The 68,619-nt window shown below is 54.4% G+C and overlaps 6 protein-coding genes across 7 annotated transcripts in view; 4 read left to right on the top strand and 2 right to left on the bottom strand.

The window, feature by feature from the left end:
• The window catches only part of RhoGAP54D (Rho GTPase activating protein at 54D), a gene marked incomplete at its 3' end in the record, with an annotated part of 2,137 nt that extends 62 nt beyond the window's left edge, over positions 1-2,075 (top strand). The window contains exons 1-3 of the mRNA XM_037228863.1: positions 1-1,407; positions 1,459-1,506; positions 1,932-2,075. The exon at positions 1-1,407 is cut by the window's left edge and continues 62 nt beyond it. Of these exons, the coding sequence (XP_037084758.1) occupies positions 1-1,407; positions 1,459-1,506; positions 1,932-2,075 (1,599 nt within the window). The remainder of the gene's footprint in view (positions 1,408-1,458; positions 1,507-1,931) is intronic.
• Positions 2,076-4,585: 2,510 nt separating this feature from the next.
• Positions 4,586-5,942, top strand: LOC119105395 (uncharacterized). The gene is made up of 3 exons (XM_037228862.1): positions 4,586-4,610; positions 5,173-5,346; positions 5,758-5,942. Exons 1-3 carry the CDS (start codon positions 4,586-4,588, stop codon positions 5,940-5,942), a joined length of 384 nt encoding a protein of 127 aa, XP_037084757.1.
• A 2,511-nt stretch (positions 5,943-8,453) lies between these two features.
• On the top strand, positions 8,454-25,606 carry LOC119106418 (serine/threonine-protein kinase mrck-1). Of its 2 annotated transcripts, XM_037230062.1 has the most exons (9): positions 8,454-8,660; positions 13,681-13,768; positions 15,120-15,217; positions 16,428-16,558; positions 17,223-17,295; positions 19,552-19,655; positions 20,142-20,247; positions 20,761-20,902; positions 21,374-21,507. In XM_037230062.1, the coding sequence occupies exons 1-8, from the start codon at positions 8,508-8,510 to the stop codon at positions 20,893-20,895; spliced, it is 888 nt and encodes a 295-aa protein (XP_037085957.1). In that variant the 5' UTR covers positions 8,454-8,507; the 3' UTR covers positions 20,896-20,902; positions 21,374-21,507. The 2 variants fall into 2 exon arrangements, with proteins under 2 accessions (XP_037085957.1, XP_037085958.1); XM_037230063.1 differs by lacking the exons at positions 8,454-8,660; positions 13,681-13,768; positions 15,120-15,217; positions 16,428-16,558; positions 17,223-17,295 and adding exons at positions 18,809-19,284; positions 21,852-22,061; positions 22,791-22,958; positions 24,657-25,606 and having other exon boundaries at positions 21,374-21,547.
• Positions 25,607-27,114: 1,508 nt separating this feature from the next.
• Positions 27,115-33,601, top strand: LOC119105394 (cytospin-A). The gene is made up of 11 exons (XM_037228861.1): positions 27,115-27,201; positions 27,595-27,715; positions 28,202-28,378; positions 28,898-28,990; positions 29,921-30,091; positions 30,496-30,639; positions 31,059-31,205; positions 31,741-31,797; positions 31,849-31,988; positions 32,478-32,805; positions 33,473-33,601. Exons 2-11 carry the CDS (start codon positions 27,698-27,700, stop codon positions 33,599-33,601), a joined length of 1,404 nt encoding a protein of 467 aa, XP_037084756.1. The 5' UTR covers positions 27,115-27,201; positions 27,595-27,697.
• A 2,045-nt stretch (positions 33,602-35,646) lies between these two features.
• On the bottom strand, positions 35,647-41,160 carry TH1 (negative elongation factor complex member TH1). The gene is made up of 6 exons (XM_037230060.1): positions 41,083-41,160; positions 39,033-39,228; positions 37,899-38,726; positions 37,187-37,398; positions 36,537-36,684; positions 35,647-36,042 (listed from the first exon to the last, which is right to left on the bottom strand). The coding sequence occupies exons 2-6, from the start codon at positions 39,213-39,215 to the stop codon at positions 35,680-35,682; spliced, it is 1,734 nt and encodes a 577-aa protein (XP_037085955.1). The 5' UTR covers positions 39,216-39,228; positions 41,083-41,160; the 3' UTR covers positions 35,647-35,679.
• A 533-nt stretch (positions 41,161-41,693) lies between these two features.
• mRpL20 (mitochondrial ribosomal protein L20) lies at positions 41,694-45,490 on the bottom strand. Its single transcript, XM_037230059.1, has 5 exons — positions 45,345-45,490; positions 43,344-43,460; positions 42,978-43,088; positions 42,427-42,570; positions 41,694-42,060 (listed from the first exon to the last, which is right to left on the bottom strand). The coding sequence occupies exons 2-5, from the start codon at positions 43,428-43,430 to the stop codon at positions 41,956-41,958; spliced, it is 447 nt and encodes a 148-aa protein (XP_037085954.1). The 5' UTR covers positions 43,431-43,460; positions 45,345-45,490; the 3' UTR covers positions 41,694-41,955.
• Between the last annotated feature and the right edge of the window lie 23,129 nt (positions 45,491-68,619).

Raw genomic sequence — 68,619 nt, 5'->3', positions numbered from 1 at the left:
AATATGCGGCATCAGGATGAATCTCAGTTCTATACCTTGGTGAAAATGCATCTTTCATTCTTGTTGAATTTCTCCATTGATGAGGTAGATGCTCCAGCATTAGCTGATGATAAAAACAACGAAAGTGCTAGAAAGCTGCTGCCATTCAGCACCAAGAGCAAAGGCAAGTCAACAAAAGGCACCAGCTCAGAAAGTGTGGTGCTTTCTCATGAAGGTGTTTGTCAGGCATACCAGTTGATTGAATTTCTCAGTAGAGAAGAGAACTTGGTACATGAAGGCCTGTTCCGAAAAACTGGAAACCTTGTGCGACAGCAAGAGTTGAAGCAATATCTTTTGTCTGGATCATCAGTAGACTTTGAGTCTGGTCTTTACTCAGCTCATGATTGTGCCAGTGTTTTGAAGGGGTTTGTGGCAAGTCTCTCAGAACCCCTTCTAACCAAGGCCCTGTACCCAGCTCATTGTCAGGTGGCAGACATATGTCCCATGGACACACCTCCTGAACAGTTGTGTGCAGCTCACAACAAGCAGATCAAAGCACTGCAGTTGCTGTTCTTGCTGGTGCCAGCTGAAAACTACCAGCTCCTCAAGGATTTATTGCACCTGCTGTTCAAGGTTTCCAGACGTCACAAGGAAAACAAAATGACTGCCCTGAACCTGGGTACCATGTTTGCCCCCCACATCCTCTGCCCGAGGAAGATGCCCGCCACCGAGCTTCAAACTGCTTCAGGCTCAATGGCTCAGGCCGTTGCACTGATGATCGAGAATACTCCACTACTCTTCAAGATTCCCCAGGAGCTGGAAATTGACATGCGTGCCTATCTGGAGCAGCAGGGAGGCACGCCAGGTCTGCAGCGGCGCCGCCGCCACAGCTGCTCCGACGCCGACTCGCCGCAGGCTACCACCGTCTTCAGCTTCGTGGACCGGGAACAGTCGGCGGCAGCGGGCGAGCACGACAACACGGACACGGCGCTGGCCGGCCTATACGCGCACATCAGCAGCATGCCGGACTCGACGCGCCGCCGCAAGCTCATCAAGCAGTTCAACCGCGAGAGCGGCCCCGGCACGCCGACAGTCGTGCAGCGCACGCGCACGCGCAGCTTCGGCGAGTCCCTGCGCAAGCACCTCTTCTTCGCGGCCGGCCGGCAGCGCAAGCCGCCGACGAAGGGCGCGGCGCTGGGCCCGCGCCGCAGCAGCTCGGAGGAGGCGCTCGCCAGCCCGCCGTCGCCGGAGCGCGCGCGCTTCAAGCAGAGCACCGAGGAGGTGTCCATGTGGCCAACGCCGTCGCTGGCGGGGCCGTCGCTGAAGCGCTCGCTGCTGACGCCGACGGCGGCGGCGCGCTTCACGCCGCGGCTAGCGCGCAGCCTGCGGCAAGTGCAGCGCGAGGGGGTGGCGCGCGGCGCCGAGGGCGTGCCGCCGCCGCTGCCCGGCTCGGCGCGCCGCTCCTCCCGCACCGCCGAGATGTCCACCTTCCGCGCCGGCAGGAACAACTCGATGCGGCGTGGACAGGTGAGCGACGAGTCGGTGATGTGGCGCGGAGTTGGCAGGGAACGTATAGACAGTTTGAGAGGGTTGAGAGGGAGGTGGAGTGTGCTTGGTCGGAGCAGTCCGATGAGACGGATTATGTATTGCCACTGAAAATGGTTCTAACCGAGTTTGCACGATTTGTGTGTATCTTACTTTGCATCATCATATCTTTATTCAAAAATAGTATTTTGTGTGGTAACTTATCTGGTTGGCTGAGCCCCTCATTATGCACGTTACAACTGATGAGGGGTATATGACAGGCTTCTTAAAAAGGCCTTGTTTCATCATGTGGATGCATTTTATATTCTTACGCACCTTACCCTGTACTCACTAGTAATGCTTCGCTTGAGTGGCGTGTATCTCCCATTGTCGCCTCTCCTCGATGAGCAGACGCTGTCGTGCCGCAGGTACCGCTGCGTCCAGTGCGCGGGGACGGGCCGGCCGCGCCCACCTCGCCCATCAGCCAGAAGATGGGCACCATGTGCTCCAGCACGCGCGTGCAGATGCTGACGCCGCGCAACCGGCGCGCCGTCTGTCTGCTGTCGCAGACGTCTCTGTCGGCGGCGGCCGACACCAGCGCCGGCCCAGCGGCGGCGGCGGCGGCGGCGGCGGCGGCGGCGGCGACAGGGGCGCCGCTGACGCCGGCCGCCGTGACGCCGCTCTCGCCGATGGAGCTGCAGCCGCTGGAGGACAGCCCGAGCGGCCCGAAGCGGCCGCGCCGCCAGCCGGCCGCGCTCAGCTCGCCCTTCTGCCGCTACCTGCTGCAGAGGGATATGCTCACCGCCGAGCCGGTGGACCTCTCGCTGGTGGACGTCACACCGCCGTCGCCATCAGGTGAGGGGTGGCAGGCTGCTGCGCCGGTGTGGCTCGGCGTGCTGGCCATGTTTGTGGCTGTGTGAATGCTGGGTGGGAGCTAGTTGGTGGGTGGACTTGTTCTCTTGTGGGTTGACTGTCACTGCTGGAAATGGTCTTGTTCTGGTGGACGTCGACCAGCAGATGGCTTTAATTCTGGGCATGCCTCTCCTGCCTAACACACCACGTCTGTGGAACGCCGGCACTATGTTTGGCTACCACAGCCGGTTTTGTTGCCTCCTTACATGCGGCACGTGCCATCCGTACATCATCTCCCATTCGGTATCTATCTGTTGGCGCCGCCTGGACCGTTATTCTTCTCGACTCCTTGAATTTAGCCGCATCGTATGCCCTCCATGCAATTCTCATCCCCAAAGGTGGGATCCGTGGCCAGAAAGGAACATCTAACCTTAATTGACAGCTTATGGATATGTAATCTTTCTGAGCGAGTGGTTCCAATGGGCCAGATTCGCACACCTTATGGAGGGTTGAAACATATGGATCTAACTTTATTTTTGGCTGGACTTTTGTGCGCAGTTGAGCTTATAAGTTCCGCATTCTGACAGTTGCCTAATGGAAGCGTGCTCTCCGTGTTTGCAGCTGGCGCAGTCAGCGCCACGGCCGCCCGCTTGCTGTCTGGGGACTCCCCGCTCAGCGACTCCCTGAGAGAGTGTCTGGACGGCACCGACCCGTCCCAGGTCGAGCTGACCCCGGCCGACCTCGCCGACCCGGCCGCCTCCGGTGAGTGCTGGGAGGCTGGAGACATGTGGTGGGTGCGTGACGGCAGCCGATTCTTTATGTGCATGGTGGGGCTGTGATTCCACTCAGAAATCTGGAAGTGAGAAACCTATAGAACTTTGCTTCAAATTGCTTTGAGACGTGCCTTTTGAATCATAACTGTTAGCAGAAAGGAATTATAACGTTTTGTGTTCAATGACACGGGCTTCTGCTGTCTTAAGCGTACGAATGTGCAAGCTGTTTAGATCCTGCTGCAAATAGCTTTACATGAGCCATCACATAATCTGCCCATGTTTTACCCCTGCGACAGACGCAGCCGAGCCGGCCACCATGGTGACTGTCCGAGCGGCAGACGTGGCGGCGGTGGCACCAGCTCCAGGGGGCCTCGGTGCGGGCCCTGCAACGGCCGACCCACCGCCTACCGCCAGATCCCCTGGCCAGGGAGACCCTACGGCCGACGACTCGGGCCCCGTCGCCAGGGAGCACACAGGTGAGCCGCGGCCCGGCGCCTGCCGCCTGATCCCCGGGCCAGGGAGACCCTGCGGCCGACGACTCGGGCCCCGTCGCCGGGGAGCACACAGGTGAGCCGCGGCCCGGCGCCTGCCGCCCGATCCCCGGGCCTGTGAGCCCCTGCGGCCGACGACTCGGGGCCCCGTTGCCGGGGAGCACACAGGTGAGCCGCGGCCCGGCGCCTACCGTGGACGCTCGGACGTCTGTGGTAGCAGCAGCGGACCTTCTGAGGCTGTTCGTGAGACGGTTTTCTGCGCGCGTTGCGGCTTTGTGATTGATACCACCTATGTAGTGTGTTTGTCTCGTCTCAGTAAATTCGTGACGAGGGCTGTGGTATTTTGTGATTGCTTTCTGAATGGCATTGTCTGAAATTCGCCAGTTACGCGGATGCTGCCCCGTTTTAGCAAAGTGCATGTATGGTGCTATTTTTGCCTTCCTTGTATCTCTTTTAGGACTGAAAAACAATATATTATTTCGTATTACCTAGGGTGCAACACAATGTTCCTAAGCTAACCCTTGGTGCAACCTCCACAGACAACATCACTACCACATCACCACTCCCCTGACAACACCCTGCCACCGACAGCACCCCTCCACTGACGGCACCCCTCCACTGACGGCACCCCTCTACTGACAGCGTCCCTCTCCCGACGCTTCCCTCCACTGACAGCATCCCTTTCCTGGGAGCACCCCTCCCAGGACAGCACCCCACCCTGGACAGCACCCCACCCTGGACAGCACCCATCTGAGGACAGCACCCATCTCAGGACAGCACCCATCCCAGGACAGCACCATCTCCTGGCAGCACCCCTGCCCCCTGAAAACACCTGTCTCAGGACAACACCCCTCCCAACAACAATCCTTTTGACAGCACCCCTCTTCTGAAACGCCTGACCGCTGAAAACACTTTTCCGAACAGTACTGTTCTAGTAGCACCACTTTCCTGGTAGCCCTCCCCCTAATGGTGCTCACTCCTGGAAGCACCCGTCCCTTGACAGTGTGCCTTCCCCTGAAAACACTTTTTACCGACAAAACTGCTCTCGACAGCACCCCTCCCCGACGGCACCTTTCTACTAACACCCCTCTCCTGATAGCACCCTCTCTCCTGACAGCACCCCTCCTGACAGCACACCTCCTGACAGCGTCCCCTCCTGACAGCACCATCTCCTGACAGGACCCCTCTCCTCTCCTGATCGAACCCCTCTCCTCTCCTGACGGAACCTCCTCTCCTGGTATCATCCCATCTCCTGACAGCATCCCTCTCCTGACAGCGCTCCTCTATTGACAGAATCCCTCTTCTGACAGAACCCCCTCTCCTGACAGCACCCCTGTCCTGACAGCACCCTGTCTCCTGACAGGACCCCTTCTACTGACAGCCCCCCCCCCCTCCCCTTACAGCGCCCGCTCTCCTTACAGCATCCCTCTCCTCACAGCATCCCTCGTGACAGCATCCCTTTCCTGACAGCACCCCTCTCCCGATAGCACCCCTCTCCTGGCAGTACCCCTTTCCTGACAGCACCCCTCTCCTGACAATTCCCTTGTCGGCAGACGGCCCGACGGTGGATATCACGGCCCCAGAGACAAATGACGAGGGCTACCGGTCGCTGACGTCGACCAGCAGCGGCGCCTCGCTGCCGGCGGCCGCCAGCCCCCCGCGGTCGGCGCTGGCCGACGTCAGCAACCAGTCAGCCGGCGGCGACACGTCCCAGCTCAGCCGCATCGGTCAGTACGGCCGCCGGTGGGCGTGCGCGTGTCTCCACTGCGATACCGAACGGACGCTGTCTCACGCTCGAGTCCGGACCATCACTCTCCCGCTCGCTCTTTCAGCTTCAGTCTGGATGTCTCAGCTTCGATATTGCTATTGCAGGTTCGATGAGGAGATCACAACCTGTATATCTCCTTTATGTATAGTTGATGCCTCAATCTTGATCCATCAGTTTCGGACCACTTCTTCAGTCGTGCTCACGCTTTCTCAATGCTACCGTCGCTGTCGTGGTTTCGTATGTATGTTTGGGTGCACCCGCTCAGTTGTGGTCCTGATGTTTGTGTGCTCAGGTCGTTTGCTAACCTACTGAAGCCCTCTTTTCTTTCACGTTCATGACACGTGACGCCGACCTCTGCTGTGCCATGCAGGACTACACGCCCTGTCCGAGGAGTGGACGGACGCCAGCGGCGCGCTGCCGACAGAGCCACCTGTCGACGGCGAGGAGAACCAGCGCCGCAAGACGCTGACCGACAGGGATACCAACCCGATGGCGCACCGCAAGATCGGCGCCTCGCGCAAGCGACGCAGCGTGCTGTTCGAGACCGCCCTGTGAATGGTGGGGCCGTCTGCTATCCGCAGAGACGCCCCGAGGGGGGGGGACTCTGGAGCGCCGACCCAGGCCGACCTGTGGACGGTGGCGGACGGTGGACGGTGGACGCCTGTGACTCGCAGGGACGCCCGGGGGGGGGGGGGGGGGGGTATGGAGCACAGACACGCGCCGGGAGTGTGGCCTGTAGACACAGCCGCGAAGGTCATCCGAGGAAGAGCCGGCCGGATCTGAAGGCTGACGGGCACCGGGAGGTGGACTGGGCCGCTGGCGGCGGTGCTGTGAGACGCGAGGAGGGTGATCTCGGAAACTAGTGTTGCGTAGTCTGTTCGGAGGATGAGATCTCCCACCGACCGCGTAGATGGGGTGAACACGCGGTGCGCGTGTGCTTGACACTCTGTTTTCCAGTGAGGCAGTCTATGCGTGGGGGTGTTGAATGTACATACGCTTACAGTGAGCACCTGGGATCAGAAGGGCTAGGGCGTTATGCTGGCGCTGGGGGCCAGGCTGTGCCCTGGCAGTCAGGCGTTGGCGGGGAAACGTTGGGTGGTTGTCATGGTCCAGTTGGCGAATGTTTAGATGGTTAAGGAGGGATGCTTCGAGGAGACTGAGCTGGGGACGAACAATACGTATGGCCGGCGCGAAGCGACGAGTCCGTAATACGCATCGGCCGTGATGTACGCGTTGATAATCAGGTAGGATAGATGCCAAGAGGCAGTTGTCTTCTAGGCCCTGTCGTCTCAGCGATTTTCAAAGCCTCTCGTGTGTAAGAACGCCCCGCTCTGTTGACTCCGTTGCTGTAGGTTTTGTGTTATCACTTGGGATTTCAGCGTAATAATCTGTGGGAATTCGTAGCCGGCGCGTCGCCTGGGTGGATATTAGCGTGTGAAGACAGCCTTCCGAGATTTGCCGCTGAGGCTTGTGTGCATTTTATGGCGGGACTCAATAAATATAGCCGGGGGAATTCGATCACTGGACGTGATTCGTAACGGCGGCAATGTTTGAATCCCGTTTAAACTCAAGAACGCCACGACTGGAACGTTCGGCATCGATGTCGCACTGAAGCTGACAGATGCAAAGACGGTGCCTCCGTTCTGCAGAGTACGATCCCGTTGATTGCTCGCGGCGAACGATAGGGCAGGTGATTATGCTGACTGCAGCCATGGAAGTCGGCTCCAAGTGTGCAGTTTTTTGTGTCGTGTCGCAAAACCATGGCGAGTTATATGCCTGCCTATCGCTATATGCAGATGGCTCGCCTTGGTACATACTGATACTACGGTGTCTGCGCCCAAATGACAGCATGAAGCCCATCTAGCATGGCCCTTTTTCGGTAGACTTCGGGCTCCGCACAGTGCTCGTTACCTTAACTGTCTCCGCCGAGTTCTGTTTTGCGCTCGTCGCCCGTTAGTATGACGGAAAAGTCGCACACTTTGTACCCGTGCTGTCCCATCCCAATGCTCGGGCATAACAGCATAGTACCGAGCATAAACCGGTTGCAGGCACCGACACCGGAGTCGTTAATCAAGTGCTTGCGTCCTCGAAAACCAGTCACCACGTACCGTTCGGTGATACCGTACTGTTTGTAGAGCGTAACGGCGCTGGCTGTGCCTGGATAGTTACGTATGTGCTGAATTGCGCGGCATGCCACGCAGTTCGGTTTTCTCACACGTGAGCGGGCTGATGTCTCGATATCGGGGGGGGGAGGGGCGAGAAAAGGTTCGCTTCAAGCGGAAATACTTGCTCCAGTGTGCTACATTGCAGCAGTCCGTGTCGAGCTTTAACGGTGAAGTGTTGATCACTTTGATCGCGTCGCGAGCCATCTGCAGTGGTATGTACCAGCACGCTACCTGCTTCATATTTCAGTCAAGGCAATCTGCGCTAAATCTGGCCTCACTGACGTCATCTGAGCCGATGCACGCATCGCTATCAGACAACCCACCCGTCACGCCATCCTCCGACGGACGGCACCCTGCCTGTCGGGGCGTCTCTGGGGCTGGCTGGCCGGCGAGACCGGCTGACACGCGTCTGCAGCCCCGCTCGTCGGACGCCAGGGGTGGACGGCCCTCCGCGACGACAGGCCGCAGTGCCAACGCTCGGACGGGCGGCGAGTGCTGATGACGCGTGACACGGCACTACTTCTGGCGTGAGAGGGGCGCGGCGTCGCATGTCAGCAGCCGTGTCGTCGCGTGTCAGGAGCAGGAAGTGAGAGCGTGTCACCAAGAAGCGCGCGTGCCATCAGCCGGGCGCGCCCCACACCTCGCCGTTACATCACCGGCACAAATCGCACCATGTCAACACACCGCACGCTCGCGGCCTCGGCGTCTTCGCCAAACGGCGGCGCTGCGCTGAGGGCCGGCGACTGCGCGGTGCCTCTACGCTGAAGGCCGGCGCGCCGCGGCCAGCTGGCGGCTGAGGCCCGACGTCACCGACGCCGACCGCGCGTCGATGCGGGCACGCAGACGCGGAGCGCGGCGCCGTCGCGACCGACGACCGACGCGGCGGCCGTCAGCGGGACGGACGCGGCGGTGTGTGGGCGTGCAGGGTGCAGCGGCGAGAGCGCCAGCGGCCGCGATGTGCGACGTTAGCGGCTGCTCCAGCGAGGTGGGTAGCGTGAGTGACGACGGCCGAGACGCCATGCTGGACATCCTGGGCGAGTTCCAGCGGCTGTACCAGACGCGGATGGAGCGGCTGGAGCGGGACCCGGCGGCGCCCTCCTACAGCAAGGTCAGTTCCTTCCCGCCGCCCTCCCGGCGACCGGGAAGGTCTGGTGACACGAGCCGGCCTGGTTACGCCGTTGACGTCATGGTGGGCGGGCCGCAGGACAAACATTGCGAGTGCCTCAGCTTCTCGTTCGGGATAGCGCTCCCTTTGTTCGGGCTAGCCGCGGATTGAGGCTCAATGAGGATAGAAAAGCTGTTAAAGGCCGGGCAGGTCCATGGCTATTGTAAACCTGTCCTAACTTGGGGTGATCTTGTGACCGGGGAGGACAACACGCTCTGTTTTGACAACACTGTTCGACATCGCCGATGAGCCAGCAGTGGGAAATCTCTTTGTTATCGCTACGAGGCGAAGGCGGTGAATTTAGAGCTCCAACACTCTGGCTTGTGGTGTGGGTGGGTGTGTCTATCTTGGATGGTGCCGAGCGAGCGCTATCGCGTTTCCTGTGGCACCAGTCACCATCACAGATGCGTGAGTCAGGTGCCAAGAACAGCGCTTGCTTGAAGTTGACTCTCTGGTCAGATAAGATTACCCACTGGAGCTGATCTCTTCAGTATGTGATTCGGCCTGAACGGAAGCCCATCAGGTCTAACGCGATCTTTTCCTTCTGTCGCGCTGCTGCCATTCTGTGCGCTTGGTAGCTGGTTGAAGTCGGGACCCGAGCTGTAAACAAAGGCTTTCATAACAAACGGCTAGATCAAGCGCATGGAACGCGCACTGTTTGCGAACGATGCACATTTTTAGCCGTGAATTGCCACTGAACCTCTCAGTAACGCTGAGCAAGAGCTCTGGCAAGAGACCAACCGATTCAGCGTTAGGCAGGCGCTGCCACACACGAAGCCAGCCCCTCGCTCGTGATGCTGCCGTGCCTTTCGCCCGCGCTGGGGTCGTAGTCATTTAGAGCACCGGACGATGCCGTTAATCCGCCGCGAGGTCGTGCGGTCCACACCACGCCGCTCGGGGGCGTAGCAGTGCCGGCTGCAGCAGCGGAGCGGGCCGCGCGCACCCGGCCGCGCCTCCTGGATGGGGGGGGGGGGGGAGGGAGTGGATGCCAGGGACGCCACCAGCGGCTCCACGTCGCCGGCTGCGACATGCCGTGCCGCCGGGAAGGGGCTGATAGGCTGCTTGGTTGGTTGGTTGGGGAAAGACTGCTTGAATGACTGTGCGGTGGGGATAGGGAGGAGTGTGACGAGGATGTAAACAGAGCGTAAAGCGGGAGCTCACACCATTTGCTTTTGGTGGGACTGCTCAGGATTTTTTAGAAATGGCACGCTCTTGACATGAAAGGTGTTTTTGGTGGTGGGTTCAAATGAAGAGCTGAAAGTCGTGACCCACACGGATACGAATTCGTTGTGACCGATGATGGTCACCTCGAACCCGGTCATGAGAACAAGTGCTTTTATACTGACGATCACATAAACCATCCCAAAATCATCAGCAATGCATCAAGTTCAATGACTTCGGGCCCGTGTGAAGGCAACACATGCAAAACATTGAGACCGCTTGCCTGTGCTGCCCCGTCTGGTCTCTTGCGACCCGCTCGGGCAAGGCGATTGCAAAATACATATCCAAGGCCGCCACCCACCATTGCAACACAGATGGCGTTAGCGCGTCACGCGCTGTGCGATTGAACACGGGTGGGACACACGCTCGCTCAGGAGCCGCACTCCCCCGCGCGTATTAACCGACCCCGGGGGAGGCTTCCAGTGACCGGCTCATGGGGAGCACCAGACAGGGACTTCGCTGGCGCTGGTGTACCGACCACCTCGAGTGGTTCTGCTCGAGCGCTCCCCACCAGTACCACACATCTGTGTCTTATCTTATGTTGGCTATGGTTATCGACCCACCAGCCGATCCTCTGTCCGTTACCCTCGCGGATACCTCGCCGAGCGGCGGAGTAGGGTAAGCAGCGCCCCCACAGCCAGGCCAAACCGTCACCACCATGTGCAGCGGGTCCTGCAGGCTTTGCAGCGAGATGCCAGCGTATGCGTGCAGCAGCAAGCGCCGCGTGGTCATCTGTCAACAGAGAAGCCGCCGAAGTGACCTAAACTCCGTGGCGCGGACCGGTCTCGTGGCGCGTGACCTCGCACCACGCTGTGTCGGACGTGTGCTCGTCTCTCCGCCGGCGCCGGGCGACTGCTGTGTACACTCGGCTGTGTCGTCTCTGTGGAGCGCGTCCACCTCCGCGCTGCGCCGGGCGGCTGTGTCCTTTCTCAGCGCTGCGCCGGGCGACTGTGTCGGCTGTGTGGAGCGCCGCCCACCTCAGCGTTGCGCCGGGCGGCTGTATCGTCTCCCAGTGCTGCGCCGAGCGGTTGTGTCGTCTCTTGGAGCGCCGCCCACCTCAGCGCTGCGCCGGGCGGCTGTGTCGTCTCCCAGTGCTGCGCCGGGCGGCTGTGTCGGCTGTATGCACAGCCCCTTGGTCGGTCTGTTCGCCGTCACTTCCTGCCGCCTGCCACCGGAACAGAGCCCCATCTCTCCGCTCGGTTCGCCGAATCAGTGCCACGAGCACTCAGCTCAGGGCTTTGTGATACGCAGTAGTCTGTGGTCAGAACTTGGCAGCAAAAAGTACGCTTTCAGGGCACCAAGGCGGCTCATGGTGGTGACACGGAACTTGGATACGTCGGTGCAATTGTTCATGTGCATTTACACATGGGCTAACTCGCGAATTCCTCTTGTTTTTAGACCACGGCGAAATGATCAGCAGCCGTAACATACCAAAGCCTGAGGAGCTGGCCCGCCGCGCGGCCGTGTGTCGGGGTCCCGTTAGGAACACACCGCCAAAGTGTCGGGGTGCCGCTATGAACACACTGCCAAAGTGCAGCACAGCGATCCTAAACCACCGCCGCAATCGCCACGACGTGCCGCTGCAGCCAAGACTGCCCGAGGCTCGGCTTTATCGGTTATCAGGCGTGCATTCGAAAGCTCGGCGGTATCACCACACCCCGCATTGGAAACCCCGCCCGCGGCCATAGCCAGACGCTCTCGCCGCGTCCCTCGTCAGATCCCCTTGTGCTGTCCCAGCTTGTGACGTTGCCGGCTGGACTGCGGTCTCCTGACGCCAGCCGGCCGACAGAGGCGGCCCACGGCGGTGATTAGGCCGGCGAATGCGGCGCCGCTGCGGTTCTGAACCGCCGCCGCCGCCGCCGCCGCCGCGGTCGTCTGTTTTCGCAGGCCGGCGCGGCGGTGACGTGGCGCGCTGGAACGGCCGCGGGCGCGCCGGCCGAGCTCCGTCATCCGGCGCCGTCCCCTCAGCGGCGTCACGCGACGGGGGGGGGGGGGACGGCCGCCAGCCGCCGCCAGCTGCTGATGGGGGAGGGACACCTGAGGGACGGCGCCGCGGACCTCAGAAGGAGTGCAGGGGAGGGGTAGGACGGGGGGTACGTTACATAGCGTCGAGGGCGGATGTTAGGTTGCCCGGGACCCGCGGGCAGACGTGGCCTGTTGCCACTGCAGAGCGCCGAGCCTCAGCACCGGTGCCAGCTGGTGTCTGGCGGCGTCAGAGATCGGGGTGTGACTCCCTGGGTCATGTCTGTTCAGCCGAAGTGTACTGCAGCTCGCGTGTCAGCGAAAGATTCACACCGATGTATTTATATATCAAGCAAGCGGACGCGAATATATCTATTTTTATTACCGGTTCTTCTTTTTGACCTGCTTTAGGTGCGCTGAAAATGAAAAAAATTACTGCGAAGTCGGAGGAGAGTTGCAAAGCGGAAGGTTTAGAATCCATGGTTCCCCACACGTTAAGAAATTGTCACCCTTGCTTTTTCCACCGCCCAGCATATTTCGTGCCCAGTGTTTTAGGTTTCCGTCGATCTTTTTCAACAAATCAGGACGTTTCCGTTTAAAAGGACTACCATTTCTGATCCTGACGCCTGCCATTTTTGCCCGTTTGCAGCTGGCTATGAGGTGTTGCAGCATTTTGGCAACGGGTATGGAAAGGCGAGGAAAAAAACGAATAATTTATTTGTTTCAAATAGAAATACGCATCCCTCATTATCTGATTGTCCGAAGATAGGTGAACAGCAAGCGAATTCAACCATCGTCAATCTGCGCATTGCAAGGCATTTCATACATTACAGCCGAAATATTTCTGTTTTTGCCCCAAAACCGTCAGGGCAGCCGGCATGTGGCCCCACACCTAGTCCATCGCTGTCGTCGCGTCCGGTAGCCGGCTTCTCTGGCCGGCCGTCGGTGGTTACTCTGGAGCCCTGTCACCGGCGGCACCTGACCCCTGACCAGAATAGCCCGCGGCAAGGTCATTAGCCGTTGGCGCACCGCGTCCTCCAGTCACAGCCGGCGGACGCGGGGGTCGACCTTGAAAACAAGGATGGGGGAACCAGGGGAAGGAGCATCGGCCGTTCAAATTTGGTAAAATGCGTCATTTACCCTTTAAATTCGGCGACAAGCTCATATTCGTCCCATGGCTTTCCATGGTAAAGCATGAATGAAATACAAATTGTTTTGCCCTGACACCTTTGGTGAGAGCTGACATTGCTCGGAAAAATAAGCTGCAGCACAGCATCGGGCGACCGAACCCGGGATTTTGGCTGTGTTGTGTATGAATCAGCAGGCCATCCGAGAGACTAGTTAAGAAGTGGCGACCATTCCCGGTGAATAAGTTTGGACCACGTCATTCATTATCTACCATAATTGTCCCGGATTCTTCCGTCAGTCTGCGTTTTACATTGAGCATTCACAAAAGCTCTGCAACCATGCTCTATAAAAGGGAGCTTTATGCCGCTTGAATATCATGGAGGGATTTCGTGTGAGTTGATTGCTTTTTTCTCTCTTTTTCTATCACTGCATTTATCATGAGCTCCTATGCACGCCTACACTTAACATAATGAGTGCGTCTTTGAACGTTTGCGTTAGATGGAAGAAGTACGCGTGCCCAGGAAAAACTACGTTCCTGCTGCTAAATGTCCCGTCAAAGCGTACTAATGCAGCACATTAGCTCCATGGGTGTTCTTGGGTTTGGCCACACGGCCGAAGCGGCGTTAACATTCTTCTCCCACGTTTGCGGCAGGACAAGATGGAGCTGCTGGAGGACTGGATCGGCGACCTGAACCAGCAGAACCGCACTCTGGTGGAGACAGTGAAGGAGCTGGAGACAGGTGCGCTGGACGGCGTTATGTCCGCCCCTTCAGCCGCGGCACCGAGCTGCGCCGCTGTGCACAGAACAGTCAGAGAGGCGCGGCCTGCTTTGGCTGTGAAATAGCTACTGTGAGACTCGTGAGGCGCTATGATATTTCGCGGGCAAACAGGTTAGCGGTTAAAGGCGACGCAGTCAGGGCTGAGTATTTGCAGCGTTTGGAATTCGAATCCCAGGGGAAGTGGATTTGGATTTGGATTCGGATTCGAATTCGAGGAGTCGAACACAGATTCTGATATCTGCATCGAAATATTGAATAATACAATGACAAAAAATGAGGACGGGCGACTCGGTCCTATGCAGAATCGACATGTACGTCGCAGTTCATTCTTTCACTGTTGCTCTCCTGTTCTTCTTGCTCCTGTTGCTCACGTCAGGATTCGAAAATAAGGTGCAAGCGCAGCCCTGTTTTGAATGAACCATTGGTTACCGATACATACCAACTACTATGCATTGGTAGCGGCACTTTTTCAGGGTATGGAGGGAGGCAATGTCGATTGCAAAGTCAATCCCGATGTTGCAGCGCCCATGAAATTTTGATATCCAGACATTAATTCTTCTAACGTTGGGTGGTTGACTTACCGATCGAGGAAAACCACTACCAGGCCCTTCCGTTTCGGCGACAATGGTCTGCAGCGAATCAACGTCCTGTGCTGTATGTGGCAGCGAGGTCCGTGAAAGGCGTACTGCCAATGATCGCCCCACGGCTCTCGGTGGTGCCGGGGATCGCTCCACGGCTCTCGGTGGTGCCGGGGATCGCTCCACGGCTCTCGGTGGTGCCAGGGATCGCTCCCCGGCTCTCGGTGGTGCCGGGTATCGCTCCACGGCTCTCGGTGGTGCCGGGGATCGCCCCACGGCTCTCGGTGGTGCCGGGGATCGCTCCACGGCTCTCGGTGGTGCCGGGTATCGCTCCACGGCTCTCGGTGGTGCCGGGTATCGCTCCACAGCTCTCGTTGATGTCGGGTATCGCTCCCCGGCTCTCGGTGGTGCCGGGGATCGCCCCACGGCTCTCGGTGGTGCCGGGGGATCGCTTCACGGCTCTCGGTGGTGCCGGGGAACGCTTCACGGCTCTCGGTGGTGGCCGGGGATCGCTCCCCGTCTCTCCGTGGTGCCAGGGATCGCTCCCCGGCTCTCGGTGGTGCCAGGGATCGCTCCCCGGCTCTCGGTGGTGCCGGGGATCGCTCCCCGGCTCTCGGTGGTGACCGGGGATCGCTCCCCGGCTCTCGGTGGTGCCGGGGATCGCTCCCCGGCTCTTGGTGGGGCCGGGATTGCTCCCCAGCTCTCGATGATGACCGGGTGTCGACCTCCGGCAGAGGCGTCCCGCCGCTGTGAGATGCTGGAGAGCCGCCTGGTCTCCACCACTTCCAGCACCAAGCAGTACATGTTGCAGCTGCACCAGCTACAGCGGCAGGTACGTGCCAGAGGCGGCGGCGGATCTCACGTTCTCGGTTTGCCGTGTATGGGCTCTGCCTCACGTCTGGTTTTTACGGGCCGAGTCCGTTGCAACCCGGCAACGGTGCTGTGCGTTGCCCTGTGTTTTGCGTCAGCGGGAGGCTTAGAGTCTTATTGATGTGTACACAACGCACATATATGTGCGGTATATATGTTAACGATATGCATGTTGGCCGTAAAATGCAATGCCGTTGATGCCTCCTTAAAAACCCAATAACAGCACACTAACTTAAGACGTTCGAATGGCGAGCGCCTCATCAGGAAAGGTTTATTCGTGATAATGATGAGAAGGTATGTATCTGACGTGGTGGACAACCTTGTTCTGAAACAGCCGTAAACTGTTGAGACATGTGAGGGACATTGGTACTACGGTGCTGTCCATGACCTACACTGCTGCACCGTGCGAAGGCGGCGTAAACGGAGGCCAGCTACGCTCCATTGGCACCGCAGCTCACACATGCGCCGCAGCTGCGAACGTGGGCCACTCCCCGCCCGGCAGGCCACAGGCGCGGCAGGCGATGGCTGACAAACCGCAGATCGAGTGACGTCACTAGTCCCACCCACCACCCGCCAGGCCACAGGTGCAGCAGGTGATGGCTGACCAACCGCAGACTGAGTGACGTCACTGGTCCCACTCCCCGCCCGCCAGGCCACAGGTGCAGCAGGCAATGGCTGACCAACCGCAGACCAAGTGACGTCACTGGTCCCACTCCCCACCCGCCACGCAATAGGCGCGGCAGGGGATGGCTGATCAACCGCAGCCTGAGTGACATCACTGACGTCACTGACGTCTCTCTTCCCCCGCTAAGCCACTGGTGTGGGCGCAGGACCTGTGTCCACAGGGTCCCAGGCCCAGCGTGCTGCCCGACTGTTCGCAGGTGGCAGAGAGGCGCGAAACAGCAAGATGGCGTCATTCGATGATGCTCCCCTCGATGCCGGTCCCAAACCACGCGAGCGAGATGGCGGTGTCCGGCCCCTTCTTCCTGCCCTTTTCCATGCTCTCACAGGATGCAGCAGCGAAGAACTGGCCAACTGCAGACCGAGATGACAGTCACTGGTGTCAATCCAGCCCGTCCCCACAGGTGCAGCAGATGATGGCTGACCGGCTACAGGCCGAGAGCCACGCCGGCGAGATGACGTCACTGATGCCACTCCGCCCGTCCCCACAGGTGCAGCAGCTGATGGCCGGCCGGCTGCAGGCCGAAAGCCGCGCCGGTGAGATGACGTCACTGGTCGACCGGCTAACCGCTGAGAACGAGCAGTTGCGCCAACAGGTGGAGCTCGCCGGCGACGGGCTTGGGTCAGTGGCCTCCTGGCGGCCGCGCATGCAATGCTGGGCTGCGGTTAAGCGGTTCTCGTGGCTCACGAGGTTGATGGTATGTGTGCGGGTACGCGATCTGATAGGTCAGGGCAGTGAAATCTCTGGATTGTTAGAGACGCGGGCTTGTCAGCTGTTGAAAGTCTAAACATGGCCTTGGAAGCACTACACTTTTAACTAACTTTTAACTTTTGTCTCATTTCATTTTTTATGATTCGGAGAGATAGTAATAAATTCTAGCTGTGTTTAGATGAGACGGTGGTAAGTCTGAGGTGGTTATCGCTGTATTGTAGGCATAGGTGTGATTTTGTTTAACACATGAGGGAACTGAGCTTACGCTGGATTAACCATCACCACCATCCCGCGAAAAGATAAACCGCGCTTTACTGGTTCCTGTAATCCTTCCAATATTTCCGGCAATTCTTTTGTAAAATTGGTGCAGACCATAACATGAGGCACCACTCATTCAGGGGCTTTCGTGCTGCGGCTTTCCACTTCTGCGGTTACACAGCAGAGTTCTGGCCCATTCCAAGCTCGTCATCTAATGCTCAACACAGCAGCCCTGTGCCGCACCGCCGACGTTGCTCTCACGATTCATCCGCATCCCGGCCACCAGAGGCGCTAACATAGATGTTCTATGTTGCAGAGGGCAGCACAGCGCCAACCGCCCGCCACCGCAGGGAGTGGTCTCCGACGAGCGTGCTCGGCCACCAGCTAAGGTCAGTGAACCTTGTCAACAGCGCTAAAGGTCGGATAGCCCGAAAACGTTCGGATGTTGACGATGGTTTCAAACTGCACCGGGGCAGCACGTTTGCTGGTGGACTGCGCCCACTGTTTACAGCAATATCCCTCCGTGCCCGCAACCGTAGCGTTGCACTAACGTTGACTCCTGCAGCAATGTAAACGAGGTGGACGAATTCTAGCTCAGAGAAATAAGTGGCTTAAACGTTTTTGATGATGTGACGCGACTGGTACGCTGCAGCGTATTTGTGACATGGCATATTTAGTACATTTGCCCGGTCGTCATCCAGACCTTCCTATGTTGTCGCACTTCAATTATCTCGATGATGTGCGTATATATATATATATATATATATATATATATATATATATATATATATATATATATATACACGCATACATATATTACATGTAAATCACATGCATGTTTTTATATACACACGAATATATATATATATATATATATATATATATATATATATATATATATATATATATATATATATATATATATATATATATATATATGCAATTTGATATTAGCCAGTGGTACGTTATTTCTACCTTTAAAAGCATCATAAGAAATCTACTCCAATGTTAGTAATTGTACAACACCCTGTAACGTTGCCCGCAGTATGGCATCATTAAAGAATACATATGTGCCAGATGTTCCTGATTGTTTTGTTTTTGTTTTTTGTTTTTCATGGAAAATATGATAAACATCTTAATAACAAAAATAAAGCAGATTTCGTTCCGCACCGACGCAGGATTCGGGTCTGAAAAATGCAGCTAGGGAAGCGGTCCATGACGTCTAATGCCGATATGATAGCAGGGATATCAGAACTCTGTTCTGAGACTGGCCCAAATGGCATATAGTAGAAAGTGATAAATCATGCGTTGGTAGCGTGCGGTTTTGTGACACAAACGCACAAAATAGGACTTGCAGCATGACATTTCAGTCTTTCTTGGTATATAGCGAAGCGTGGTTTCCCACGCTCTCCATAGAATAAAATCCTGGTCAGCGAACTTTACAGCCAGCAGTACCTGACATAGCTGGGATCTACGAGACTCTTTGTGATTGAATACACTGGACTTACGGGGCAAAACGTGACATAGTAACAGCTCATCACGACAATCACGCATCACACCTCAGGCTTGCGTGGCTCCTTGTGATGAAGGCCACCTGTTTCCTTCGTTCTGCATGGCCGCTCCACTATCTAGCCGTCCTGTGACGGTTGCGTCAAACATTTCCGATCGCTTCGATAACGATTCACCGAGAGCTCCGACCGGCGGGGTCAGCATCGCCCCGGCCTTGAGCGCGCCCCGAGCCGAGATACGGCGTGCCTCCGAGGCCCCTTTGACCGCTCGCGACGGGCGAAGATTATCCCTCTTGACCCGGGAACACCAGGGGGTGCTCTTGGGTGATCTTTTGGGCGCTCCATCACCCGGCAACCGCCACTGGCACCAGCCGTCGGTCGTCGTTCATTCGTCACTGCCGCTTCCTGCGGCACATCTGACACTTCATTGTCATCCGGAAGCGACAGCGGAGCACGTTCTCTTGAGTTCTGCGTATAGAACCTCTGCGTTCACGCTCAACTCTGGCGGCGACGACAGAAACTACCACGTACTTAACGCCCTTTACACTCCCCGTGGTGCGGCCGCCGCTCTTATCTAAACAAGTGGAGCAGTCGGCCACTGGGCTCGCGCCTCAGCTGAGTCGGTGCGTGCGAGACGGCGGCGCCCGGTGAGAGGTGCTGGCGCCGGTGTGCAAGAACGCTGCCCCAGTTCGGTGGAAAGGTTTTGCAGCGGTGAGGCTGTAGTGTGCGGGCTCGGCGTTGAGTGCAAGTGACTCGGGCTCCCAAGTCGATGGCAAGTCAGCTTCGGGTTTATTTATAGTGGTTTCAGCAAGACTGAAGACTTCATTGGGTCCAAGCGTTGAACAGATTCTAGACCCATTTTACGCCGTGGTACGTGTGGGATGGTACTGCAGTGCTGGCTTGTGTTCAGAAAAGAGGCGATTTGTGCCTGGAAAAATAGTAGGGAACGTTAAATATCATTGCTGCTTATGGCCCTCAGAAATGGTTCTGTGATCTCTTCGTTTGGTTCGGATCTTACTCGGCCGTTTACTGCTTCAGCCGAGAAGTGAGTGGACTAATGCGATGGGGCTGGCATTGTCAGTCTTTTTGACCCGTGTACATAGCTGAGGAGTTAGTGTCATATGACTCTACCCTCAGACTGGTGAAGATGTCAGCGATCACTTGCTTCGCCTGAAGTCGGATCTGCGGGTGGCGCTGCGAGAGAAGGAGGACCTTCAAGAAATACTGGAGATCCGGAAGTGGTGAGCCTGTGAACGCCATGCGGTTCCTCCAAAAAAGTGTTGTGTTATGTGGTATGCCAAGCTTCGTGGGAAGATCCTCCGCATTATATGTTGCCTACTCCAGAATGGCGTGATACTTGGTGTAAACGCGCTCAAAGGAGCTCCAGTACTCCTGATTCCATACTGTTTGTGACGATGCAAATGATTCTCCAGGTCGTAAACTAGTTCACGTCACGCATAGGCTGGTTGTGTTGACCCGTGGTGGCGTTCCAATGAGCTGGAGGAGAGCCAGGCGCCGGTCAGTTCCCATCACGCAGAGGCTGGCTGCATTGACTCGTGGTGCCGTCCCAGTGAGCTGGAGGAGGGTCAGGTGCCGGTCAGTTTCCGTCACGCAGAGGCTGGCTGTGTTGACCCGTGGCGCCGTTCCAGTGAGGTGGAGGAGGGTCAGGTGCCGGTCAGTTTCCGTCACGCAGAGGCTGGCTGTGTTGACCCGTGGCGCCGTTCCAGTGAGCTGGAGGAGAGTCAGGCGGAGGTCGCCGATCTCAAATCTACACTGGACCGAGTGAGGTCGGCGCCGGCCGCCACGCCCTCCACAGCCGGCCCCAGGCACAAGGTCAGCCCCATCCGGGGTCGGCGGCAGGGGCGTATCACATGGGTTGACGGCCGAGGAGTTTGGGCTGACGCGCTGAGCAGTTTGGTCACCGGGCCGAAGTGTTTAGTTTGACGGGCAAGGAGTTTATTTTAATGAGCTTAGGAGTTTTGTCCGACGGACTAAGAAGATTAATTTGAAGCACACTTTTACACGGGGTATGCGATGCTGTTTTATTGACCCTAATGCGTTTAATTGGTTAACAGTGGTGGAAGAGGAGAGGAGGGCTGCTACAATGCAGTTCAAACCGAAAATAATACAGCAAATCAGATCCGTATGGTTTAGGAAGTGTTGCTCTCGATGGAAGCGGCCGTGATATCCGAACCGATTTTGGTAATCCCTCCAGCGAGAAACTGTTACTTCTTACCTTGGTCACGGGATTTCTCAATAGAGGTGGCCACACGCTTATCTCCAGTAGGACCTGAAGTTGCGGAGGGCCATCGTCAGCGTCTGTGACGCGACCTCTGGCGCCGGCAGGTCGAGCCACCTGCGGAGGTTCACCGCCTGCAGCGGACACTGCAGGGACCTTGTCGACCAGCGGAATCAGGCCCTAGCCGAACTAGCCAAGGTCAAGGTCCGCCTCATGGAGGTCATGGAGGAACAGGTCGATGAGAAAGAGGTCAGTGGGAATCGCCTCTCTCGAAAACCAAGGAGCCCAGATGAGCAGATATTTTCAAACTGGAACAAGGTTGATAGATGGCTTTTGAACGTTTAGATGTAGGAGAATTTCTGGGAACCAAACGGCTACACCGAACCCGAGAACTTTGCCTTTTATCTCACATGGCATGTTTCTTTGAAATTATTCGGTTGAACAGTCTATCTGCTGAACCAAAATGCTCACAATGTTTGAGGGTTGATGTTTCGAACGTGTCAAAATCAGTACAGGTAAGCATGTAACGTCAACATGGTGTCGTAATGTAGACTTTCAACGCCGCATTACCAAAATAATGGCTCTCTAATGGGGTGCTGGTGCGGGAGTCATTGTCAGCCCTGCTCCGCAGCATGTTCACTGTATTTTTGGTCCACGCCAGTCAGTGACCTCGCTCCCCCCTCGTGACTCGCCCTGACCCCGTCTGCTGCTGCGCTGCAGGAGGTGGCCGAATCGCCCCGGGAAGCATTCACTAGCGACTCTGACGTCATCTCCGAGTGTGACGTCAGCAAGGCGCCGCAGCAGGCCAACGGCCACCTTCCCCAGTCCATGCAGCGCCGGTCCGCCGTCCAGACACAGCCGACCAATCAGACGACGTGGCGGCTGCAGAACGAGGTACGTGGCGCTCCCCGTCTGCTGACGTCATCGCATGGGGACACGAGGGTCTGGGGACACGGGGCTCGATTCTCCGCGGTGCTTGCCCTTCCCGCCGACGTGAGAGGCAGGCGATGTCATAAAACGTCAGTTGCCAAGTGCGTCGTAAAACCACAAAAAATTACCTGGGACTGTCTCATCCTCACCAGCATCAACTATATCAGGGACGCCGGCGACGGTAGATTCACCCCAGCCGATAGCATTTGGGAGAACTCATGGCCCTTCTTTTCGACTCTGACCCCGACCTCTTCTGTTGACCCGACAGCTGGAGGAGCGCGCCCAGCTGATCTCCGACCTGCAGGGCCACCTGGCCAGCTCCAGGAACGAGGTGGCCCTGAAGGACGAGACGCTGGCGCGGCTGGAGGCCAAGCTGGAGGCGGCGAGGCGGGAGCTGGCGGACGTCGGCGAGCGGCTGGCCCAGGCCGACGGCGAGAGAGCCGCCTTCAAGAAGCAGAACGAGATGCTGCAGGCTGAGGTGCGTATGAAAAGGAGGCGCCGAAGTAAGGAAGGTGCGAGCTCTCGACAAGGTCCCCGGAACCAGGTACATCACTGTGATGAGGGGATTTCGCACCCAGTGGAGGGTTACTTCCAGCAGAATTTTGGTTTTGCTTAGAATTAGAGCCCCTTCGGTTCGCTCTGGCCTTGCTGCGCTATGGGGCGAAGGAGAGTTGATAGAGGTGGGGAAAGACGGCGCGGATCTAGAAGTCCTCCGGGGCGAGACTTGCCTGCACAGTGAGCTCTGTAGGTTTCTGCGGCGGCCAGGAGGGGCTCCCGCCAGCGGGTGTACTTAAGCCCGCTCACGGCTGATGCATGCAGTTTGACCGGAAAGACGGGACACTGCGGAGATCCAGGCAAGAAGGATGAAGCGTAAATGGTGAAAGAAGGTCGGATATGTCTTTAAGGTGGTATGGGGTGGGGTTTACATAAATTTGTTTCGGTGTTTTTATGAGTTGTCAGGAGTTAGATACGGTACAACTACAGTGGTCATATGCTGCTCGTTTCGAGGTTCTCAGGATTTCGAAGCACACCCACCCCTCCCTGCACTTCTGGAAGTTCCTCCCACGAGCAGCCGGTAAGTGATCCGAATGGCGCAATCCCAAGTTCTCATGAACAGGAGAACTGAAGCTGCCGCGTAAACCCAATGACAACCAACGTTAGCAGATACGCAGTGCGTGCTCCCTATAGTTCCCCGTCCGTCCGGCAGGTGGCCGAGCTGGGCAGTCGCGTGGAAGAGACCACCAGTGTATCGCAGCGACTGGAGAGGGAAGCTGACCAGCAGATGGAGCAGATCACCGACCTGCAGGAACGACTGCTGGCATCGGAGACACACAACAAAGAGCTTACCGCGAAGTGCGTGGAGAAAGATATGGAGGTTAGTTAAGTCCACTGAAGATGGTTAAAAAAGAAACACTTTCACGCCGATTGTGCGATACCCGCAAAACTGTGGTAAATCGGCGTATGATACGATAATGTCCGAACTCTCAAAGTTTGTGAATCATTCCGCTCTGACTTATGACCTGAGCGTGTCCAAGCTAAATTATTTGCTGAATCATCCCGATGCCGTTGTAGGGACTTCGGCAGAAATTGTTTTTATAATGGTTGAGCGCTATAGAACCGCGCAGCCGAAGCGCCGGAAGGCCACAGTAACCATCTAACAGTTCTCTGAAGCTCAAACATTTTGGACGACTTTGCTTCCATATCTGAGTAATGTTGACCTGAGAAAACACAACACTGGATCAAAAGCGCTGTATGCCACCTGCACCTGCGCGATCTTGCGGGAAATTGTACGAGATGTCGCTGTTGGACAATGAGATGGGCTATAACGATGACCCAGAATAACTGTTGATTGACCCAAACACCAATGCTACAGCTTTGATAGAAACGTGAAAGGCATGAACTCCTGGTTTCCCAGCATGATGAAGTTGTTAGTTGGAATGCTAGTAAAGATCGTCCGTCATTATACCAGGAGGTTCTGATTTAGCTACGTGATCCAGCAAGCATTGACTACTTTGACAACACTCGATGTTTTAAGCTGTGCTTACTTGTTAATTAATAACCACTTTGTCAACGACCCAACACAACCAATGGCAATTGATGACGTTGCTTAACTGGTGACTTCTGCCTTCTGGTGCATTGAAGGTAGATTTTTGCCAGATAATTCCTCCAATAATGATAATAACAATAATAATGCGGCCGAGTTTGTGATGCTTTGTTAACCTGTGTTAGTATCGTGCGGAAACGTCTGTCCAATTTATAAGACCTGCTTACGGAAGCTTGGCTCTGACGCGACTACTGACAAGCCAAAGATTGTTACGCACAGCCGGTTTGAAAGCACACATTGCTGTCCTCGGAATGAGAAGCTTGCAAATAACAGCATAGTAGTAACCCACTCGTGCCCCTCTCTCTCTCTCTCTCTCTCTCTCTCTCTCTCTCTCTCTCTCCTCTCTCTCTCTCTCTCTCTCTCTCTCTCTCTCCTCTCCTCTCTCTCTCTCTCTCTCTCTCTCTCTCTCTCTCCTCTCTCTCTCCTCTCTCTCTCCTCTCTCTCTCTCTCTCTCTCTCTCTCTCCTCTCTCTCTCTCTCTCTCTCTCTCTCTCTCCTCTCTCTCTCTCTCTCTCTCTCTCTCTCTCTCTCTCCCTCTCTCTCTCGTGAGATTATCGGTGGCCTCAGCTGACCGCCTCAGTGGCCTAACCCCAGTAGAGCCAACTCGGCATCGACGACGTTTGTCGAGTATTTGTCGTCAGCAGATCGGTAGTCAATGCAGCTATGTTGTGTCGATGTATCGACGTTCAATAGTCGACCACAATAACGTGTGCGCGGTATGCCGCGGTCGTCCTCACGCCGTCCGTTTTGTTCTGTGCCCTGTGTCGACATACATACCCGTCAGGAGACTACCGCAGCTCCCGCCTCTGCTGTCTGCTGACTTATCGGGTTCCAGTAGACCACCATAACTCCCGACTCCGCGGACGGTCGATGTGTTGGCCAGCGAGCCGTCGTAGCCGCCATCTCTACAGTCTGTCGAGGTATCGGCAGCCAGTAGATCCCCATAACTGTCGCTGCCGTCTGTCGCCAGATCGGCCGCCAATGGACCACCATCAGCTCGCTGCAGCAGGCGCTGCTGGAGTCGAAGCAGCAGGCGGAGGCGCTCCAGCCTGGCCCCTCTTTCCTGAGCAGTCTGCTTGGTGGCGGGGTGAGGCCCAAAGTGGAGAACATCTGAGCGCCGACCTAGCGCCTCTTACGCTCTCTCCCCTCTCACTCTCTGCCCGCCTCTCTGCGTGCCGCCTGCTTCTGACTATCACGCCTGTCCCGCGTGCAGCCCAACTAACAACGCTTGCGCGCCTACTCGCGTCCGCATGACGTCATAGATGCATTGGAGTGACGTCACTATGGAGCGGCATGTTGGTGGCGTCTGGCCTGGCTGCTGGGGCGCAGGAAATCGCCGCTGGCGATGCGTGAGGCCATTGGTCGGCTTGACGTCGACGCTGATGACGTTTATGCTGGTGACGTCATTGATGAAGGGTCTTGATGTCGTCTTAAAAGATATATGACGTGAGGGCTCAAGCTGCTGGACATAATGTTTGAAGCCGTCGTCAGGCGCTGGATAGCGATGTAGTACCCTGGTACACGACAGGCTGAACGATCAGCCGAAAGACCAGCCGATGTTTAGGTCTCGGACAGATGCAGCTCTTTTGCAGCGTTGGGCCAGTGCAACGGCGAGAACAAAACGCTTTTAAGTGGCAAAGCAGATCACTCATACGTGTCCGCTCGCGCTCGGTGCAATATCTGAAGCATTCTAGAGCACCGGTTGCCCGGTTGACTGCAATACCCATGTGGAACGCGTGTGCCAAAGCGTAAGCCAATGTGTTCTTCGGCTGGACGGAAATGCCGATTTATTTATGCTAGCCGCAAGTGTGACCTATGTGGCCGTTTACTAGGTTACAGCATGCGTTCATGCCACAAAATACGTGTCAGTATACCGTCGGTGCGTACGCGGACTGTTAAATAAACAACCTTGTGTCGTGATGTTTCTTTTCTGAGGCGGCGGCGGCTACTCCAGCAGGCAGGTCAGAACACGGACTAACACCGCACCAAGTATGTGTGAATCGAGATGGCAGCATGAGAGTAACCACGGCGTAGCTTGTCGGCTCCGCGCTCCGCCGCGGCGGAGGAGAGCTTCCCCGAGCTTCCGGCTTCTTGTGCACCGTTACAGTGGCTGCTCCACGAGCCGGCCAAGTGCCGCTTCCGCAGCGCATTAGGAGTAGTGGCTCAATGCCTGAAGGTAGGTCTAGGGCCAGGAATATCATCCTATCAGCACTGCAATAGCACTGGCCGAGCATGTTGCCCGATTTTGGTTCGTTCTTACTGCCTGAGGCGTTTGACGGGGAGCGGTTTTCAAACCCGACGTTAAAAGAGCAGCAGAACCCACCTCGTGTGCCAGAGGATCTGCTGGTACATCATCGAGTTCGTGCTAATGAAGCTAACTTGGGATCAGGAACACTCATGAGGCACATTGTACCGTACTCATTGCTACAACAGGCTTACGAGTTGGCGCAAATCAATTCCATGAGAGTTCTAATCAATCCAATTCCATTCCAATACCTGGTTTGCGGATCCTTGGACTCGGCCACAGCGGCGACGGGTTCCCCAGCGTTGGCGAAAAGGAGCATTACGCTTACGACACCATATTGAAAATAATTCTGGCATCCTTGGTATGCCCCTCCCACCACCGCCCAGCCTTTCGTTCGTAGTGGAGGCACTGGTCAAGGGTCATACCGCCGTCGGAACACCTTGGTTTCGAAACGTCTCCTCTCCGTCGATAGACGAAGCGCGTTTACAGGGAATGCTCCATATGTGGATGGACTTTGAACTGAAGGCCATTTTGAAGATCACTCAATCAATGTTTTGCAAGGCGCGATGGCGCATTCAAACAATGTCATATGGAGAGAGAATATTTACTTGATGGAGAAATTGTGTTGTCTAGAGCAATCTTTTCTACCTAAGATATACCAATAGTTCTGAGTGAGCTCATTTCATGATAGCTGATGCTCTCTTCATTATATTCAAATGTCGAACATTGCTTTTAACGCGGTAGTCGCAGGTGACTGCTAGCTGTACCAGAACAAAAGAGACTTTGATGCGGATGTTATGCGGTGTGACGCTGTTATGTGAAGCCCGCCGACCCCGTTGTGTATTTGCGCGGCATGCTCATTTCGGTGTAGGGGTCACATCAGTTCGTCATATTTTTAACATGGTGTTGAAGTGCTTGCAGAAAACTGTCAAAATACCTTGATCACCTCGTATAGACTAATATGCCGAGTTCAATGGACATTACGGAAAGAAATTGCCGCGTTCTAGCCTACCCGATGGGTATTGCACAAACACCTACCTACGAAAATTTATCAGTGAAAACGCCAACACGTGCGACACTTTAAAACACTTCAAAACAAAAACAAAAGCGACACGTGAACGTTGGATCACCTGGGAGTTTGAAGCCAGAAATGAAGAGGGATTTTAATATTTGTTCTTTTCAGGGGACAAAAAGACACATCGAAGAGGTAAAAAAGCTTAACATGGACTTAACGGCTGCCAGATCTCAGTTCAAGCAATGCTTTGACGAGGTACGTGAATGCCTTGGATGTATAGGTGAAGATCTGTCCAGGTGTACGCAAGTGATGACGCATGATGATGATGTACGCGTCATCCGAAGGTGATAATAAATATGACTTTTAAAACGCCAGCACCAGGATATAGGGAACTGGATTCGTTGGAAATTCGAATGAAACCAGTCCCACAACATAGCACAATCTCACCCGAGTTTACCCGAGTACAATCCATCCGAGTTTTCCATGCTATGCCTCACATATGAACAGATGGGCCTTCCAGGTGTCACGCATGTGAACACGGCCGCCACCGTCAGAGCGGTGAAACACAACAGCGATCAGCGACATGTGTGATTGTTCAGCGAGGGGTGTGCGATCCACCCCGTAACCACGCCCTGCTCTGTCCCTCAGTCGGCGAGAACAGGAGGCGGCAATAGAGGAACTGCGTGCCGAGAACCGCCAGCTGGGCCAAAAGGTGACCCAGCTCAGGTCACAGGTCACCACCCTGGAGGCTATGGTGCAGGCCCGGCCAGTGAGTTACCACCGGGTTACAGCTGCTGCGGCTTGCTGTTACGCTGGGTTAACAGAGTCAGAGTCGCGCCACAGCCTGCTGCCATACCACGCACTCGACCGCGGATTGCTTAAGGCATGTGCTGTGATGTGGAAGCTGCAGAAAATCGAGCTTGAATGGTGTCACTATGCTTCGTATGGTTTTTCTGTCGGTTCATCCGGACGTGAATCATGTCCTAACTGAAGAGAACCAAACACCAGTGCCCGCGTCACCAACATTGTCGTGATCCAGTGGACCAAAATTAACATTCGGATCAAATTTTGATCACATTGTTGATGAAATCGACCAAAATCAATTTCGCCGCACGCCGTTAGGTGAGGTAGTTAGACAGAGTCCCTCCATGAGAACAGCGGGCTGTGATGCTTATGTTCGTGCTCGATACGTTAAAAAGGTTCATGTGTGCCCCGGCAAACATTCACCAGGATGTGCTGACTCCGCTCTGAACAGGAGAGCGATGGGGACGACGGCGCTGATGTCGCTCTGGTGGAAACAATGTTTGAGCGACTGCAGACGGAACTGTGCGTCCTGGCCGACACACTGGGCCAAGGTCATCCGCCACTTCAAGGTCGAACGTCCGTTCTGGAGGCGGAAACGCAGACTGAGGAGATGCAGAAGAATCATGGGGTGAGTAGTGATCATAGGTATTCGTTTACCATGCTTCATGTTGCATGCTTGTTGCACGCTCGAAGTGAATTTATGAGCGGAGATAGCTTTTATTCTCTGTCCTCTTCTGGAGCATTATGCCTAAGATCGGACAAGCTGATCGAACAGAGCTTTGCATCCTAGCCGGCTACGTCCACTTCAACTGTCATTTTTAGCGCCTACCCCAGCGGCGTTTGGGGCAGGTTTTCCCTCTGTCGCACATCCACCTGTCCAAATTTGCTCATCGCCTCAGGCGCTGATGCCACACACCTGTGGCTGCACGTGTGGGGAGGTCAACTGAGCACCACTGCGACAGGAGCGGTCCTGCGAAAGACACTTAACGGGTGTTTTCAACCGGATCGATCCCCATCGCACTGCCAACCGCACTCTGAGTTCGTTAGTGATTAGAGACAAGGTGACACTGCGACCCGGTCCGTCCTCCACAATGTTCGCCTGTACCCGCCTCTGACGGTGCCCCCCCCCCCCCTCTCCCGCCCACAGGAGGAGGCGGGGTCAGTCGGCTGCTGCAGCCACCAGCAGCAGCTCGTGCACCAGCGGGACGTCGCTGAGTACCTCCGGCAGCTGGTGGAGCAGGTGGGCATTCCCCATAGTTTGACACAGACCACACGTGGAGTTCTGTATCTCTTAAAGACAAATGTTCCCCAATATATATATATATATATATATATATATATATATATATATATATATATATATATATATATATATGTGTGTGTGTGTGTGTGTGTGTGTGTGTGTGTGTGTGTGTGTGTGTGTGTGTGCGCGTGCGCGTGCGCGTGCGCGTGCGCGTGCGCGTGCGTGTGCGTGCGTGTGCGTGCGTGCGTGTGTGTGTGTGTGTGTGTGTGTGTGTGTGTGTGTGTGTGTGTGTGTGTGTGTGTGTGTGTGTGTGTGTGTGTGTGTGTGTGTGTGTCTGCCCCTCTCCGGCATTTGCACGTCTGTCATCTTGAGTTCGTTTTCCTCCCTTCGCAAAAAATCAAACGAACAGAGAATTCCGTAGATTCGTCCCAGAACTCGCCGATTCGTTCCAGCCCGAAGATTCCAAACAGCTCCACTCCGCTTTCGCGGCTCACAACTTCCGCTTCAGGCGGCCGACGGCCAGGGCAGGCGGGTCACTATCCCCAGTAGAATGTTGCAATAGTACTGCTGTCGACGATGTGAAGGGCTCGTGGGCCAGTGCGGAAGTGTAGAGCAGGGCTCTGCAGCCAGCTTGGCCGTCTAATTGGAGCAATCGTGACACATCCACACGCATAGCAAGCACTCTCAGTAATTTATGGCATGATTTGGAGGTAGCCCAATCGAGCGATGAAAAAACGGTTGTCCCTCGCACGTTGCAATATTTTGGCGAAGTGCAATCTTTATGTAGGCAACTGGGTATTCGGCAACGTGAAAACGACTAAATCGTCGATGATACCGTCAACCGTCCAACAGTCATACTCAACTCGATGTACCAACGGCCGACTTGCGCGTTTGACTTGAACTGTGTGTCTCCTCCCTGTGTCCCAGAAGGAGACCTCCGACGCGGACCTGACACCTTCCCTGGAACGGGAGATCAACGAGCTAAGCCGGGAGAACCGGCTCTGGCGTCAGAAGGTCACCGACGGTCAGCGCCAGCTGGCTGACCTCCGTAGGGGTCTGACGGCACTGCGGGACGGTGTTGAAGAGTGCAAAAAGGAGGTGCGTTAGCTGTTACGTACAATATCATCGGAAAATTGGCTCGTTGAAGTGAACCACACCTCGCGCGGCTTGGGAAGCTGAGCGGTTACCTGTTACGTGTAGACAGGTACCAGGTCATTTTGTTCGCAAAACAAACCGACTGGCTACGCGCATGGTCCTGTCAACCAATCAGACCGTCGGATTTTTTGGGCAATCAGCCCAACTGAGGCCGGAACGCCAGACCCACCGAGCCATAACCGAACGATACTTTGCGAGATGTCGCTTCCTGTCGTTAATATAGTCGTAGCGATTCTGATTTGCACATTTCTGAGCACGTGCTAGTTTGGTGCGGTACCGAAAAGTTCAAAATTATTGGTCCAATTGCTTCCCATTTAAACCTCAGTTTCCGCGATCTCCGCCGTCAGGAGACGCAGCTGTCGGATTTGCGTCAGCAGCTGCAGCTGGCCCGGCAGCAGCTGCAGGAGCGGGCGGCAGCCGACGAGCGCCTGGTGCAGGTCAGGTCCCAAGTGGACCTACTCATCCTAGAAAAGCAGCACCAGCACGAAATGGTGAGCTCGCCCTCTGGCCACGCCAGGGAAAGTTAGGATAGGTCACGGAAGGGAAGGAACGACTTTGGAAGGTCAGACGGGGTCACATCAGACAAGGTCATGGCACACTGACACCACACGTTTCCACGTTTCCACTGTCACCTTAGTCATGCATGAACATCCAGTTCCGGTGAGCTTCTTCGAGGTTCAGTCTCAACGCATGTGGATAATATTTTGACTACCAGGCAGACAGACAAAGGGCCTCCTCAGGTTGTCCTAAGGGAGGCCATAAATGTCCTGCCCATGGCCCGCTCATCCTGGACACAGACGCATCAGGCATGACTCGCTAAATTCCACCAGGCGTCGCGTTGCTAGTGGACATGTTGTCATTGGCTTGGATGTCGAAGTCCGCAGAGCTGGTATACCTCGTTTGGAGCCAGATCCGTGGGCTGCGGGCGGACCTGGCGGCGTCCGGGGACGAGGCCACGGCGGCGCAGGACCAATGTCAGGCGCAGCGGGACTACGTCAGTCAGCTGAGCAGTCAGCTGACTGAGCAGCGAGAGAACAACCAGAAACTCGACCAGCAGGTGAGCCAGACCGCCGGAGTTGACGGGAGGGAGAGAGGCAGGTGAAGGCTGCAGGACTGTTGTTGGTCGGACATAGTCCCGCTGCTGGCCAGTGGACCTGGTGATGACAGGGAGAGGCTGCTGGGGAGCGTGCTGGAGAACAGACACAGGCGTTCGCAGGAAAGAGTGTTTCATGTCGTTGATACGAGTGCTGGTGTAGCAACCGCAGGGTTACCGGAACCCTTCGGGAACTCATCGTAATGTCTTCAAAATGTGACGCTGATCATATACCGCAGATGTCTGTCACAAAAATACACGTCAACGTCACATACACGTATGCATACACATGCCCGCGCGCCAACACGCAGGCACGAACATAAACAGGTTCGCGGAATCATGCAAGCACGCACGTACACGCTGACTCGCACCTACGCCAATATTCATGTCAGTCAACGCCAGGTAATCGTTACCTACCCCGCCCCGCACGTGCCTCCCAACCCCGGTCGTGGGGCGTCGCGGCGCCCCCCACCCCCGTCACAGGTGCCGGCCGCCACAGGTGCAGCAGCTGACGGCCGAGCACGCCGGGTGCGCCGAACAGCGCGCGCGGCTGGAGGCGCAGCTGGCCGAGCTGCGCGCGCAGCTCGCCGACACGCTGCGCGGCCAGGAGGACGTGCACGCGCAGGCGGACGTGATCGTGGAGCACGTGACCGCCTGGCTGGCCGAGTGGCGCAGCGAGAACCAGCGGCTGGGCCAGCGCGTCGACCAGCAGGCGGAGACGATCGCCGCGCTGCAGATGGAGAACAGGTCAGCTGGGCAGGCGCTGCGGACGAGGGAGGGGAGAGGGGGAGCGACGGCTCGAGGTCGTTGGACTGAAGGCGGTACATCTGTTCTGAAGGTCTGAATGTTAATCTCTGAAGGCGGTGCAACCAATGGCTGATGGTCACTAGTTGTTATTGCCGTTAATACCACTGATGGTTAACCAGCAGTGCCGGTAGGCTATTGCTGACCCATCGCTGGCAGTCGTGACGCGTGAAGACCTCTTAAGCGAAGTCCTCGATGTGCCGGGCGCAAGCATCGCCACCAATTAAAATTCTCCTTAATCTTTGAAGTGAAATAAATCACCGTTTTTAACGTACTTTTGATGAATAAATTTAAGATACATGAAACTATCATTAAAGTAATCTGTTTTATGAAAATCAAGCCGCAACGCTTGGCCAGCAGCTGCCGTATTGACTTATTCCGAACGTCCCACCTGACCAGCGGTGGGGACGTATCACCGGTGTCCCATTTCAGACATCTGGCCGACCGGCTGTCGCTGTTCCACACCCCAGCGCCGGCCTCCTTCCCGCTCGGGCGGCCTCCGAGCTTGCACAAGGCGCCGTCTCCGTTGGAGTCGCGGCCGAGCTGCCCCCACAGCCGGCGGGCGCTCTTCACCCCGGCGGAGGGGTACCCGCTCTCGCTGACGGACCGCTACCCGGGCTCCTTCACCGAGGGCTGCGTGCCACCGGCGGCGCCCAGTCCAGCCGAGCCGCACCGGCACTCCCTGACGGAGGGGTGTCCGCCGCCGCCGCACCGGCGCTCGCTGACGGACGAGTGCCCGCCGCGCCCCCATCGGCACTCGGCGACGGAGGGCCGGCCGCCACAGCAGCGGCACGCGCAGGTGGAGGGAGCGGCCCGGCCCGGCGGTCCGACTGGGTGTGATGAGTGCGACTACCACCGCCAGGTGAGACGATGTCGGCAAACGGGAGGGCGGGAGCTGGTATCCACTCCTCGGAACGACCCCCATCAAGCTTAGCGAAAAGGCATCAGGAGGCGGTGCGGCAAGCATTTCATCATATCAAAGCGGCGTTTGCAAGCTACGGGTGAATTTTGGTCAGCTTTTTATGACCTCGATGTTTTATCGCATAGTGCTTTCGAGATAATACGCAACAGGCTGAGAAAGGACGGGTTGAAAGTCCATCATAAAAACAACAGTCGTTGTGCGGCCTCGGCCTGCGATGCCTTGAGATACCAAGCTTCTCTCGCAGCGCAAACAGGCGATTGCGAGCATCATCTGTGATCAGGAAGGCCACATCTTCCAGATCGCAGTCCGCCGGCGGCGACTGATCCACATCAGCTGTTGGATGCACCGCACCTGTTTCCCAGCGCAGCCCTGACGATACCGTCACAAGGCTGGAAACGGTCCGAGTCCATGGAAGGGATTCCCACTCCCCGACATCTCCCCAATACCCGCCTCCCTCGCGGGAGATGCCCAGCCCTACCCCTGACGGCCGCATCCTCTCCGGCAGGGAGCGCCGCTGCCGCCCGGCCCGCTGACGCCCGGAACGCCCGGCAGCGTGGACCACGTGCCGATGCGGGAGAGCGACCTCGCCTGGCCCTGGTCATATCCTCGACATGGTGGCCGACATGCACACTAGGGGGCGGCCATCTTGGCGACAGCCGACTGCGGAGCGCGGCGGCCGGGAGTAGCACGGCCTGGTGGGAGGCGGCCCTCAGTCTGCGGCGGGGACGCCGGGTGTACCCGCACCTCCCCGGCACCACGAGACAGCCGGGAACGCTTCTGTGGCGGGGACGCCGGGTGCGCCCACACCTCCCCGGCGCCACGAGACTCCCGGCAACGCTTCTGCCGCGTAGACGCCGGGTGTACCCGCACCTCCCCGGCGCCACGTGACTCCCGGTCAGGCCTCTGCCGCGGTTTGGAGCCGGGTGCACCCACACCTCCCTGGCGCCACGAGACTCCAGGCAACGCTTCTGCCGCGTAGACGCCGGGTGTACCCGCACCTCCCCGGCGCCACGTGACTCCCGGTCAGGCCTCTGCCGCGGTTTGGAGCCGGGTGCACCCACACCTCCCTGGCGCCACGAGACTCCAGGCAACGCTTCTGCCGCGTAGACGCCGGGTGTACCCGCACCTCCCCGGCGCCACGTGACTCCCGGTCAGGCCTCTGCCGCGGCGTGGAGCCGGGTGCACCCACACCTCCCTGGCGCCACGAGACTCCAGGCCAGGCCTCTGCCGCGGCGTGGACACAGTACCACCAGAATGAGCTGGCCACGGATTACACAGAAGTAAACAGCAGCCAGACTGCTCGCTAGTTGATCGGACTGAAGGGGACGGGGTAGTTTTTGATGGCGAATCTTGGTTAGCCGCGCCTCGTGCCTGGCCTCTGGACTTGTCTTTCTCGGAGTCGGCATTTTGTATCGTTATTTTTCTGCCTGTGTGCCTTGTTGCGAGCGTTTTATGCCGTGATGGTGACCTAATTTAGACATGAGTCGCTGATGTAAGCTTCCGCTCATGCCGTGGTCGCACCGTGGCACTCAATCTCACCGCGCTGAGACCAACTCTTTGACACGAGATGTTATCGGAACGAGTTCACGTAATAACCCACCATTTGCAGACATGTGGTGTTTCTCGATAACGAAATAAAGTTTGCAAAGTGGTATTCGCAAGTTTCCTAATACGGTCCAGGATGGCTTTGCCACCACACCCTCACGATGAAGGCATAACGAGAAATTCACAAGCACAATCAACAAAAATGATGGTATGAACAACATCCATGGAAGGGGCAGTCCATGCCCAGCATGACGTGGCGATTAACACCGCGCGATGGGGACGAAGCAAGATCACCTGTGTGCCTATAGAAACCTTTCCAAGCAGCCATACCGCCGTCACGCATCAACTTTGTACACACCGCCCCAGATCGGAGATCCACCTCCTCTGACGGCCAGGCGGGAGGAAAAACTGGGTCACAGGGCGTGCAATGCACCGCATCGCAGTGACCGGTGTTATCGGCATACCCACCTAAAAAGCACCGCACGCGTCCAGTCACTGTCCGCGGCGGAAGCAGTGTGCGGAGGACGCATCAAAGAAGGTTTCTGCCACGCGCAGACACACATTGTCACACAGGGTGACTGTGGACAATGCACCGCACTCCTGTACACCACTGCTGCCTACATCCGCCCCCGCCGCCCCCCCCCCCCCCCCCCCAGACGGGGGGTTTCAGACACCAACCAGCACTGGTAAGCAGGCATATCCTTCAGAGCCCCAACTACCAGCATCACAAAGACGTCACACAGCCAGCACCGACTGACCCCCGCACCTCTCCACTCCAACGTGGCCCCGCTGAGATGAACGCCGAGATCATAAGCACGCGGCACTGCACTCTGCCGCGGCGGTCAAGTCCTCCTGACCCACCTCCTCTCGCCCTCCGTTCCCAGCGGAGCTCTCACGTCCCCTGTGCACCGTTCCAGCTCAGGGGCTGGGGTCGTGCTCGGCCCACCTAACCCGACGCGCTGCCTTCGGGCCGGCATCCGCCGCTCTCCCGTGGCTGCCCAGACCCCGGGGGCTGCCGCCCGCCGCTGCCGTCGCCGCCACCGCTGCCGCCGCTGCCGCTGCTGCCGCTGCCGCCGCCGGCTCGCCGGAGCACCCCGGGGCTCCGGCACCGGCCGCGACGAGCGCCGCCGCCCCGTCACCGTCGCCGTCCGCCCGCGCCGCGTCCTGTCAGGGCTCCGTCATCTGGCCCTTGCAGTGCACAACAAACTGGGTGACGAGGTCGTCACCCGAGCCGCGCATACTGTCCGTGATCTCCTCGTTCTCCACCATGGGCAGGAAGAGCTGGACGAACTCGGGCGAGTAGGGCGGCGCGATCATGTCCAGCACCTCGGTGACGAAGTAGCGGATCAGCGAGATGTCCGTGTCCGACTTCTGCCAGCAGTTGCGGATGTACTTGACGACGGGGATGACGCAACCGCGGCTCAGCAGGCACACCATGCGATCCAGCAGCATCTTCCGCATCTCTAGCTGCACCAGGATCTCGAGCTCCGATTGGTCCGATTCGAACAGTTGGACGTAGAGGCGCATCACCTGACGGGCGGACAGACCAGGTCAGGGGTCAAACAGGGGTCACGCCAGGGGTCAGAAACGTCCGGTCAGGGGTCAAATGGGGTCAAACAGTGGGCAGACCCAGTTCACGTGTCAGACAGAGAGGAGGCAAGGCATAGGAATGATCACCACACAAGTGACAAAATACAAAACAGGAGGGGGGGGGAGGCGTAAGGATGTCCAAATCACAGGCAGTTGTCAGCAAACGGCTGGATAAGCCTGAACCTAAGTTCTAAAGGTATTAATGAACAAGCCAATCACCTACCAAATATAAACGTTCCATCACCAGCAATGTAACCGACCAACCAATGCCTACCGTCTCCTAAGCAATGGTCATATCTGGAAAATTTCCATCGCACCATAACCCAACACAAATGTCCATCTGCCTTCATGTGGACGGCGATCCTCTTCCTGCAGCACCAGTCCACACGTGCACACGTCGTGCTGGGGGGCGGGAGGTGCGGCGGCGGGCGTACCTTCTCGTGCAGCAGGGCGTGACACGTGACCACCTCGTCCAGCAGGGCCAGGTGGATGGGCGTGTGCTCGGTGCAAAGCTTGAAGAAGGACGGCTCCGTCACGGTGGCCTCCACCCACTGAATCAGGCCCACAGAGACCACCGGGAACCTGAGCAGGGTAGGGCGGGGAGCTGTTAAAACACGGCCCCGGCGGCGGCGGGCGGAGCGCTAGGACGCACCCACCGCCCGGGCGCCTCGTGGGCGGCTGTGTTGGAAACAGTCAGACACGGCTGGGAGCCCGACGGCGAGGCACTCCGCCGCTATTTCCACAAACGCGAGCTTCGGGAACGCCGTGTCTGGGCGCAGAAGGCACGGCACGGACACTCATCAGATATGCAAGGCATCAATCGGACTTAAGTGGAGCATTTCAGAGTCATGACATGTGCGTCAAATCACGACAAATTCGTAACTGCCAGCTGGTCAGACATGTTGTGTCCCTGGTACGCAATGGCCAGCAGCTACGGCGGTTGAGAACAGACCACAACCACACGCAGCACGTCAGCCGACGCGTGCTCCAGACCGGCAGACCACCAGCAAACGGCCCAAGCATTCAACCCGCTCATCCCCACCACCCAGCGACCCTGGAGCACCGCCGCTGCCAGCGCTCCCACCTGATGCACTGGTAGAGCGCGTTCAGCTCGGACATGATCTCGAGCGTGCCCTTGCTGTTGCTGCAGATGGCATGCACGCGCTCCAGCGCCTGGATGGTGGCGCGCAGCTCGTCCTGGTTCAGACTGTCGCGCTGGCCGCGCCGCCACTGCTCGCACACCGACGCCGCATACGCCAGCAGGTAGATGTACTTGGGCCGGTGGTCCGGGTTCACCTGGAGGGACGTGACACAAGAGGGTGACGACGCTTGGGGCCGCAAGCAGAGGTCTGGACGTGAGTAACAGTGGTAAGCTCCAACGGCAGTGGTTTCCACGACGGGCGGCGCTTCAGCTCACCGGCTTCCTACAATGCAATAATACAATGAAAGCGAGGCGTGTTCAAAGGGCGTCAGCGAAATGGCCAACAGGAACTTGCAAGAATGTTCGTGTGGAAGGTTACAAAACCAAACACTGTGTCATGCAAAAACGTCGAAATGGAAAACAGAAACAAACCAGCACCAGCCGACACGGTATTTCGTACCAACATGGACACCGCAACACCGACGCGATGCCTCGCGTTATCTCAGAGCAGTTTCCCTCCCTCCCTCCCTCCCTCCCTCCCTCCCTCCCTCCCTCCCTCCCTCCCTCCCTCCCTCCCTCCCTCCCTCCCTCCCTCCCTCCCTCCCTCCCTCTCTCTCTCTCTCTCTGTGTGTCTGTTCGCCCACTCGCCACCCACCTTATTCCCCGGTCGGAAAAGCGCCCCAATCAGCAGCTCGAGGAAGGTTGGCGATCGGATCAGCTCCACGGGCGGCGGGTCGGACGTGCTGAACAGCTTGAACAGTGCCGTGATGTCGGCCGGGTTGAGCGCGTTGCGCGCCAGCATGGAGGCGAGCGCGCCGGCAGCGCGCGGGTACGCCGCCGCGCCGTTCAGCGCCAGGATGATGGGCGTCACGTTCTGGCCCTGCGCGACGGCCGAGCGCGTCACCTCCTGCGAGAGCCGCTTGGCGTTGGCGCCGGCGCGCCCCTCCTGCGAGAGCACCTGCAGCAGCGCCTGCGTGTAGATGTACGTGTGCTGGCCGTGGCAAACCATGGCGGCGAACTCGGCGATGTGGCGGCGCGTGTCGTCGTCCGAGCGCGACAGGATGTTGGTGATGGACGTCTTGACGATACGCGAGAACACCTCGATCTGCTGCGAGGCCGTCGACAGGCTGGTGATCTCGCCCTGGAAGCCGGCGTCCGAGATGAGCTTGATGGTGAAGTTGAGCATCATGCAGTCGGGGTACTCCTCGGCCAGCCGGTAGATCAGCGACCGCCACGTCGGGTGCTTGATGATCTCCGAGAGCCAGGCGGGCGTCACGCCCTCCTCGTTGAAGATGGTGTCGGCCTTGGCCGGGTCGAAGGTGCGCAGGATCATGTCCTTGAGGTGGTTCTCCACCAGGCTCTGCACGTCCAGAATGTCGACGCCGGAGAGGATGAGCCACTCGGCGATAAGGTTGGCCAGGCCCGAGATGGCCTTGTAGTTGCTCGAGATGGTCTCGATCACTGTCTCCGGGTCGCCGCCCGCCTGAGACGGGGTCAGGGTCAGATGCGGGCTTCGTGATGCGTGACTGATATACAGCATGATGACGGTGCACTAGGATACAACACAACCCAGCCATACATGAGCATGTGATGCTCAATACAAAGCACCTCTAAACACAATTAGTGTCTCCAAAAAATGGAGACATTAATTGTGGATTCAAGGATTCAACACCATTCGCAGCACCTGACACCTCCCACCTGCCAGGACAACACCAATCAATGTATGACCAGCGACCACATGCGCCGCTGCCGGCGAAGCTCCCCCACCCGAACCGCCTCGTCCGCTCACCGAGAAGTACCGCTTCAGCGTGCCGAAGATGCCTGGCTCCATGATGTAGTCGGGCGAGGCGAACAACAACATGCACTCGCGGATGACCTGCTCGGGGTCCTCGCGCGGCGCCGCGTCCTCCCCCTCCGAGTCGGCATCAGCACCCTCGTCCGGCCAGTCACGCTCCTCAAAGTCGTCATCCATCGCGGCCTCTCGCCTGAGGAGGAAGGCTGATGATGTCAAACCTATGCACCCTTTACTTGTGACATGTGGCATGGATAGGTGACACAAGGGGCATTTGGCTACAGCAATCATCTTAGATACATGTAAATACTAACAATTCTTTGATGGCTAGTAGACTATGGGAGATGACCACATGCTTTTGACCAGAAGAAATTTACATTATCCCTCAAGTTGAATTTTGTGACAAAATACTCAAGTGCGATGTGCAATGAAAAATAAAGAAGACAGCCAAAAGCCTAGCCTAGTGCCACCCAAAAGGGGCTTTTTCTGTTACTAGTGCACCATAAACACACTGGCCTGCTCTAAATTCCCCTATAAGTCAAATTCCATCTTACATTCATCATTGACAAAACAATGGCTTTTTGTTTTCAATATCTGGCACTGGAATGACAGCATGGTTTTTCTTAATTGATGCATTGCAATAATGGATAACCTGTGAGCACATTTGTGATGATGATGATGATGATGATTTATAAAGTTAATTCTAACACCACTGCTTTTAGCTGTAGGCTTTCAGCCACTTAATGATGCAAGGCAACATGCAATTAATTGCATGCCCCAGAGGAATGTCTGCAGACTAGCTGATATGGGTGGTTCATAACTACCAAAGTTACAGAAGAATTAAAATCAAATTAGTTACCCCAGGTGGGTTTAAGTTTTAAGGACCTTATGTTAACAAAAGCAAGATAACAATAAATAAAAAGAGAAAAGCACAGCTACATCCTACATGTACAAGTTTGGGAAGATATGGAATTATTTCCACTTACAAAACTATGCAATACTGATAGCCAAGCTCAAACTGAAATATCTGCCACTTGAACACAAAGCAACCCTAGATGCCACCAGCTCAGCTCAAACCAACAGCTAATGGAGTCAAAATTTCACATTCTGTAAGGAAATGTGGGATGATCTATGATGTATGTGTAAGAGTAAATTTTAATAATGGTCCACACTTCTAAAGTGACCACAGTTCATATAACAAAAGTGAAGATCCTGCCATGCATGGGCTACTTCTGTTCAATGATTGCAATGCATGGGCTACAATATTCAATGCTTGCGATGGTAATCAGCATAGTGTGCACCAGTGATTCTCTCAGGGTAAAGGTGACATGATTCTGCTGCTTTTGTATCACTGTTTGTAGTGTATTGCAAAAATATCAACAACACTTCAAAGCCAATCTGAAAAACTGTGCTGAGCACATATCTAATGTCAGTACACAAAACTTTGTGCTGTTGTGCACCAAACCCAGGCCAGGCCAGATGGAGCTAAATTTTGAATCAGTTTAGTGTGAAAAAATGTTAACAGATGATACTTGCCTCCAATTTATGCTTTCACTTTCTGGCTATCCACTATCCAGCCCACAGGCTGAGCAAGCAGTTATCCACTGACTTCTTAGGTTTTTGATATTTTTGGCAACATTTAATCTGATCCAAGGTTACTGGCTTTTCAAAGGGATAGGCTTTCAGCCAAATACCATCAAATGATGATGGCTTGATGTCAGTCAGTCCCACGAGCCTGGGGCATGGGGCTGTCAACAGACTTTGTCAGCTATTCAGTCTCTCCCTAGATTATTGAGCAAATGCTGAATATTCAAACTTGCAGCATACATGTGCTGAGATTGTTGCTCCGATACCGTTATTATCACAGACATTTTCCGCGTAACATGCAATGAATGCGGTCTGGGCTCCTTATACAGCTTTGGTCATTGCCATTGGCACCGCTCGCTGCTGTAACGCGCGCTGACCACTCGCTACCGGGCAAAAACAAGGCAAAACAACAACAAAAATGCAACCATGGTTTCCGCACCATAACAGAATGCTCTCTCACCTGGCACGATAATTCCGCGCGTTTTCCAGAACCCTACTCCGTGTCCGTGATCTCGCGCCCGGCGTACGCGCCCACGGACGTTTCCTTAACGCAAACGGCCCCGACTGCCACGGCCGCGCAGCATTCGACAACGGAAAATCCTCATCCGACTTAATCCACTGCCTTCATCGCCTCCACCGCTACATGACAGTCATCTGCATTATTAAACACCAGTCATCTTCAGTATTAGATCATGGTTCATCAGCCACGTCTGCCAGATATATATCGTTCATGCCGCTTTATTCAAGTTCATACGGCTGCCACAGCTTACTGGTAAGGTGTCAGGGCCAGTTAGGAAATAGCAGCATTTCAAAAACCGTGCGATTGATTTGTATACACCAACAGCATGTTTATGTTTCAACATTCACAAAACCGTAGAGCCTAACTATCACGGTCTTTTCCCTCACACTGCAGCTCCCTCCCGCCAATGGAGCTACCTTTTATCATGACGAAACGTTGTGGATTAGGACGGATGGCAGACATAGCATCCGTAATCAGTGACATTTAAAAAATCTGATAGTCCTTGCTACTCACTTGCAGATAATCAACCATGAAAAATAAAAACAGCGATATGCACTCCCCTGCTATATTTCTCCTCATAATATGTGAGGACACTGCACTCACGCAACCACTCAAAAAACATCTCGTAGCTCATGAACGAGGCCGCGCCAATTGCTACGACTATCAGCAAAGCATTCAAAACATGAATCGTCTTCGCTCGCATGACACAAGCCTTCATTCTTCACACAGTTTTATCAACACAACGCTGATAGGCAATATGCCAGGGGCATAGCCACGGCGTCAAATGCAATCACGTAGCTCGCCATGTTATGTTTACAACATTCCACGCGTGATCACGTGGTCCGGCCGGTCAGGGATATCCGCCAAACCGCGTGGCCGGTCCTCAGCGACCTTGGCCTTGCAGAGATCGACGATAGACTGCAAGAGACACCACGTGGTCGAAATCAGCGGGGTGATAGGCCAGCATCACACCTGTTCTAAGTTGGAATTTGACTGTGCAGCTGCATCCATGTGTTTTCCACAACATGCCTGTACCTTATGTGGGGGCAACTCAAGGGAATCAACTGATAACGATTATTCGCTTCACAACACAACCAAGGCGACCCTTTCGACTTTCGCACACTCAACATGACAGTACTATGGACCGAACGAGCCGTGCATGAACCAACACGAATCCAGCCACGCCTGCCTTAGCCCATTTACGCATGCTAGCGACCTCCGCATAGATGGCGCTGGGAGAAACAGTCCCAGCCGGCCAGCACGCCCCCCGTTTCCGCATGCTACCTTGAATGTCCTTGGCTCCCAGATGGCGAGGTCGGAGAGCACCTTGCGGTTGAGCAGGATGTTGCACCGCATCAGCCCCTCCCTGAGCACGGGCAGCGAGGCGCCGTGCTCCCGACAGCCAGCAGTCAGACGATGCTCCCACATCTGAGGGTGGACATACAGTCATGCCCAGCGAGCATTGTCATTCATCCAGAGGACCTCAGTTCGAATCCCATCCGCGGCGTATTTCGCTCGGAGTCGCGTGACAGCAAACATGAGATGCACCAAAGTGGATTGCGTGAAAGTTTACGCACATGTCAAAACTGGATAATGGCCCTAGCATACCCTGTGCCAGCGCATGTAACATTCGGGATGGCGTGCTTCGCAGTCCGCGGGCCTGGTCCGGGTCTCGGGGCCCGCGTACTGAGCCAGCCTAGCCACTTCAAACAAATCCCAAATACTCAGCCATAACAATAGTGACAAATCCCAAATACTCAGTCCACCCTTCAAACCACGACGCAAAACGCAGAAACTGGTACCGAATAACTACACGTGCTATTGCTGGTACTTACCTCAGTCATGTCCTTTTTCTTTTGCCTGCGCCCCTTCGTCGCATATTGGAGCGCCTTCTCCACTTTAATGATTGCCACTTTGTAGCAGTTTCTGGCCCTCCCATAGTAGTGCTGTAAACCGTGACGGAATTACGCACTTATTCATACAGGCCACACAATGTCACAATCTGTCTTACACGCCACAGGGCACAAGGGCCTATGACACGCAGTGTGCAACGTGATGGAATGATAACAGCAGAGGGCCAAGTAAAGCTGTCAAAACGCATATCGAGAGAAATCTCTCAACAAGCCATTGGAAGGCATGGACAGGATTCCACAACGAGCGAACGAAATGAGGCTGGGTATTTTCAATGGCTTAGTACTTACAGCGGACAAACGGAACGTTCTGCGCCGCCGCCAAAACTTGTCCGGCTTGGCAGCTCGGATCCATGTAGCAGCAGTCAGGAAAACCATATTGTCTGGTCAAACTAGTGGCCCTTAACTCTGTAAAATAATACAGTCGGGTTTCAGGGCAATAACTGGAGACCACTGATTGTACACAATATGCAAGCTGTGAGACCTGCTTCAAGACCATCAAAATCACATGGATGTATCATTTGTGTTCAACACTTCTAAAAGGATCAAGAGGTCTGCTTTCACAAACAGGGTCTTTTGATATTGCATTTTTAAACAAGGACATGCATATGATAATTGCCAGCAATATCACATGTGCCACTTATCATGAATGTGTCACTTGTCTGGTAAAATAATGGCACATTTTTACAACAGCGCAACTAGGTGTACATGAAATGTTGCTAATCTATTTGTGCTGCAGTTGCATGGTAGTGTAAACTCCTAGTCATCTGCTACTACATGGCAGATAAGAAGAAATGCTGTGCATTGTTAACCTGAGCATTTCAGAGCTGATGTGAGGATGCAATAAATAGTTAGGAAGTTCCTGTAGTCTTTCCATAAGTCTTTTAGATTCCATAAGTCTTTAAGATTCCATAAGTCATAGATTCCATAAGTCTTTTGATCTTTTAGTCATAAGTCTTTTTGGTCTTTTGGTCTTCCACAAGTCTTGTGGTGCACCTCAAACCATTTCCTGCCAGTTACACTTATCCTTATTCACAAAATGATTTGAGTGAAACACCAATCAAGGAAGCACATAGATTCATTTTGAAATATGGTCAAATATGTGATTATCAACTTGCGAGAGACATATTGAACCATTTATAAACAACAAATTATTGTGCTACAAATTCTAGCTGTGTACCGCCAAAAACAATGCAGAGTTTGTCACAAACATATCAGCCAATCACACTGCATTTTTATCCATCACTGTATAACAAAACCAGCAAATCAGCCCCACATCATAGTGGTCAAGGACAGCACATGTTACCATGCATCACAATAACATTTTTCACACCTCACTGCACCATGGCTCCAAACAAAAATGCTTTCATCAGTTCTTTTTGCTTTCAAGCCTGTTAAAACAGTGCACTTTGACTCATTACATCTTGAAGCAACAGGCAAAAGCATCAAGTAAAGGCCAAAGCATATGCAAACACAGACACATTAAAAGACAATATAAATGGCAAAAAACATTACCAAAACTTCAGTAAAGAACTTTTGAAAAAACACATCAGTGGCTTTAGAACAGCACACAACATGTGAATACAGCATGAGAGCAGTGGTCAGGTGAAGTTACATAGTGAAACAACCAAAGCACAATATAATTAGCCAGTAAATATGTCTAAGCTTGAGCACTTGGGTTTTGACACATTTGACAGCAATCCAAGTACTTATAGAAGTAATGCTGAAGAGAACTCAGATCTTACAGGGTCTCCCATGAAAAAGTACCCATATCACATTTTTTTAATACAAATCAATTCAAAACTTAGCCCAGTTTAGGCTGGCCTAAGTTCTACACAGAAGCATGAAGCTAGGTGTGCTGATATTGGGTCAGCACCCAGTGCAGTGGGTAGATTGTTTATATACTGGTCAATAGTTTGGTGCTGTTTGATGTGCCACCTTTCTGAGCTGTACTGTGAATGATGCTGCTGATGATGTTGAACTCAGAATGATGCTGTACTCATAACCCAAAGGCATGCTATCTCAGGTGGTAGCAGCAGCATTCCCAATGTTTATCTAGCTGATTCTTGCAGATGCTCAAGCTAGGGAACAACACCACTCACAAAGTCAAAATCAGATTCCGAAAAATTAAATTCCTGTGACAATATCCAAAAAGGCAAAAGACCCACCCGTGCTATGAATTGGATTTGGACACTCAGACATCGGGCCAAAGTTTACCATTTTGCATAAGGCAATGTCGCTTAACTTTTCAAAGGTGTTCTCGCGCCGGCATGACCTCAGCTCTGGACCTACCTGCTAGCCAACAGAAGCAGAGATTTACAACGATTCCGTCCGAAAACTTTTAAATAAGCATGTGCCAATTACGCATTTAACCTTGACGTCGAGGCTGTCGCCAATGTTCTTTCAAAGATGTAATACAGCGACGCCCCGCCAAGCTGCACGAGACGCACAGGGGCTGAATATTTTCCGATTTTTGTGATTGAGTATATTGCGCCATAGATGCCTATGTGTGGTTAGGATATGGTAGCGCACCGTCCTTAAACTACTTCGGAGAAAAGATTCAATCGCAAAACGGCAGATCACCCACAGCCCGTCTCGAGTTCGTGAAAGCGATAAATTCACAGTTGGTTGAAAGACACCTAACGAAAAACGCATAATAAATTTATAATTGTAAGGGGCACACCTCCCCCGAGAACATGAGTTGTTTTTAAGGACGGTCAAGGAACTGTTCTGCCCCCTTAGGTTCCGAGGGCCTTCGGACCCTTCAGGACCAACGATTAACGGCCCGATTCGAGAGCCCGACGCGTCCACCGGTCGGTCGTAGATCGTATTCAGGGTTTGTTTGAAAGTGTTTGTGCTTGTCTGTGTATTAAAATGTGCTTCTTTTGAAACTACAGATAGGTCAACGTTAACAAGCGGCACAGGTAGCAGGGGCATAGGGGCAAGTGTCCCTCCTCCCCCCTTAGGTCCCGATTTGAGAGCCCGAAGGGCCCAAAGGACTGGCCGGAGGTCGTATTAAGGGTTCTGGTTCTGTGGGCCGGGTCCTGAAATGCCGGTCGGAGGGCCCTGCGCGCCGATCAGGGGCCCCCAGTGTTGATGAGGGCCTCTGTGTCGGTCATGCACCACCAGTGCGACACAGTTTGCTCCATATCGGTTTGGGCCTGAGTGCCCATTTCCCAAGCAGAATCAAGGCCGTCATTTGGGGGACCGCGTCTGTCAGGGGCCCACAGTGCCTAACAGGGAGTGCGGAGAGGGGACAAATGCATGATAAATCCCTGTAAGGGCCTGCGGATCGACCAAGGAACCCCGCCTTCGTGTCTCCATAATAGCAGCCGATAGGCACCCGTTGCTGGGATTAAACACCCCTTTATCCCTGAACAAGAACGATAACGTGTCCTCTGTGTTCTTCTCACGGGGCCCCTTGCAGCAGTCTCCATCAAATCGAAAGACTTTGGCCACCAGGCGGCGGTCGCCGGGCGCGGAAGAACACCCGCCATGAATTGGTGGTTCTGAATGTCGTTCAAAATTAATTCGCACTCCTCAGAAATTAGTCCGTTACGTATATTTTACATGTTCAAGTTGGAGATTTTCCTCCGAACAAATTAACAGCTACCTACAGCAACACGAAAAACATGGATTGTACTTTTATTATTTTTCTGGTTCCACTGCCAGACTTCAGCACCAGTTTACGCCGCTGTAAATGCTGTTCCGTTCCTATTATCAATGCAAAAAAACACGCAGGTAAAATGCTCACCCTGAATATCTTCTAAATGCACGAATTTGTTTCCTGAAACATTCGAAGGTACTTCTTCCAGACACATGTTCATCCACCCGTTGGCCAGCGCTTGGTGTTGCGGGGAGCCCAACGCCCCGCGGCCTACGGAGCCTGCAACATCGGGCGCCGGGGTTTCCGTTCCTAAGGCTTGCGAGTGCGCCTGATGAACTTCGCACTTCATGATCATGATCACGCTTCACCTGATGAAGAAAGATATTACTGTGACTATTTTTTCGCATGTTTGGTGTGATCTTTTCCGTGGATGTGTAACGTAAGTCATGTGATCCGTTGACAGGTACAACACGGTCAGATAAAGACCTGTTTGGCATTTGGCGTTTGCTTTCTGCGCCAGCTAGTCCATCCCGGTGGCTCAGTTGGTTAGAGAGCCTGCATTCCGATCCATCCGCCCATGGCAGGGTGGGTTCGAGTCGCCTTAGGGCGCTCGCTATTTGCCCTTGGCAGATATGGCCTGCGGCCGGTGGCAGCGGTCGCGTTAAAGGTCAGTTAACGTCAAAGGGCAGGACGGACCGTGCGGAGCATTGCGGCACGTTAAGCTTGCGTAACTAAATTCTGCCGTTGCCTGGAATTGCGCGATCGGATGGTGGGGTCAGGGCTCACACAACAGCACTGCTTAGCGTGGACGCTGATCCCAGAAATCCATCCATTCAAAGGGTTCGGATCTAATTTATAAAAAAACTAAGACACCGGCTAATTTCAGACTGCATTGGCACGTAACATAAAATGCTCAAGACAAGTCTTTCTCAACCATGCCGAGGAAAGTTCACAATTCTGCCTGAATGGGCACACTGCTCGTCTTGGACGCGCTTTTGCTCACCACTGCGCACCGCACGCTTACGTCTTGGCACTGCACAGCGCCAGGTAACAACGGCCCGCTGCCCACAAAAACACGCGGCCTCCGGCTTTCTCCGAGTTGTTCGGATGATCGGGACGCGCCGGCCGGCGAGCCGGGGCATTCCCGACCGACGGGGCCAAGGCCCCCGTTATGACATCGTCGCTGCGTTTCTATTCAGGCGGTGCGCCAGTCTCGTCGCGTCACGCCGAGAACGTCGCCCGCCGACTCTCGTCTCGCGCGTTCGAGTGGGGAGGCCCGGCGGGGACGCGGCAGGTGCCGGAGCCTCGCCAGTTTCGGGTCTGGAAACGCACTGGAGACGTGCGCTGCGCCAGAACAATGGAGGAGAGTCAGGGGATCCAATGAAACTGAGAAACGTTTTGGAGCCGGGAGGCGAGTCGGCACCGGGAGTGGAGGGAACGGACTGGACGAGGCGTGGGGGGGGGGGAGAGGCTCACCGCGGCCGCTATACCCGCCAGAGTGCGGCGACCCGTCGCGCGCCGCGGAGATCACTGGAGACGAGATACTTCAGGGAGACACCAAATACAGCGGCAGGAGGTCTGTCAGCTCCTGCTTCCGGAAGCAGACAGCATGTTCGTTGTACATGCAGCTCACATAATCAGTCCGGTCTCTGGGTGATACTGAGCTAGCGATAGGTGGCCTTTCAGCCGATCTCCTTTTCCGACTTCTTTTATTCCAATATTTATTTGGTGCTCAGCTTTTCCGCTTATAGGTAAACATCATCCCCCAGCTCCCCCGCAGCCAGATCGTGACACCGCGGAGCGCAACCGTTCGTTTAGCGGGAGCCCGCGCAGTCATGATATTGCTCCACCCCACCCCACCAACGGTGGCTGCTATGTGGAGAGTGTTAAGGTGCGGATGAGCCAGAGTCTTCAGACTAAGCATTCACACTCGACAAGGAAAGAAAGTAAAAACCTCAACGAACGTGTTACGTGGTTAATGGACAAGATAAATGTAATGACTGGCAGCAATGCCTGGAACAACATACATTTTGATGCATTCCTTTATTCGTAATAACTTAGCTTTCAGCTCGGGTATTTGAAGCCTTTAATATTAATGTGAACATCAACCTATGCGACGGCTTAAACAGTTATGAAAGATCCGTGGAAAATGGCTGCGACCCACACGATTTGTAGTATGTAGTGGTCAGACGTCTAAAGGATGTGGCTTTCCCGCCGAGGAAAAGCGAGCAAGTAGCTCAGTTATGACCAGTGTGGATCGTCGGAATGTCGAAGTGCCCTGTCAAAGTGCCCTGTGTGGCGGTAATATGTTATGGTTATCTTAATGCATAGGCCTGCCCGTACCTGATCATAACCCTCCGTGCTGTATAATTCCCTGTCTCAAATTGAATGCTATCAATTGCTCCCAAACTGCTACATATCCAAACGGAGGCATCATGCCCGCAGCTTAAGTCGTGGGAGTAATCGTCGCAGTTCCTCAGCGACGTCCGCACTCGTTAACGCCACATTGATCAGCCAGACCGCGGCGTGTTGCAACTGGAACGGACACGTCTGCGTTGTCGGTCGTACGGCGGACGTCCAGTCCATCAACACAGACGTCCATCCATCGTCAATCCCGGCCGCGTTTTGACGTGCCCGCGTATGGGTCACGAGGGTGAAAGGTGGCCCACCGTGCGCCCGGAACCCCGGCCTGGGTCAGAGGTCACCAATTTAATGTCAGGCTCGGTCGGATAGAAATTTGTAGTAAGTGCCACATTCTTCCGCTGGCCCATTGCGGTGTACGTCGATAATTGAGCACCGTAAGATTTATGGAATCGAAAGGCTGATTGTAATAACGAAGCCTTCCTGTCGACCGGCTTTCTTTGTGGCGTGCCGCCGCCGAGCCGATTCTGGTCGTGCCTTTCTGATGAAGGTGCGTAGCTGAGTCGGCAGCTGGACGCTGTCAACCCTGATCTGCTATGCCGTGACCTGGAACGAGGCCATGTGTTCACCATGAGAGTGTTCGAATCTGACCTAGGTCGACAAGGAAGCCACCTTCGTCGCCTGTTGCATAGTTATGTTTTCTTTTCCGAACATATGCGTCACGTGTCCTCACCTGGTTCGTCCCTTATTCCCACCCCGTGCCAGCCTCCTGTGTTGTGTGCCGTGTCCGCATCGCTGCCGGCGTCCCGCCGCGCCGCCGCCGTCAGCCGCGGCGCCTCGTCGACCGTCCCCCATGACCGCACCACTTCGGCGGTACCCGAGAACAGGGGCGGGCGTGACCGCCAGCGAGCGGTCACAGCTGGCGGCGGTGGCAGCGCGTGCCGGCGCCGCCGCCAGCCGCGGCGCCTCGTCGACTGTCCCCCATGACCGCACCGCTTCGGCGGTACCCGAGAACAGGGGCGGGCGTGACCCCCAGCGCGCGGTCACAGCGGCGGCGGTGGCAGCGCGTGCCCCGCCGCCGCGCTGGCGAATCTCACATAGAGGGGGGGGGGGGGGGGTCGTGGGCCCCACTGCCGGCGCCGCTGCGCGCTCTCGCTGTCCACCGACAGTCTCGGCTGGTAGCCGTGGGAGCGTCGCGGTGTGACCGCTGCGCTGAGGCGCCAGTCGATGCCCTCTCACGTAGCGGTGGCGTAACGCGCGGCCCCGCTCGACCGTCTCGTCATGGATGCCTTGCGCGTGCTTTGCATGTGCAGGCTGGTCTGCCGGGTAGCTAGTCAAGCAGCCTGCGTTCGAGCGGCTGCGACCTTGTCGAGTCGAGTCGAGTCCGCGACCTTGAGGCCAACATCGCCAGGTCAATATCGGTGTAACGCGGGGTGTAGAATGCCATGTATACCGTGGTAAGAATTGTATAATTTCACTGATATACTATAAATAAGATGTTAAACTACATTGTTTTGGTGTTTTAGCATTGCATCAACATCGCAGGCAAATTGTGCATGCATGCATACATCGTATATGTAAGATAGCCAGCTCAAAGTAAGGATGGTTCAGGCATTGGTATGATATGATGTTGCCTTACTCTGGAAAGGAATTGGGGACGCACTCTTCGAACTTCAACCCACGCACGCGAACGAAGAAATGCTCCGTGTATGCAGGACACAAAACTGAAACATAGCCTCCTTTGACAGAACCTACCGGGTTAACCATCAGGTATAGCACAAAACCATCCGCTTAAAACCCGTAGCGGGCAGAGAGAGTTGTCTTTAAAGTATATTATTTCGTTGATGCTTGGGTTTTCACGAGGTTATGTGCGTCTTCCAGCTAATCTCTCAAGGCATTGCAGCACATCAGGAGTAGAGCTGACAAAGGATCTTATCCAACTTTGGACTGTCGATAGCGACGAAACAAGTGACAGATAGTGAAGTGCGGAAAATACGCCCACGTTACAGAAACATTTGATGCATAGCTTTCCTTTTTAAGAGATTTCAATCGAATGAGCTCCTATTTTACGAAGAATGCCTTCCGTCTAGTGTAAGAACCATCATTGCTACGCTTGTCTTGGGTGTTGGCTGTACCAAAGCATTTGCATCATAGATGGCATGCCAATGCCTCGACACTCCTCCTTTCTAAAGCCTGCGACTTTCCACTCCCATCCTCTCAGTGCCCGCCTCGAATCCATCCAGCGGTGAGCCGTAAACATTGTTGGCGAAGCGCCTTGATCTGACGACTTCCATCATGTCACTGCATTGCGCTCGTCACCCTGATCAGCCACAGAAAACCCCAGGTGATAGCCCCAGCACTCACCGGTGTGGAACGAAGCGTCACGTTTTCTCGAACGAGAGGACCTGGTGGGCGGCCGCGATTTGCAGGGTCCCACACGACTGATCGCCAGATCAGAGGTGCGCTGCGCACTGGTGCGAGAAGACAGCCGGTTGCACAACACTGTTTGTGCAGATACGTAGGTGAATAGATATCGTGCCGGGTGTTTTGTACAACACGTTGGTGAAGTTTGATCGATGGTAGTGTTTTGCGTTCCGTGGTAGCGGACAACCACAAAGGCACCGACCAGCCATCGCTCGGCGAAAGCAGTGTTTCATCTCGTGCTCACGGTCATTCATTCTTAAATCGCACGTCCTTTGCTCACCTGTGAAAATTGATTAGCAAGTTTCCTCCTCTCATCCCCTGCTCGTCTGACCTCTGCCGGACGCGACCCGTTGCTACGTGTGCTCTTGTCGCCACGCCCCGGCTCCTGACCAGAGTTCGCTGGGGTCTGCTGCACCCCTCTCTCTCTCATCCCCTGCTCGTCTGACCTCTGCCGGACGCGACCCGTTGTTACGTGTGCTCTTGTCGCCACGCCCTGGCTCCTGACCAGAGTCCGCTGGGGTCTGCTGCGCCCCTCTCTTTCGTCCCCCCACCCACCGCCCATGACCTCTGGCCGTCGGCCGAGGCAGGGATGCGCGCTCACGGCTGGGTCACACGGGACGGACATGGCTGTCCGCGCGCATTCCTGCACGACCCGGCCCGGTCACGTGACATGCAGACATGGGCGGAGCCAGGAGTGGGAAAATGACAGAACATACATTGCTTCTCACTTGAAGTTGTTTCTTACGTGTTTTTTGCTCTTGTTCTCAGACTGCCTTAGACCGTATAAGACTGTGTTAGACAGACTGTTGACGTTTTTTCAATAATAGGATTTTCTAATAACCGGAGGTAAGACATCCTCCCCAGCCGCTGCGTTCTTCCTCTCCAGCCGCCCGGCGCCGCTCCTGTGCACGGCGAATGATCACTCACGTACCGGCCTGCGTGCAGACCGCTACGGACCGGCGTACGACTATGGAGTCACGACTCGCGGCGTCATGACTCATGGCAACATGACTCACGGTCCAGACCGCGGGGCATCGGCTGCGACCGAGCGCGAACCCCCGCCACGGGCCGGCGGGGAACGAGGACGAGTGCGGCCACGCGCCTCGGCCAGCCGGACTGGTGCTGACAAAAAAGCGAGTTAAAACAGATGATGGAAGAAACATTCCCATGCTTTTTTGGAGCGCGAGGTCAGGATTTAACGGCTTCATCCATAAGAGAAAAGATTAAGCATCAGACAGCAACTAGTGCATCACCTTCCTTCGGTTAATATGCAGCGGGTCTAAGTCACTTAGCTAAGCACCTAATAGGCTTGATGAGCATTATTATTTGTAGATCGCATTTTATTCAGCGTTTTCTTGCCAGACCACTAAACTCACTCAGCTGGCGGCCATCTGACAAGTCCCATCTGTCCCGTCAGTTTGCTTTTGACCGTCCAAGTCAAACAAGGTGGGTTATTCATTGCTATTCATCAAATGTGCATACACTGTTAACGCAAATGTGCGCGAGGTTGTGGTCAACGCCAAGGTCGCATCCAGCGCCTTGGTGAGGGGAGCGGGGCGCAGGTTTAAAAAGGCTATCCTGATGACGGAAGTCCACCTTCCCCAAAAACTAACATGGCACACTTGATTTTGAGAGGAGCACCATTTTCTACGTTCCATCTTTATTTTTTGAATTGTAGATCAAAACGGGGACACTTTCAGCAGGGCCAATCCACGTTTGCCAGGGACTGTCCAACATTCGCTCATTATCAATCAGTGAGAAAGATTGTGTAGATCAGTTTTGAGCTCGCGCGCTCGCCAGCCTTAGAAAAAAAACACCCCGACGCCCGGCCCTGCAGTCCCCACAGGTTGAACAGGGTTGGCCCTGCGGCTAACACTAGGCGGCCACCAACGGGGGGGGCGAAAATGATGACGCATCTGCAGGGCATCACATCCTGTGTTTAGAGGGCCAGTCTTGGCGCGTATTTCACCCTGTGCGTTTTTAAGGATGAAAAGAAGGACGTATCGGCATTTGCAGCGTACCGAACTGGCACTGGAGCATGGTGGTGGAGCTGGAAGAATAAAAAAGTATCCCGTGTTATGTGTTGTTGTAAGCGGCCCAACTGTTCAAAACATGAATTCAAAATCATGAAGGGTGAAATATACGCTCCAGTCTAATGTTTGAGCGGTACAATTTGAGGGGGGAGGCCACGTGCCCCCGTGCCCCCTGCCTGTGTCATTGGCCAACGCTCACCTGTCCCTAAATATTTCAAAACGAAGCACGTTTCATTACGGGCACCGTATTGCCATCCGTGACTTTACACTTGCAACCGCTCGCTCACAACCAGCCAGTCAGCTAACCGCAGGAACGCGGCGTGCTGCAGACTGCTAGCGGCATTTCATGCGGTCAGCTGCTTTTTGCGTCAGCTGGGGGCACCGGATAGTGGTTACGTGGTTGACGCGCTGTCACCGGGGGACCGTTGATGCTGCTATCATGCTGTTTTGCGACAGCTGGGGGCACCGGATAGTGGTTACGTGGTTGACGCGCTGTCACCGGGGGCCGTTGATGCTGCTATCAGCGCTGTTATTCTGTGATGGGCCGAGGGAGCGGCGCAGATGTACACCGGGAGCCAAGTGCGGCGATGTTTGCCCCCCGGGCACTCTGTTGGAGGCCGCGCGCTGCCGAACATTCCCGCGCAGGTGTGGTGCGACGCTTTAGAACTCTATGCCCAAGGCCCCGGGAGCTGGAGCCTAGTGTCGCGGAAACTTTGTCTCTAGAAAGAAGCTGAATTTCCTGGAAAGCCATTTCGTTTTGCTTGATACCAGCGTGCAAATCATTCTCAGGAAAGAAACTTAGTAAATATGGCAAAATGAGCAGCGCTTAAGACAGATTGTTAAAGTTATGTTTGTTACAAATGCTTCCTTAACCGCTGCCACACATGCTATACTATATACTATTGTACTTTTTGAGAGCTGCGGAGATGTTGGAGTTCCGTTTTACCGTTAGGTTGTACTCACATACAATTCACCATCACAGGCTGTTGGAGTCGGGCGACTTTCCGACGGAGTGATTATCTAGATCCGTCAGTATTCTCAGAAATACGATGCCATGTCGTAATCAATCGTGCCTGCTTGAAATCTACCATGTCGCATAATTCTTCTTATTCACTTGCGCCACGAGAACACAAATGAGACTGTACTGCAACGAACATGCAACAATTCCATCTTGCTTCGGGTGCCCTACTGCTTGGATTTCCCTAGCTTAGCCGTTCCGCCTCCCCGGAGGCGGGAATCACCCGGGATGCGACTCTACTCCCCTCCCGCCTCCTTACCCGCCCGCCCACACCATCCGTCCTGACGCCGTCGCGTGCGACCGGGTCGAAAGGTCATGACCCATCCGCCGAGCCGGCCTCAGCCAGGGTGCCGTCGGGTCAGGGGGACACGCAAACGCACCGGGACGCGTTTGAACGACCCGACTACCCCAAACTCGTAGTGGCTATCCGGCCGGATATGGTATGGGCTTCCCGTAGACGACAGGGCTCGTGGAACGCGAAGCGTTAGGTAACTGTAATGAGCCCGAAGGGCGCGGGCTGACTCGGTTTCAAGAATCAGCACGTGCTTTAATTGGTATTCATAATTCGAAGAATGGCCGATAATGGCTTGTGGTCGTTACGAGCTGAAATATTAGACTGGCAACTACTGGTGTGTTAGTCGGAGCCTTCTCTTACGGAGTGGACGTATAGACATGCAGAGTTGCACCTATCTTTGATCAGGGAGACGTAGAGGTGACAAAAATGCTTCAGCAAAGTAACCCGCAAGTCAAAATGATCAAAATGTACGCATACTTCAAGTTCCTAAACTAACTATGTGCACGTAACAGCTTGATATTTTCCCGCATTTCAGATATAGCCAGATATATCAAAGCATTTTTTCAGCAGACACGATTTACTTAAAGAATGCATTCATCCGCTTTCCATCAATTACCATGTATTCATGAATTTTTCTTCAACAGAATCCAAAATAATGCCAGGCGGAGTAAAAACTACCAGATGCTCATCGTATTTCCAAAAAACGCCCACAGCCTATTTTTTCGCTCTGGACAGGTAAGAGACCTCTATTAAGCAAAGGTCCAAAATCTTTCAATTTTTATTAGTTTTCTACATACGATGATCATTTTTAGTGGCCTTATGTTCGTGCTCTTCCATGACGTAAATATGGCACCAAGCATTTTCCAGGTTTTCAATAGCACATAAGGACCTGTTTTACTGATAGCATACATTCGTGACATCATCAGCTAGCATTAATTCATTAGAAGCTTTCCATCTCAATTGAATCCCATACTACCTCAGACGTTTTGGCCGTTTTGAAAATCACTTGCCTTTGTGTGTTGCATTTGTATAATCCCGAATTTTCAAGGAAAGCGCGGTTTTTCAAGACGACTTGATCTATTACGAGCAGATGTCGAAAGCTTAATACCACACGCGCTGCTAATTGCGCGTTCTGGTCGAACAACTCGAACTAAAAATATCCCCGCTTGAGTTATTAGTCGGCTAGGGCTCTCTCTCCTTCTCTCTCCTGTCACGAAATGCACCTCTCCACCCGCAGGGTAATGCCGGGCTGGTCATAAAGCGACGTAACATGGCGTCGTAACCTAGCTCGCATCATCGACCAATCACGCGTCGTAAAGAATCACGCAACGACGTAAAAGTCCGCGCTTGTGCGCATAGCTCTCACGCGAGCGTAGGCTGGCGCGGGACCCGCAGCGCTTCAGTAGTGCACGGGCGCCCAGCGTAACGCCAGCGAGTCATGTCGTAAGGCAACAGCCATCGCTGGTAAGGCAGAAACAGCAGTCGGTGGCGAAGCGACGCGCGCCGGTCGTGTGGGGCGTTGCCCGGCCGGCCGGCGCGCCTCGGGACATCGACGTCACTCCCGCTCGGGAACAGATCGAGGGACCACGCCCCCGCGGCGTGACCGGGCGTCGACAGCCAGCCGGGCTTCCAGCACGGCCTGCAGAGAAACCGTGTGCCGTGGGAAACAAATGACAGGAGCGTGAGATGGGTCGCAGGAGGCGCCAGGCATCGCATCGGTGCCGTGGCTGCGATGCGTAGCGGACAGCGAGCTGGACTGGCGCAAGGGCGATGCGCGGGTTGTAGAAACAAATGAGTGAAGCAACGGTCAACGGCGCCTCCAAGAGAAGGAAATTCGTGCTGTGACCCCCGAAACTGGAACATAGGAGCTAACCTCCCCTGAGCGCGAGCGATATCACGAAGCATTCCGAGTCTGAGAGCTCTGCACATCTCCTTGGTTTGTTTCGAAGTGCCAACTTCTAGGTGCACATACCAGCTAAATTCACCTTTCACTTGACTACAAAAGCCACCGGCTTAACTACAGCACTTATCTCAGAATTAATGAAGAAAATTGTTCAATTTCGATCAGGAAGCCCTTCATACTCTTAAATCTTATGCATTGTCAATACATGTTATATTATGTAAATCCAAGTGATAACAAGAAAACGGTATTTAGCACTATGCCGGGTGGCACTGGTTGGCACGTAACACATCTTTTTATTGAACAAACTATGGAAGAGCATTTAACGCACTTATATGGTCTTTTTAACTTTTGCTTTAATTCAGTGCCACACAGTTTGCGAATTATACCCTGCGTTGAGCTTTACAATGCTATCGGAGAATATCAAGCGAAATATTTTACAGTCGCCGAAATCTGCTGCGTGTTGTCAAATGTACACCTTACACACGGGTGCAGAGGATCCCCTGTCCTCGTGACTTCATTGTGCCTTCCCTGTCATTCAGAATGCTGGAAGGAATCGGCTGTAGTCGTGCGCGAGGTTTCACTGACAGTCCTATCGCCCGCCAGATCCAGTTCCCTTCCAACGCACGGCAGCTCAGCAACACTATATTGCGGAATCGCCCTACTCCACGCCTATCAAGAGGCGCATCTACCGAGGCTTCACAAGACCTCGAAGTCGAACGCATCAAAAGATCGGTTGACACTTCCCTTTCACTGATCACCCGATTTTTCCTCATTGCAAGGCTATGAGCCAATCAACTAATCGAACAGGCCAGTCCCCTCTAATGAAGCGTGATGCGGCGCCAGCACAGTGGCTGGACTCCATCCGTAAGCCTTCCAGTCGCCTTTCAAATGTTTATCGGCGCAGCGGGAGAGCCTCTGCGATACCAATCACGCTTTTACGACGTGGCTGGCAATTTGCGCTGCGCGGACACCCCGGTTGAGATAGTGTAATGAGATGGTGCGGTAAATTACCCGTGCCTTTTCACAGAACGGATGGGATGTTTAGCATTGGCTCACGGTGGATTTTGAGGTCAAGGAGCTTGTACTCCCGGGATGATGTTGATCCCTCATAATATGTGGATTTAACAGATCAATGTGCTGGGCTAGTGACCGCGCTGGCTCAGTGGCTCGTGACATGCTATGTCCGACATACCGTTTGTCTCGATTTGTTATAGAGAGCAGACACACTCAGTGTTGAAACTATAGTGTCTTGTAGTTTTAATAACATTGTTGGGCATCAGAACATAGCTGCTTGAGATAGATTTGCCCAAAAATACCAGAAAATGCAGCACAATAAACTTCGTGCATATTTGCCTCACCTGTACAAGTATATGATGAATGGGTGGAAGGAATCCCAGCTATATCCAAGCTGATGGTAATCTCTTGCTTGTCTTTTCTGTCTTCGGTTGGCTGAGAGTCATACTGGTATGAATATAGGTAGCTGATAAGTGTGATTAATGAAATAAATGTGCAAGTTAAATTACATTTCAGGCAATAGTCAAAAATCGCAGAAACAGTAGTATCCCAAACCGTTCGTTTGAGAGCGGGCGGATAAGTGAACGTCATTTGACCTCAGACGTCGAAGATAAACCTGATGCTTCAACGAAGTTAATAACTACGAAGAAAACTGTCGCGGAAATACCCATCGTCTTGACCTACAGATGGATTTAGCACGTGCCAGTCTGCATCAGGCATGCGTGCAAGAAATGCGGTCTGTCGAAAAGCATTTTCGCTGCATGCGACCTCATGGTCATCAGACTGGTTTTCATGCTCGGGTCAGGCTCCTGTACCCGACGCATGACCCCCACCAGCCCCCTCCCCTGTGCCAAAAGACCAGCTCCGCTGCCCCCCCCCCCCCCGGCCGTGTGCGGCGCCGTGACCGCCGGCGGCTCGGTGCCTTTCGCCGGCCGGACGCTGCGCAGCTGTGTGGTGGCCGGGTGGCGGGCGCGGCTGGCCACTCCGCTTCACGCGGACGGCCCCGGGGCGGCCGACGCCCAGGCGCGGTCCCACGGCACTGAGGAAACACTGCGGTGGAGAGGGGGGGGGGGGGGCAGGGAAGGAGCACACTGAACTGTGCAGCGCGCGGTGAGGCGGCACGCCAGCGTGGCTGTCCTGTCGTGCTTGGCCGTACATCAAGCGAGCTGACCTGTCACGCGACCACGAGCCTTCCGGACCTAGCGTGACCTGTTACGTGTGCTTCCGTGGACTCCGAGCAGATCGGTCACACCTCATCACAGACCACCTGATCTGACACGTCACTGAAGTCGACACTGCAGCAGGGGTGCGGTGTCAAGTCAACACTGCAACCCCACCACCTGATCTGTGGTCCGTGCCCGACACGCTCCCTAACCTGTCAAGCCTGTCGCGGCTGTTAACATATCGCCCCAGATCGGACCCGTCACCCCTGACGCCGACACCCCCACCACGTCTACTGAAGCACGCCAGACTCGACCCGCCACTGCTGCGGCGCGCCGTCACGAGACGCCACGCCTGTGGGCAGCACGACTCAGCCATCCCGTGTGCCGGCAGCAGACCCCCGGCGGTATTGACGAAGGTCGTCCAGATCGACCACAACAGAAGGGGCGGGCCACTACAGGCCATGACGTCCGAGAGTCTCTCGGCCATTCTGTGGGCCTGCCTCGTTATGGCACTTTCTAATGGCACTGCGACACGCATAAAATAATCGTAAGTTACGCGTGCTCGCACGCTCACGGGAGTCGCTGCTGCACTGACAAGCGATTGACTCGCTCGCCTGTCGACGAAATGGACGCAGCTGACTTGGAATGGCTTCAGAAGCAGTGAGTGAAGGTGATTGCTTAAACACCTTTGCATGTTGCCAGCGCGCCGAGTGAGGTGACTTGAGTCGTAACGAAAGAGGCCGTGACAAGCAGGGATGGTGTGACATGCGTGGTGATGATGTTATTTGAGATTTGAAGAACTCTGGTACTGCGTATTCGTATTTATGCTCACGAGTTTGCTTAGCTTGAGTGTGATGACTGTGTTGTTTTGTTAGTTATGTTTATAACTGAACCATCGCGTGGCATTTATGCCACACATCATCCATCATCATTCATCACCCAGTACAAATGATGACGATGAAGATTGGGGCAGTATTTTGCCCAGTCCTTACCTTTCTGGCTTTCTCTTTTCTCGTAAAATAATTCATCTATGAGATCTCCTGAGTCGCATGAGATCCAGAATCCATCCGCCAAAAAGTACGCGATGTGTGTCGTGATATTGTGGGGCATGTTTTCGCACCATGCGATTAACATACTTGTACATACCACAGAGAGAATGGAAGAGAGAGAGGAGGAAGAGAGAGGGGTAGGGAGAGATGGAGAGATGGAGAGAGAGAGAGAGAGAGAGAGAGAGAGGAGAGAGAGAGGAGAGAGAGAGAGATGAGAGAGAGAGAGATAGGAGTATGAGAGAGAGATAGATAGACGAATAGACGGAGAGTATAGAAGATGAAGATCGTATACTATCTCTATGAGCGAGAGATAAGATAGAGATATATAGTCGTCTCCGATGAGAGTCTCATCGATCTCTACTGCTCTTCTATGTCTCTCTCTATCTCTCTCTCTCTCTTACTTCCTATCTCTATATCTTCTCTCTCTCTCTACGCTCTCTCTCTACTCTCTCTCTCGACTATCTCCTCTATCTATCTTCTCTCTCGCTCTATCTGCTCTCTCTTCTACTGCTCTCTCTCATCTCTCTCGGATGCTCTCTCTCTCGCTTTTTCACTTCTTGATTTCCCTTTTCGTCTTTGCCTTGAACCTGATCCCGCCCCTTGATTATCGCCAACACTCGGCGGCCAATTGACGCAGGATGTCCCCGGTGGCCCTAGGTGTCCCCGGTTCGGACCTGGCGACCCTTATCACCGGTTATCGCCACACTCGCGGCCATTGACGCAGGATGTCACCCCTGAGGTGGTAAGGCCGCCAGTTTCTCCTTGCGACCGCAGCCGACCCGCCTCAGCAGTGGACAGCGGGGCTTGGCTTCATCGCCAGGGCAGCGATGCGTCACAGGCGGCTGAGTCAGGGCCCCCGATAACATGTCAACTGGACCCCGGGGACAATCCCCCAGTGAAGTGCCAAATCCCCAATGCAGTTAAAAGGGCCTTCCATGAGGAAACCAGCAATAACCTCATAAATGGCGTCAGAAGCAATAAATGGCAGGGATCAAAAGCAAGCCATTTTGCGCACGGAGCGTTGAGCGCGGCAAGTGGAGCACGGAGGTGACACCACCACCAAGACAGCCCTGGTGGCTGGCATCATAAACAAGCTCTGCCAGTTCCCGAAACAGCTGCAACGAGCACATCTCATCAGGCCCTAGGTCATGCAAATAAATGACGCTGCAGTCCACGAACTCGAAGTGGTCGCGAAAGCCCCGTTCTCTGAAAGGCGGGAACAGCGACTGGGAGTGGCGCATGGAACCGCAGTGACGTAGAAGAGGCGACAGCGCAGCACCGTGGCCACGTCCTACCGTCGCTTCAGTGCGTTGAACGAGGGAGGGATCGAGATGTCATTTGTATCGCGCCGCACAACCGAGCAAGCCGTGTCACTTCATAACGGCATGATGCCGGCGCAGCGCTTGGGTATGGAGAAACGATACGGCGAACGGCATGCTGACCATCATCTTCAACCGTGCAGGAACCGCTTCGCTCGATCCCAGCCCACTAGCGGCCATGTGTTTGGCCAAGAGGGCAAGATGTGCTTCCGGACCCGCAAGCACGTGAGAAGAGAGATTTTGGAGATATTTCACCGTTTAAATGGAATACTGCATGTAACCTGTTCCCACTGGGCGCCTCGGCGAGACGCTGATGGAAGAGGAAAAATAGTTTTTGCAGCGGAGGTTGTTTTTTTCTGAATGAAGTTCTTGTCCACTCTCCTGGCGTCCGCGCTTGCTGTTGTACATAACACCACATTGAGGTCATCTCGCACAGCCAAGACATTCCCACAGTGGAGGTTCCTTAGAAGAGGCTGTGGACGGAGTTCTTCTCAGAGCGGTCAGTGCCAGCGTCTCTCGATGGGAGCTATGCTATTCCCAGAGTGGTCAGACACGAGGCTGCGGCTATCACCAGCACACTACCTTGAGACTGGGCACGGCCCTGAGAATAAGGCTGAGGGCAAATTACGATCGCATGGACCAAGATGTTGCGAAGAGGGTAGCAGGTGAGACATATATCGGTGATCATTCCTCAGTTTTTGCTCTAGGACTCTGCTGTTGTCAATTTCTCTGTTTTTCGCCTGACCTGCAAGTTGTAACTATATAGCGTCTACATTATTCGACTGTATGTAATACTTTGGCACTGCTTACCAAAATGGAATTCTGAAAAACGTGACATCTTCACAAATTTATTAATGTTTTAACACGCTCCCGGGTGGCCGGCTAGATACCCTTCGCTCGGTTGGGGTGGGGGTGAGAGGTCAATTTGACCCCCTTGAGATCTCAGGAACTGAGAAAGCTAGACATACCAAATTTACAGGGTGTGTTGACCTGTACGTGAATTTACTTAGGTCAAAGTTTCAGGTTCCTAGGTTATGACCTTTTGGTCAAAAAGGTCAAACAAGGTCAAGTTCCAGGTTGGTTTCCAAAGTGCCCCCAAAACTTAAATAACCGTTTCTAAGCAAAAGGTCACATTCTCATTCAAGGTCAGTGATATTGTTTGACCTTTTGAAGGTCAGGGTGACCAAAATTATACAAGATTGTTTTGAGTTTTGCATTTGACCAAGCGCCAAGATTACGCTAGGCAGTATGCTCCTAAAACAAAATGTTGCCCTAGGTTATTTTGGGTCAATGACCTATTCTGACCTCTAAGAAGTTCATGAAAGACGTGTAATGTGGTTCTTACTATCAATGAACTCGAAATGAGCACCAGAAACTATCCCATACAGGAAGCCCTAGAGCAGCAAAGTAGGTTGGTTTTGACCTTGGTGTGACCTTCATACCTGACCTTAGGTCCATTTAATTTGCTCATTCAACTGTTGTGTTGCCTAAGAGAGCATCTCAGAGATGTATGGCTTCGTCTAACCATCCGTTGTTAGATCCGATTGAAGGATTCCCTAGAAATTGCCTTCGCTGAAACCATGGCCTGACTTTGACCCGCTATAAATCAGCGGCCTTACAAGATGCATCCGAATTTTTGATGCCAAAGGATCCACTATTCAATTTTCTACTGCTGTGCAAAATTTGGTGCGACTGCGCCGCGCCGTTTGGAAACCATTCCGGAAGAAAACTTCGGGGGGGGGGGGGTCAATTTGAACCCCACCCGAGCGCGTGTTAAGGACATGTTAAGCTTGCGCTGCATGCAGGAACATACGTGAGGCCATTTTTGTATTCCATTGTTGGATATTCAACGTAGATACCAGGGACGGAGTCTCGCAAATGAGTTGCAGAAAGGGGGCTAAGCAATGAAAATGATGCAATCCCCCGCTAAGATATCCCCGACAGATAATATTTCTCCGGATTTGGCCCACTTTCTTCTCAAAGTAATTGCACCCTTACTTGATAGCTAAACCCCCAACTAAATGGGAAGCTTTATCCCTGTTGGCGGTTTTGACACAGGCGTTTCTCAGCCTAGCTTGGCGTTTTTAAGTAGATTATAAAAGATATGACGGAAAGCTTTCCTATGGAGCTTTCGGTGGCCGAAACGTCGCGGATGAGACCTTTTAAAATGGACAGTCTAACGAGTCTTACAGAGATGGCAACTCACTAGCCAAAGCGACACACCGCACGCAAGTGCCGCGTTATTCGAACCTACGTCCGTAAATTTGTGCACCACACATGATCGCATGGGACACTGCAAGCTACCAGCCGTGCATTTTGCTTCTGGGAAACAGCAGCATTCGCTCCTGAAACCACCAGCATTCACCTGAACAAGCTTAACATGCGTCAATGATCCCACACCGCAGGCGGTTCCTACCGTACCCAGACCCTCTGAGCTCTTCTGGCTCTGGCAATATTCGATTATGCCAACTGATAAGAGTCGGCAAGTAAGGCCAGAGAGGCGATTATCAAGTGTGTGAGGAAGCACACTAAGAGAAGCCATAGATATGCACCAGAGGCGACTGAACACCATCACCATTAAAATGTTAAAGATAGCCGATCGCTTTGAAGTATGTCACGTATCTCTCTGATGACAGACACGCTTTAAGTCGCCCAGTTTTTTAGCTCTAAAATGCCGGCACTCGTTTACTTGGCAATGTATCGTTTTGGTAAATCACAGCCATTGTACGCCAGTTCCATTTTCAGTGAGTAATCTGATTGTAGTCCGCTCTTGTGCCGGAGAGCTTCGACGAGATCACCTGCCATGAGCCTATATCGATGTGGCCCGATGAGGGCCGTAATCGCAAATCAAAGTTGACTGGTGTCCGCCAGCGAGATAATTGGTCCAATCTGCTTTAATCCCATTTTGATGGGTAACATAAAACATAGTCCAGCGTGCTCTGAAGTTAGTGCGGCCTGACACTACCAGATCCGCTAATGGATGCACACGTGAAAGCAATCCAACGGAAAGAGCGTCATGTCATTGTGAATAAAGACCCCGACACCACGTCCGTCCCTATGCCGTCCGAGGCCCGAGTAAGGGCAGCATCGGTACTCCTTGTTTCCAACAGCGGTAGCGATGCAAGCCACAGCACATTGCACACATCATCACAGCGTCACGTCGTCTCTGTTGTCTCGCACAGCACGATGTACACAACGGTGCCTTGCGTGTGTTGTCATGACAACTCCTTGACCCAAAGCTCTCCCTGGCGAGGCGAGTTAGGGCATTTTGTAGCCTGTCGTTTCGCGTTTTCCTGGTGCGACTCCGCCGAGCCCAGTTCTGAATTAGGTCACATGCTTTCGTAGCACATTTCTGCATTGGTTCGGCTGAATGTTTGAAGACGATTGGTATTGCGGTATGTGTGTGGTTAGCTCAAGTAAAAGTGAATGTCCTTCTAACAAGAATAACCGGATCTATTAGCAACGCTTCTTCGCAGACTGAGGCGGAAAATGCGCATCATCCTCTGGACATCCTTCGCATTATTCTCCTGTACCGATATAATCATTTCTGCATCTGCTATAGATGGGTGTTCCTCTTCGACATTGAAGAAAGACAATGTTTAGCATGCCTGGCATCTGAAGGCATTGCACAAAAGCATCGCGGCCTAATTAAAAGCAACGGAACGAAAATTTAAAGAGCGACGCAAATGCCTAAATCATTCGACCCCTCCCGCTATCTCCGCGGTCACTGCACTCAACAATCAGCCATGAATCAAGCAGCGGAGATCTTACGATGTTTTCGCCGTAAAGCATATTTCCCGCCAAAACAAGTGTGCATAATGCACCAAAAGAAGTCAGATCAGGCTGCATGAAGCAATGAATCATATTATTAAAGCAGTACAATGAAAAATTGCTGGTTCCATACCATTCAAAACTGCCGCAAACTCCCAGAACGAATGCAAACGTGCCGTAACTCAACAGCGCACTGTTTTAAGCCCGTTCGAGCGATTATGGACGCTTTCGTCGGGCGGCTCGCGTGGCCCGGTGAGGCTCGGCGGCCGCCGTGGCCGCCGAGTCTCTCACGCGCGCGTCGACTCGGCGCCGAAAATGCAGGGAACCCGGCCGCGCGCCGACCGACGCCAATTAATCGTCATGAAGCCCACAGGGGAAAGTGGTCACTGGCGCGACCGCTTTGTTTCACCAGCGAAAGAACACGCCGTGGCGGGCGCAACGGTGACAGCGCGTCGGGCTGCGTCTGTCGTCCGGCTCCGGTGTATGCAAGCATGTACCTGGTCTTTGCGACCTGGAGATAATTTATTACCCTTCCATTTCGCCTCATATTGGAAAGAGACGACAGGGCACTGTCACTGTCACGTGACTGGAAGTTCACCTTTGAAAAACAGTGTTACCGAAGACACAAAAAACGCCTATCGGATATCATTACCGGTGAGAAATCGTCGACGTCACTGAGTCCGTCGTCTATCGCTGTCACTCAAATCGAAGTTGGGTGAAGACGAACCACGCGACAGCAGTGCGCCGTCAGGGGCGCATCCTCTGAAGTCGATGGTACGCTGCAGTGCCGGGGGACAGAGGACTGGCACACCAGCACTGACGGGGTGCTTCCCCTCGCCATGGCGTCCCGTTATAGTGCACCTGCACGGGCACGCTGTGACCGCGTCTGCCCCGACTGTGACCATTAGCGCAGTCACACACCGCGTCGACGTCAACGAGGCACGCGCTGGCGCCGGGCTGACTGCGGTGTCAGGGTTCGCTGGAGCGACGGCATCCACCGACTGTTGCAGCGCCTGCGAGGCAGGAAGGCGCAGCCGGCATGGGTTGGCACACCTCGGCAGTAACAGAGCCTCGCAACACCGCTCAGCACTGATGAAAACGTCGAAGCTCCGTGTTGTGTTAAATCATCAATGTATATTAAGTCCAGAGTTGCGACGCGGTTAACTGTTAAATGGACCATGACTACATTAGTGTCTGCCTGAAAAGGTCTCGAGCCTCAGCCGACTCTGCCGCAAAAAGAAACAACCTCCAGTAAGAGTCCTGCTGCTTTTACGAACCAGTCGCATAAAAATACACGGGTACCCCGCACCCGCGGCGCCCGGCCGGTGGCGCACTCCAGTGACGTCACCGCCGTGAGGGCGGCGGGCGAGCGTGGGTCGGAGCGCGCGGCGCGAGCGTCAGTCAGCGGCGCCGGGTGGAGCGGCGCGGGTGTGTGGAGTGGAACGGCCCCCGCCGAAGACGCGAGCCCGGACATCGACTGGAGACCTGAGGTAGGCGGCGCCGGCCGCGCTGGCACGGGTCCGGCTCTGGCTGCGTGTTCATAGGTGTGCATGTGTGGGAAGGAGCACTGGGATGCTCGGGGAAGGAGAAGAAGCATTTTAATGGCAGTTTAAGTGTAAGTCGCCTTATGCTAGCGTACAATGCTTCATCTGTTATTTGTCCGTGATATTACGCATGCATCGCGTTCCACGTGCGATGCGTTTCGGTTATGACTCACACCTGTTGTACACTCTCGAAGATCGCATCCTTCGTTCACATTCAACACAGTCAACATCAATGATTGTTTTCCATCTGAACAATGCGTTGCTCGACATTTGCTACCAAACAAATTCAGAAGCACGAGTAACCAGACCTCCCTACCTCGGACTCCAGCGTTTGTTCCCACGGGCGGCAAAACAGCACATCATCGTAGTGTGCTATGTCGACTGACGTCCACCTGTTTTGCCTTATACAACCGCCAGACATCCGTCCTTATGTTGACGCTTTGGTGCATGATTGTTCTCACAAAGCTTGCAGCTGAGCGTGAAATTGGTGCTTCTCGCGAAAAGCGGCAGTTTCGACTGTTTTGCTCTGGTTTGAATAGAAGTGATGCCGCTTGTCGAAAGCGACACTCACGTGCTCGTAAATGCACTTGCAGTTTCTTTGTCCTGGGTTGTTTGTCATCAGTCCCTGCGCGAGGAGATGTGCGGTTTGGCACACCGTTTTTGTCGGGTGCAATGCTGACAAGGCCAGAGTCATGTGAACAAAACGAATCGTGTCGGGGCGGATGAAGTGGAACACTGAAGTAGTGGCGATGGCCCGTGTGCTTGCGTAGGTCAAAATCTTCACCTTCAAACGAGTTGGTATATCAGTTACGGTAGATGACAAAGCACAAGAGCCATGTTGTCAGAACTGTCACTTGGACACTGACGCTTGCTGAAACTATGCTGACTTGCAGCTCTCCACGTTCCCCGTGTTTTTTTAATGTCATGCAAGTGCTTGGGATGTTAAGTCATTTCCGATATAATTTTCCCATACAATGGAGAAGCGACTTACTTCCTGTATTTATACAGATACATTTCTTCTAGAAGATAATTTCAAAACTTAGTAGATGAGCTTGGCATGTAATCCTGAAGAAGCGCGATAGGTCCTGTGTTGTTTTCCTCAGACCGCAGTGATCAATCCCGCAGCGACTAGATTATGCGAAACCGTCGTTAGCAGGGTCGGAACAACCGAAGAATAGCATTTGTAAGCGGATGCGACGGCGGCGCAGTCGTCGCGCAGAGAGCAAGGCATAAATCCATGGCAATGAGCGGGGTGAGAGTTGAGGTCTGATGATGCGACCGCCGAAGTCGGCACTGCTCCCGGGCCTCTCCCGACAAGCAAGCCGCATTCGATGCCCGCTTGGTTTTGGGGCAGGCTTCCGTAAGCTGAGCCCATGTCAGCTGATGAAGAGCCGTGCTCACTGGAGCAGGCGGGCTCCCGGGCGGCGTAGCCACCGGTGCTCGCCGCTGTTTTGTGTTGTGGGTGTCGGTGAGCAAGTTGGCACGACTGTGAACTTTCCGTTATCTTAGCCCGGCACAGTTACACTGTTCCGCAGAAAAACGTGTCTCCGCTGGTACTTGTATTTGCCGAGTGCACGTCATGTCGTGATAGCTCTGTGGGTCTTGCTTTGCTCGACCTGTCTTGATGTTTTTAGCGGGTGAGGCAGCTTGACGGAGGGGAGAGTGGGGCAGAGAGTTGTGGATGGTGGATGAAAGTAAATTAGACGCATCAGCCAGCATTTTGCTTGTTTCAGCGCTTGCGCAGCTGACATTTGCACAACTGACAGCTGATTGCCCCCACATCGTCGTTCGCTTCCTTCCCGTCACTGTCAGAGCAATGTGAAAGGACTTCCAGCGCGCTGGACGGCGTTGGAAGTCCAGTGGTACTGTGTGCAGGCGGCATGGGAATCGACGTCTCCCCAACTGAATGCAGTCAGCATTAGCGCTATCGCGCTGCATTACATGCCACAAGGCAAAAAGGAAAAAGCGCTCCGGCCTCTCCCCAGCCTTCTCGCGGGTTTCGCCGCCTCTGGAACGCCAGGCATCTCATGGCCGAGTGTGCGAGCCGTCCGCAGCACGCGCAGACG

This window comes from Pollicipes pollicipes, unplaced genomic scaffold, assembly GCF_011947565.3.
Source record: "Pollicipes pollicipes isolate AB1234 unplaced genomic scaffold, Ppol_2.1 Scaffold_6138;HRSCAF=7277_pilon_pilon_pilon, whole genome shotgun sequence".
Classification (NCBI taxonomy): domain Eukaryota; kingdom Metazoa; phylum Arthropoda; class Thecostraca; order Pollicipedomorpha; family Pollicipedidae; genus Pollicipes; species Pollicipes pollicipes.
Note: the sequence above shows the minus strand (reverse complement) of the source record. Positions and strands in the feature narration are given on the sequence as shown.

Coding starts and splice junctions, on each gene's coding strand:
- mRpL20 (XM_037230059.1), bottom strand. CDS start 43,430: ATGGTTTTCCTGACTGCTGCTACATGGATCCGAGCTGCCAAGCCGGAC. Junction 42,571..42,977: donor AGAAAAAGGACATGACTGAG/GTAAGTACCAGC, acceptor GTCCACCCTCAG/ATGTGGGAGCATCGTCTGAC. Junction 42,061..42,426: donor GGGAGCCAAGGACATTCAAG/GTAGCATGCGGA, acceptor TGTCTCTTGCAG/TCTATCGTCGATCTCTGCAA.
- LOC119105394 (XM_037228861.1), top strand. Junction 28,991..29,920: donor TCCGGCAGCTGGTGGAGCAG/GTGGGCATTCCC, acceptor CCTGTGTCCCAG/AAGGAGACCTCCGACGCGGA. Junction 31,989..32,477: donor GCGCTGCAGATGGAGAACAG/GTCAGCTGGGCA, acceptor GTCCCATTTCAG/ACATCTGGCCGACCGGCTGT.
- TH1 (XM_037230060.1), bottom strand. CDS start 39,215: ATGGATGACGACTTTGAGGAGCGTGACTGGCCGGACGAGGGTGCTGAT. Junction 38,727..39,032: donor CGCTGAAGCGGTACTTCTCG/GTGAGCGGACGA, acceptor ACCCCGTCTCAG/GCGGGCGGCGACCCGGAGAC. Junction 36,685..37,186: donor GCGCTCTACCAGTGCATCAG/GTGGGAGCGCTG, acceptor TACCCTGCTCAG/GTTCCCGGTGGTCTCTGTGG.
- LOC119105395 (XM_037228862.1), top strand. CDS start 4,586: ATGGTGCTCACTCCTGGAAGCACCC. Junction 4,611..5,172: donor GCTCACTCCTGGAAGCACCC/GTCCCTTGACAG, acceptor CCTTGTCGGCAG/ACGGCCCGACGGTGGATATC. Junction 5,347..5,757: donor GTCCCAGCTCAGCCGCATCG/GTCAGTACGGCC, acceptor TGTGCCATGCAG/GACTACACGCCCTGTCCGAG.
- LOC119106418 (XM_037230062.1), top strand. CDS start 8,508: ATGTGCGACGTTAGCGGCTGCTCCAGCGAGGTGGGTAGCGTGAGTGAC. Junction 17,296..19,551: donor GTGCTCGGCCACCAGCTAAG/GTCAGTGAACCT, acceptor CTCTACCCTCAG/ACTGGTGAAGATGTCAGCGA. Junction 19,656..20,141: donor ATACTGGAGATCCGGAAGTG/GTGAGCCTGTGA, acceptor GCGCCGTTCCAG/TGAGCTGGAGGAGAGTCAGG.